Source organism: Papio anubis, chromosome 16 (genome assembly GCF_008728515.1).
Source record: "Papio anubis isolate 15944 chromosome 16, Panubis1.0, whole genome shotgun sequence".
Classification (NCBI taxonomy): domain Eukaryota; kingdom Metazoa; phylum Chordata; class Mammalia; order Primates; family Cercopithecidae; genus Papio; species Papio anubis.
In genome coordinates this window covers 7980078-8041025 of record NC_044991.1, presented here as the reverse complement: position 1 = coordinate 8041025, position 60948 = coordinate 7980078, and the positions used below count along the sequence as shown (strand labels likewise).

The following is a 60948-nucleotide window of genomic DNA, read 5'->3' as shown; positions in this document are numbered from 1 at the left end:
AAGCAGGCGGATCACGAGGTCAAGAGATCGAGACCATCCTGGCTAACACGGTGAAACCCGTCTCTACTAAAAATACAAAAAATTAGCCGGGCGTGGTGGCAGGCACCTATGGTCCCAGCTACTCGGGAGGCTGAGGCAGGAGAATGGCTTGAACCCGGGAGGCGGAGCTTGCAGTGAGCTGAGATCGCGCCACCGCACTCCAGCCTGGGCGACAAAGTGAAGAGACTCCGTCTCAAAAAAAAAAAAAATTAAATAAATAAATGCCAGAGCTGGGCGCAGTGGCTCACGCCTGTAATCCCAGCACTCTGGGATGCTGAGGTGAGTGGATCACTTGAGGTCAGGAGTTCGAGCCCAGTCTGGCTAACATGGCAAAACCCTGTCTCTACTAAAAATACAAAAACTAGCTGGGTGTGGTGGCGGGCACCTTTAGTCCCAGCTACCCGGGAGGCTGAGGCAGGAGAATCGCTTAAATTTGAGAGGCGGAGGTTGCTGTGAGCTGAGATCATGCCACTGCACTCCAGCCTGGGTGACAGAAGGAGACACCGTCTCAAAAAAAAAAAAAAAAAAGAGAAACAAAAACAAAATGCTAGGTCTTCCCCAGCCCTTTCCTAACCCCCCAACCCCTTGTGATGCAGGTCACAGACCCTCGAGGAGCTAGAGAAGGGTTAATATTAGCAAAGTTTTACTTTTTTTTTTTCTGCTCATAAATGACTCTGAAAAAGCCGATACGCCAGAGGCTAATGCAACTGTAGTCTAAAGGCAACGTCGAGGTCACCAATATGTCCCTCAGACGAGAGGCACTGCTCAGAATCCCCCTGTGCTGGGGGTGAGGGCAGGAGGGGACGGTTTAGGACAGAGGAATAAATACATGTGGTTGTGGGACTTCTGCCATCAGGGATGGTGGCCCCAGCTCAGGACCCCAAAACCCTGAGATGGTGCAGCGGGCTGCCGACCCCACAGCTCGGGGTTCCCCGAGGCTGCCTCAGTGTTTGGATGGATTGGAAGGAAATGCTGAGGTGCTGGGAGGGCCCCGTGGCCAGCTCCCTCTTCCCACTCTAGCCAGAGGAGAGCCAAACTCCCGGCTGACCAGGGCCCTGGGGCGAGGAGCAGTGCCCCAAGAGGGCTTTCTGGTGTCAATGTCTCACACAGTGTCAGGTGGTGAGGCCTGGGCCTGGCCCTGAGGCGGGAATGGGGGTGCCAGGCAAGGCTGGGGTGGGCCCTGGCTCCCGCAGCTCTGGGCTGCCCGTCTGTGTCTGCTGACATCCTGACTGTGGTCCACGGCCGGGAAGGGTGGGCAGACGGCTGCTGGCAGCCCTCAGCCTTGTAGTGTGTGTGTGGGGTGGACGAGGGGTCATGAGGACAGGGATGGGACTGGGCGTCTCTGGTAAGGACCAGTAAGTGCCAGGCAGGGCCTACCCTGAAGGCTCAGCAGTGACCCACCTGGGACACAGCCCTGCTCCCGAAGGTGCCCCAGGGGGCCTGCTTGGCTGGGTGATTCACCAGGGCACGGGCAGGCCAGGCTGAACCCGGGGCCCCAGTGTGCAATGTGGAGAGGTGACTGGGTGAGTGTGGACAGGGCATGGGGTGTGCGGGGTGGGTGGCCGTGTGGCCATGCCCAGCCCTCAGAAGGCGAAGCAGCGCTCCTTGGGGTGGCCCACGCGGTCCAGGTTGGGCAGGCAGGCGTACTGGATCATGGGTGGGGGGCCACACATCAGCACCAGCGGCTCCTCCTCTGGGGGCGGAAGGTGGTCCCGGATCATCTCCTCATTCACGAAGCCCTGGCTGTAGTCCCAGGCTGTGGGGTGAGAGACCAGGTAAGCTGATGTGTGGCTGTGAGGTCACCAACCTACTGACCGACCAACCCTAGGCAGTGAATTCCTTAAATGCTGAAGAATGGAGAGGCTGATCCCAGCAAACTGTCACCAGGACCCCCTGTCCCCAACCCTGACTCAAGCCTGTGGCCTCAGACCTTGTAGCCTGAAACCAGAACGCAAGCCCAACATGCTTCCCCTCACTGCACTTTATAGTTTGCAAAGCCTTTTGCTTCCATTTGGCCTCCCATGTGGCCCTTGGAACAACCCAGTGGGTGGACAGGGTGGGGAATATGAATCCCATTTTACAGATGTGGCAACTGAGGCCCAGAGGACCCAGAGTTGAGTTGCTCAAGGTCACACAATACATGACCGAGATGTACCTTCCAGGATCCAGAGGTCCCCAGGCTGGTGCTCTGCCCCAGGCTGGCCAGGGTGACAGTCTCTAACTGCCCCCGCCTCCATGAACCCACTGTGACTCCCCCACAAGAATGTTGGCCCATGCGGAGCCGAGTCTCAGCTGTGTGTCCTGCCCCCTCGAGCCCTGAGCACCCACGATGATATGGCTGGTCTCTATCCTTAGCAACCAGAAACAGCCAACCCGCAGCCCTCAACACCAACAGAAAAGCTGCTGAAGCCTCAGGCCAGGAGGGCTGGCACTGGCTGACACAGACACCTTGCCTAGATGGCCAAAGTTTACAGCATACAGTCCACACTGTGGAGGTCCTGACGGGGAGGGGCCAAAGCAGTCCCAGCTTGCCCTGGGACCAGGAAGAGTCTACCGTGCTGAGCAAGGGGGTCCTCTTTATCTCACGGACACCATGAGCTAAGTAACTGGTCACATTTCCCTTTTCACTTTGGCTGCTGGGAAGCCTGGAGTGATACGCATGGCCCATTCACGGCAAGCGTGCATTATAGTCCGTTTTTTTTTTTTTGTATTTTTAGTAGAGACGAGGTTTCACTGTGTTAGCCAGGATGGTCTCGATCTCCTGACCTCGTGATCCGCCCGTCTCGGCCTCCCAAAGTGCTGGGATTACAGGCTTGAGCCACCGCGCCCGGCCTATAGTCCGTTTTTGTACAAACCCCATTCCTGAGTCCATTCATTTTATGGCCCTGCACTTGTTTTCCATTTGTGCCACTCTGACTCACCGGATGAGTCTTTGTAAGCTTCCTAAATCCCTCTGGAACAAGGCAAGGCACAGAAAATATTTTTATAGCCGGGCAATGGATCTGAAATGGATCTGAAAGTACTTTGTAAAAACTGCACGGGAATAAACTGTATTTGCTAGTGTACAAAATGTGCAGGTATGTAAGACACCTTTCAATTTCACAGGGATTTCTTTTTAGTGTGTGTATGTGTTTTTTTTTTTTTTTTTTTAAGACGGGAATTGGCCATGTTGCCCCGGCTGGCATGCAGTAGCTATTCACAGGTGTGATCATAATGCCCTCCAGCCTGGAGCTCCTGGGCTCACGTGATCCTCCTACCTCAGCTTTGAGTAGCTGGGACTACAGGTGCGTGCCACCGTGCACGGCTTAGTGTATTTTTCTCTGTACCTGTCCTGAAAGTGGCTCTGGGGGTAAACAGTCACTGCCCCTGCCTGGAGGCCTTGCTGCTCTCCTCATCCTTCGCCTAGCTACAGTACAGCCAGACTGGCCCGTTACCACTTTCTCTCTCAATCTCTGGGATTTCACCTTACATCTAATGCTACAGCAGCACCTCAACTAGGCTTGAATTGGGGGTCACAGTGGCGATAAATGTACATGAAAAATGCTGGGCGATCACCCAACTAGTCCTCTCATCGGCAGGTAGCTGTCCCTAGGCGATGGTGCAGGCGCTGCCGCCTGTTGCCACCAGGGGTCAGCATTGGCCCCTCCCTGGGGGACCAGGCCTTGCTCTGGCCACAGGGCAGGGGCTCCAGCATGCACCAGGGACCCGGATCGCTCATCTGGAATCCCGATAGGGCTAAACCCTGCCTCGCAGCGAGCTGGCCTCGCCCATGCTATTAGAAACTGCAGTCAGAAGGAAGCGAAGCCGCCTATCACTTCCTCCCTTTGGACTGACACATGGGTACAGGATAAATGCTCTTTTTTTTTTTTTTTTTTTTGAGACTGGCTGACACAGACATGGTGCCAGTCCCGGAGCCCACATGCTCCTTGCTGGGAGGAGCAGCAGAGGGTGGTGTGGACAGAGCTCCCTCATCAGCAGAGGGTGTGCGCCCCACACGGTGGATGAGTCCTGGGGAAACTGGGGCTGTAGGAGGTGCCGGAGGCAAAGCAGGGGCAGATGGTAGGACGAGACCCCAAACTGGCGCTCACGTGGGTGTTCAAAAATGGTGCTTCCAACACTTAGAAATTTCCCAGAAAATGCAGGTCCCCAGCTTCTCTTGAAAAGCAGAGGCCCTGGCCACACAGGGCTGTACTCCACAGCAGGACTGCCCACGGTGGGTGGCACTGTCCTCCGGACCAGGCAGACGCACTCCAATTTATCGCAGTCCCTACCGTCTCTCAGCCCTGCAGCTAAACATCACCAGAATGATCCTAAGCTAAGTAACTGGCCTGGGGAAGCCTGAGCTTTGCTTTTCTTACAGCAAAGAAACTGACATACTACTTACTCCTACATCTCTATCTGAAGCCGAAAAGGGAAGGGCGCTTTAACTCCCAGAGGCAACCTCACTGCAAGTGGTGGGTGTGGCGGTCCTCACCGCTGCCTCCAGCGTGGTCTTGGCTCTCTCACAACTCCCTTGGCAAGCAGCTTAGCCACTGGACAGGTGGAACAAGGGTAACCCCAATGTCGGCCTAGCCCACTCCCCAGGGTTGACGATGGGAGAGAAGATGGCCTTGGTGTACTCGGCAGCTTCTGAGAGTGTGCACGCTGGGATGTGGAAGAGGCAGCCGCCACTGCTGCCCCAAGACTTGCCCTGAAGTGAGCCCCGCCCAGGGAGGGGACGCTGGCCTTCTCTGCCCAGCTGGGCAGTGCAGTGCACCCGGGAAAGGACTCCACCTCTGGAAGCAAGGACCTGGGTTCCAGGCCAGGCTGTGGTGGTTTCCAGCCGTGTGCTTCAGTGAGCCCTCGTTCCTCATCTGTGAGACGGGGCCACACCACCTCCCTCCCACAGGGCCATAGTGACTGCCAGACATTGTGCAAAGGCTCAACGCCACGAAGGGCTGGGCAAAGGTGAACTGCGGGCTGGCACCTCCCACCCACCCAGCACAGGGCCTCCCTTGCTCACCTTCAGGGGCTCTGTCCAGCGTGTACCAGAGCTTGAAGCGCGCAGAATGCTCATTCCTGAGTTCCTCCAGCTCAGGTCGCAGCAGGATGTCCTTCTCGGTCTGCAAGGGACAGGGCCAGGTGGTCAGGAGGGATGGGTGGCAGAGACTGCCCCTGGAGACACTCAACAGAGACGCACCTGGTCATCGCACCCGCCCGTGGGCCACAGGCTTGTGGAGCTTCCAGGAGGGGACTTGGCCAGAGATCACCCCACCACCCCCTGTCCTTGTCCAGCCTACAGAGCCCCTCAAAGCTGCTGCCAAAGGGGTGAAGGTGTTCGCTAGAAACTCAGTGTGTCAACTGCTTCTGCTGTTGTGGGGAAATGGGCTCAATGTCCTGAGAAGGGGGAGAATGGAAAAAACTAAAGGCGGCCGAGCTGCGTGACACGTAACAGGGAAGAGACGGGAAATGCGCCAGACCCTCCAGGCGGGCAGCCTGGCAGTGGGTATAACACATACAATAAGCAATGGTCCTGTGAAAAGGCGCAGGGTTTGCCACCCTGAGCCTTCCAGCAAGTCTTTTTGAGTTCTGGGATCTCATTCAGGTTGTACCTGCAGAAACCAAGAAGTACAGACACCACTCCCCATTCCACCTGCCCCCTTGGGCCTTGCCCACACCCATCCCCCTGGCTGGCCTGAAGCTCCCCCACCCCTACCTGGCAGTCACAGAGCCCTACAGAACTCAGTCCAGCATCATTCCTTCCAGAAAAGCTTCCTGGACCCTCCAGGGGCTATCAAGGATCTCTTCCTGAATCCCCCACCTGCCTCGCCACACGCGCCCTCGCCCCCCCCCCCCCCCCCCTCCCCCCCCGCCACCCCTCTCCCCCCGCCATCCCCGTTCCACTTCTGATCACATCACAGGCTGCTGCCCAGTGTTTGCAGGTCACACAGGACAGAGGGGGCTCCTCAGGCCAATGTGCAGTGTCCCTGACCCCATGGGACTCAAAGAAACTGGGGGCCAAAGACCGCTGCCACCCAGAAAGGTCTGCCAACTAACAAATCGCTACTGAGTTCCCAGGCTGGGCAAGGGTGGGGTGGACTCTCCCCAGGAGGCAGCCACAGATGTGACTTCTCTGTTCCCAGGGTGGGGAACAGCACCCAGCCTCCGTGTAGCCCGAGGCGCCTGAATATGGGAATTGCCAGGGTGGGGGACTGCAGGTCCAGCTCCTCGGTGCTCCCCTCCAGGAGATGAGCTGCGTGAGGGGCATGAGCCTCGACACATCCTAGGGAAGACGGGGTGTTAAACAGTTTTTCCAGTTTCTGAGGGTAGGAGGCTGAGGGCCCTTTCTGCTCTAACGGAGTGAGGACAGGGACAGAGACAGGCTTTGGGCTAGACGAGCTCAAGGAAAAAAATGCAGAAAATATGGAAGAAAAAGTACCTGAAACCCTTCAGAAATAATGACTGTTAGGATTTGTGTGTGCATCTTTTGACTTTGTTTTCTATTAACTATGTGTAACTTTCTGTTTAGGCCAAGCACGGTGGTTCATGCCTGTAATCCCAGTACTCTGGGAGGCTGAGGCTGAGGAGTACCCCAGTACTCACTTGAGGTCAGGAGTTCAACACCAGCCTGGCAACATGGTGAAACTCCATCTCTACTAAAAATACAAAGAATTAGCCGGTGTGGTGGCATGCGCCTATAATCCCCGCTACTCAGGAAGCTGAGGCAGGAGAATTGCTTGAACCTGGGAGGTGGAGGTTACAGTGGGCCGAGATCATGTCATTGCACGCCAGCCTGGGCAACAAGAGTGAAATTCCGTCTCAATTTTTTAAAAAAAGTGTGTCTTCCTATCCGAGCTAAAGTGTGTCTCATGCTTTAATCCTCACCACCATCCTGTGAGGTGGCCACCACCTCGACCCACCTGACAGATGAACAGAGGGATAGAACCCTGGGGGTCTGCTACTCGAGGGTAGGGGGCTCCCAGCTCAAAACCAGGCACTGAGGTCACAGAGGAAGGAAGGAGAGGAAAGGAGCGGTGATGACCTGACTGGCACGGTTCTCAGAGTGTAGCGTGGGGACCCCTGGGGTTGGGACCCTGAAGAGGATCCCTGAGGCCAAACGGTTTTCTTTTTTTTTTTTTTTGAGACGGAGTCTCGCTCTGTTGCCCAGGCTGGAGTGCAGTGGCTGGATCTCAGCTCACTGCAAGCTCCGCCTCCCGGGTTTACGCCATTCTCCTGCCTCAGCTTCCCGAGTAGCTGGGACTACAAGCGCCCGCCACCGCGCCCGGCTAGTTTTTTGTATTTTTTAGTAGAGACGGGGTTTCACTGTGTTAGCCAGGATGGTCTCGATCTCCTGACCTCGTGATCCGCCCATCTCGGCCTCCCAAACTGCTGGGATTACAGGCTTGACCCACCGCGCCCGGCCTGGCCCAACGGTTTTCATACAATACTGAGACATTATTGGTATTTTTCACTCTTGCTCTCTCAGGAGTAGATGGGGCCACTGTCCAGAGGCTGCGTAACTGGCAACGTCACGCGGATGGGATGCAGAAACAAACGCTGGAATCCAGCTGTCCTATGAAGCGAGACATTCTGAGGTTTGCAAAAATGTAAAACAAAATGATGTTTTCTAAAGTATAGTTTTTTAAAAATAAAAATAGGCTGGGCGCAGTGGCTCATGCCTGTAATCCCAGCACTTTGGGAGGCCGAGGCAGGCGGATCACCTGAGGTCAGGAGTTTCAGACCAGCCTGGCCAACATAGTGAAACCCTGTCTCTACTAAAAATACAAAAACTAGCCAGGCATGGTGGCGGACACCTGTAATCCCAGCTACTTGGGAGGCTGAAGCAGGAGAATCACTTGAATCCAGGAAGCAGAGGTTGCAGTGAGCCGAGATCACGCCACTGCGCCCCAGCCTGGGGGACAAGAGCAAGACTTCATCTCAAAAATAAATAATAAAATAAAAATAAAAATATGCCCTGGTTTGAGTCCTGGTTTGAGCACTTCCCATGAGACTTGCACAGTCAAGCCCCTCCCGAAGTCTGTCTCCGGAGGTACAAAATAAGGTGACCACACTGTCCTCGCTACCAGGTACAAAGATGGCCTGTACAGGTGACAGACAGTCTGGCGGCCTCCACAGACTCGGACCCAGCACCACCAAGTCTCACTGCTGCCCTCCCTCCCTTCACGCCAGCCAGCCTGGAATTTCTGCCTTTCTCCCCTGGGCCTAGCAAGGCCATCTCGGTTTGCCTTAGGGCAGTTTTCTGCAGCTGTGGGGAGGCAGGGTGGGGCAAGGACCCACATCCAAGGACCTCAGGCAAGTATCTTCTTCTCCAATCTACGTCATCAGTCACAAAACACTGAACCTGGAAAGACCTTGGAACAACCCAGTTTCATCAGCTCATTCTACAGATGAGGGAGTGAAGCCCAGAGAGGGAAAGCAGCTCGTCCAAGGCCACACAGCAGGCCAGAACAGGCAGGCAGTGGGCTCGTGGACAAGGATATGAATCAGAAGCCAGAGAGACCAACATTCAAATCCTGCCCTGACACCCTGTACCTCAGGGGCTTCGTGCAAACGAAGCTTCATATGAGCCCCTCCATCTCCAGGCCAGCCCAGGCCATTGTTCCTCCCACTCCACCGGCGGGTTCCAATCTGTGCTCATGGTGAGGGGAGTTCTGAGTTTTGGAGGAAGCAGCCAGGGGATGGGGTGCTCAGGGAGCTCCCCGCAGGGCAGCCCCCTCAGCCAGATCCAGGCTCTGCACCACAAAGCCTGCCGGCCATGCCGCTGCCAAGGCTGCCAGTGCACAGAACGTTCAGAGCTGCCCCCATGCTGGTCATCCCCAGAATCTTAGCAGAGCTGCGCACACCCCTCAACAGCACCTGAGCAGGCCCTAAGTCCCCTCTCAGGAGAAGCTGAGTTTGCCCATCCTGGGGACACCCACTGACCTGGTTGGCAAAGAGCAGGTGGCACACGGTGTGGTCATCAGGGTCCTTCATGATAGCGCGGATCACCTGCAGCATCGGAGTGATGCCTGCAAAATAGCCAGCCAGGCCCCCCATGTGCTGAGTGAGGCCTGCTCACAGGCACCGCCCCGCCCAGGTGTACCGGGGGAGAGCGGCCAGGACCACTGGGCCCAGGCCCCTGACCTCCGGTAGCTCCCAGGCACTCAGAACCTGCGCCTCACCCACACCCCTACTCCTCCCTTAACATCAGCCGCCGGACGCCTCAGTGGGGGTTCCACGTACCTGTCCCTCCCGCGATCATGCCCACAGACTTCACTGTCTTGATGACGGGGTTGGACTTTTTGTCAGGCCGGATGGCGAACTTCCCTGGGGAGAGAGAAAGCGTGAGGCCCAGCCATCAAACATGCCATGTGTGGGGGCTGGAGGGGGTAGAGAACCTGCCCCCACTGTGAGGTCCGAGGTGGAGGCGGCTGCCATTCTACGCCAGCCATTAGGAAGGTGCAGGAGCAGTGGAGAGGCTGGGAACCCGGAAGCTCAGCTCCGTCCTCTTGCTTGCTTGTTTCAGATGCTGAGAAAGCCAAACGGAGGCTGGCAGTGGGTAAGATGTGGCCCCCGGGAGTGGCCTGTCTGCAACTCCTGTGCCAGCAACTTATCCCCTCTACAGGCAAGGAGACTCAGGTCCCAGAAAGGGACAGCTGGCCCAGTGGGAGTCACCCATCCACAGAGAGCCAGGCACCTGCACCCTGCACCCAGCACCCCCAAGCTCTCCAATTCTCTGAGCCTGCTCTGTAATCAAGGGATTCCAGCCCAAGTCACCTTTGCCCTGGTAGACCAGCAGCCCGTTGGGGCCCCGGAACTCAATGGTGTCTCCAATCTGCATGCTTTCCAGGTACTGAGACATCTTGCCTCCGGCGGGAAACTTGGGATGGGTATCCTTGAAGTAAACCTGCAAGACACCCCCGCAGCCCTCAGTCGCCGGCTCCAGGCCTCAGGGGTGAGCTCTTGTCCACAGCGGGGCCAAGTGCCTCTTCCGCAGCTCTTCTGAGGCCCACACATGGCCTTCTCCTGTGCAGCCCAATCCACCCAGCCGTCAAACTGTATCCGTCCTGCACCCTGTCCTTCACCCCACCCTCCCAGGAGTCGGCCTCCCGCCGACATCCCCGGGGAAAGCAAAGCACCAGCCACGTGTACAAGGCCAACCAACTCCAGGGCTGGATGCGCTCACATTTCACCAACTGTCTCCGGGGCCCCTCCCAACGGGAGACCCTGACACCCGTCAGCAAAGTCAAGGCTCTGGGAGGCCCACTCAGCCACACTCCTCCTGGTGGACACTCAGTCCCTTCTGTTTGGTGCTGTCATAAAAACCTCGCTCACTCTTGGAACTACTTCCTGCTCTGCACTCTCTGGGATTACTGTCTTGGGAAAGAGATGGGCCTCGATCTGACACCTACAAAGAGATGGGGAGACAGAGGAGGAGTGGCTCACCCTGCCTGGGGAGTCTGATGGATAGAGAAGGGGAAGGCGGCTGGGGGAGGGACAGTGCGTATACAGGGCCTCGGGGAGGGGAGCCTGTTGTGGCTTCAGCACGGAGGGTGGCTACGGGGCGTGGAGGCAGAGGGGAGTGGAGAGCCAGGGAAAGGCAGAGCACACTTTCCTGGGCCCTGGGTGCCAGGCCAGGACTCTGACCTTTACCAAGGACTAAGGGAGCCAGTGAGGTCTCCAAGCCAGGAGAGGCCTGGTCACCTGTCGGTTTTTCAACCCCAACTTGAATCCTCCTAATAGCTTCTCCACATCTGGCCAGAGAGACTTCAATGTGAACAGATGCTTGAGCCCTCACCACCTCCTCTGTGCTTCTGGACAAAGCCCCAAACCTTACTGGGGCCTCCAAGGCCCTGTCTGGCCCCACTGACCTCTCCCACCCCTTGCCCCAACCCTCCAGCCACTTCAATCCTCGAGCCTGCTGCTGACCTCAGGGCCTTTGCACCTGAAGCTTCTTTTCTTCCTTCTTCACCTGGTCAGCGCCTACTCAGTCCCAGATCTCACCTTCCCTGTCGCCTACTAGGGAGCCACTCTCACCAGCCAACCCCACCCATCCCTGGTGGCCCTTCTGGAAGCTCGGTTGCAGGTACCTGTCCCCTGCAGGGAGCACTGGCTTCCCCATGACCATGTGCCCAGTGCCCGTCCTCCAGCCAAAGACAGGTTCCTGAGGCCAGGTCTGGGTGCCCCAGCAAGGAAGGAGCCCAGGCCAGGGCCCCTCCCACTCTTGAGATCCAGTGCCTGCCCCAAGACCTGGCGAGATCCAGGGCCTCAGCTGCGGCCCAGTAAGAGGGCTCCAGGGGCACCTGAGGGCACTGGGCTGGGAAGGCTATAGGGCTTTTGCCTTGACTGGGGAGGGTCTCCAACACCCCATACACCTACCGGTCTAGGCTGCTTCTCACCCTCTGTTCTGCAGGAAAACTTGTATTTCTTTTTTTTTCCTTTTTTTTTTTTTTTTTGACTGACTCTCGTTCTATTGCCCAGGCTGGAATATAGTGGCACAATCTTGTCTCACTGCAACCTCTGCCTCCCAGATTCAAGCCATTCTCCTGCCTCAGCCTCCCAAGTAGCTGGGATTACAGGTGCACGCCACCATGCCCAGCTAATTTTTCTGTATTTTTAGTAGAGACGGGATTTCTCCATGTTGGCCAGGCTGGTTTTGAACTCCTGACCTCAGGTGATCCGCCCGCCTTGGCCTCCCAAAGCGGCTTACAGGCTTGAGCCACCGCGCCTGGCTGAAAGCTTGTATTTCTGATTTTCATAAGAATGTCCCTGCAGGAGCCGCTGTGCTGCCTCTTACTTCCCACTCGGCACGTACGTTTCAGGCTCCGGGCTGCGGCCCCAGATCTCTGTGGTCTGCTGCCCCTAACGGCTGCATCTTCTACTGTGAACCTCCACCTCCAACTCCGCAACAGACCCCAGAAAGCCCATCACCCCAGCTCCCAGACCACACCGCACGAGCCCCTCACGTTTCCCTAGCAGGCCTGAGGGACATTTCTCAGAGAAAGGAGTAAGAACAGGGCCTGCGTGTCACCGAGGCCCGGCCGCTGACCAGGGTGGAGTGGCCGCCTCAACCCACACACTTGGGACCCCGCTCCCAGGAATCTCCCGGCATGAGAGCAGGGCCGGGGCTGCGCCGTCACACCTCGCAGCAGGGCGTCTGCACCGCCGGCCAGCCTTCCTGGCGCCTCTGCTGCAGGTACCCGTCTTGGTTTAAGGGCGCTTGCCCTGAACCCTGGCCCCTGATCTCTGCCAAGACCCCCTTGTTTGGCTTTTGTTGGTAAACGATGACGTGCTATTTACTCAGAAACCAGGCACAAGGGAGCACTGGCTCTTTAGAGTCCAGGCTGTGGGGGACGTGGACTCGAGAGGGGCTCTAGAAGGCACTGCATCTGCAAGCCCCTGGGGAAGCAGGGCAGCCATGACCAAGGCTAGGCTGCACAGGGCGGGAGCGGGAGCGGGAGCCTTCCCTGTCCAGGGGGGGTCCACATGGGCTGTTGCCATGGCCACCCACCCGCACCTCCTCCACAGTCATGACCCAGAGGCTTCACCTTGATGACTAGGTCCACGAAGCCCTTGTCATCATCACTGGAGACAGGTGTATAGGGCCGGATGACCAGGTTTCCGTCAATTCGAGCCGAGAGGTAGATGTGCTGGCCTGCAGGACAGAACGGAGTCACTCTGGGCCAGAGATCATCCCTACAGGTGACCCCTGGGTCTTGTCAAGCCACTACCCTGCACCCCCACCCAGCATTCAAAGCTTGGCCTGGCCTCAGCTCCCACGGCCCCCTCCCACCCCTCCTAGGGATTCCCCTCACGTCCCAGCTTCCTGCCTCCACGCCTTCACTCCTCCTGGTGCCACTGTCAGGGACCCTGGGCCTTCCCACTCTCATTCCAACAGACTCCCTCAAAGGCCCAGGGCAGCTGTCACCTCCTCCTGAAGCCTTCCCTGCTCTCCCTGGTGGAAATATGAAGCTCCCATCTCTCTGATCTAGTGCCCCAGCTGCCTGCCAGGCTCCAAGTGGGCCTGGCAGGGGCGTGACTCACCGACAGGGAGGCCCAGGATATGCTGGGGTGACGGCAGGGCAAAGCGGAAGCGCCGGGTGTCATGGCTGATGATCTGGAGAGAGGCCCAGAGCTGCTGAACGGTCCCCAGGGCAGAGGCCTCCCAGGGGGGGTCCCAGGCCTCAGAGTCCCCATCCCATTCCTCCTTTGTGTCCCAACCCTTCCCCATTGCCCAAGTGTCCTTGTAAGAAGTGACGCCGATGCCACGGGCGGATGCACACACCTGCACACTGCGTGTGAGTTGCTGAGGTCAGGCGCACACTGGGTGTGTCTGTCCTGGCCCAGAGGGGCCACAAACAAGGTGGCCAGAGCGGGGAATGAACCCAGGGTCCCAAAGGGAGGATGCCAGACAGCCCCCAAAACTTCCAGGACAGGGAGGGAGGAATCTACCTCTGCCTTCAGTTCAAGCAGTGGTCTGAAGGAGCAGGAAGAACTCGGAGGCTGGATGGGCAAACTGGGGCAGAGCTAGACAAGGCTGCATGTGCCCAGGCCTGCACCCCAAGAGAGGGGCTGCAGAGGCCACTGCACCTGAGAGCCCCTTGGGAAATGGGGCAGCCAGGACTGAGGTAGGCTTCACAGGGCAAAAAGTGGGAGCCTTCACTGCCCAGGAACTCCAAAAGCCCAAAGCCAGGCTTCCACCCTGCACGGGGTGGGCACCCAGGGCACGGCCAGTGGCTGGGACAGTGGCAGAGGAGGAGGGGGGCTGGCTAAGAGCCAGACTGGGCCAGGGACGGAGCTGAGACTAAAACCCCTGAGGTCTTGTTAAGTGGGTCTTATGCTGAGGCCAGGGCCAATCACATAACCAGTTCCAGTCAGAGCTGGAACCAAACCCAGCGCCCTGAGGGTGCACTCCCTGTGGGGTTCCCAGTACCCGGCACGGCCAGGAGAGGGAGTGTGAAGGAGTCATGCGGAAGGTGGGTGCTGCAGAGGCGCTTACATCCAAATGTGGCAAAGTCCACAGGTGGACGGTGTCATCACTTAGTGGGGGATAACAGACCTCTCCAATGGGGGAGGACATCACAGATGCCCATCCAGGCTCAGTACAAGAACTCTCTGACCTTAGCAGTGTTGCAGCACAGAGCAGCTGCCGCAAGGAGAGACCCGTCCCTGCACGCGTGAGCAGAGGCAAATCGTAGGAACGATGATGCAGACACTGCTCAGGATCAGGTGTGCAGGTGGCCCACCAGCCTCTGCCTGGCAGCCCAGGCCTCAAAGGTGCCTCTACCAGAAGCCTCTGCACTATAGGCAAACACAGCCCCAAGGCCTTCTGGAAGTGGATTCCAGGATTATCAATTGGTCCCAACAGTCAAGGTCAGAAACCCATGCGCCAGAAAACATTTGGAGGAAGAACAGAAATGAGATGGCCGGGCACGGTGGCCTGTAATCCCAGCACTTTAGGAGGCCGAGGCGGGCAGATCACCTGAGGTCAGGAGTTCGAGACCAGCCTGAATAACATGGAGAAACCCCGTCTCTACTAAAACTACAAAATTAGCTGGGCGTGGTAGTGCATGCCTGTCATCCCAGCTACTCAGGAGTCTGAGGCAGAAGAATCACTTGAATCCAGGAGGCAGAGGTCGCAGTGAGCCGAGATTGCGCCATTGTACTCTAGCCTGGGCAACAAGAGTGAAACTCAATCTCAAAAAAAAAAAAAAAAAGGAATAGAAATGAGGACAAGAAACGAATAATTATGGTGCTGGCCAACCTCTAGTAGGGTAGCCAGGTGGGGCAAAGCACAGAGCACCCAGAGCAGGCCCGCTGCGGACCCCGCAAAGCCACTGCGGGCACAATGCGGGAGCAAAGCTGCAATCCTAGGACATCTGCCACACACTCCCTTGTGTAACATCCCTATGATGAAATACTAAAAGGATCCATGTTGTATGGCTGGCTAAAAAACCAGGTTATCAAAACAAGAAACTGCGTGTGCACACCCGCACCTCCACACACCCGCATGTATGAACGAGATACCCACATAGGGTCTGGCAGGCTCACGCTGAGCTGTGACCTGGGCCATCTGCATGGGGCCCTGGGATGCGGCAATGGGGTAGGGACGGAGGTCATCCTTCACAGAAGTTTTATTGTGAGCACATATAAATAATACATTATTTCTGGAATTAAGAAACAATAGGGCCAGACGCGGTGGCTCATGCCTGTAATCCCAGCACTTCGGGAGGCTGAGGCTGGCAGATCACCTGAGGTCTAAGTTGGAGACCAGCCTGACCAACATGGAGAAACCCCATCTCTACTAAAAATACAAAATTAGCCGGTGGTGCATGCTTATAATCCCAGCCACCTGGGAGGCTGAGGCCTGAGAATCGCTTGAACCTGGGAGGCTGAGGTTGTGGTGAGTCGAGATTGTGCCATTGCACTCCAGCCTGGGCAACAAGAGCGAAACTCCGTCTCAGAGAAAAAAAAAAAAGGAACAACAGTAACAGAGCCAGGCATAATGGTGTATGCACATGGTCCCAGCTACTTAGAAGGTTTGTGCCCAAGAGTGAGAGGTTGCAGTAAGTAGCCTGGGTGACAGAGCGAGACCTTGTTCTAAAAAAACACAAACAAACACACAAAAAAAAACCCACCAATAACAAGGGAAAAGAATGTTATCAGGTTTCAAAATGTTATGATTTCATTTGGGTAAGAAAAAAACATGTGTGCCTGCTCACATAAGTATAAAACATACCACAGGGCTGGGTGCGGTGGCTCACGCCTGTAATTCCAGCACTTTGAGAGGCCAAGTCAGGTGGATCACCTGAGGTCAGGAGTTCAAGACCAGCCTGGCCAGCATGGTGAAACCCCAATTCTACTAAAAATACAAAAAAAATTAGCAGGGTGTGGTGGTGGGCACCTGCAATCCCAGCTACTTGGGAGGCTGAGGCAGGAGAATCGCTTGAACCTAGGAGGCAGAGGTTGCAGTGAGCTGAGATCACGCCATTGCACTATAGTCTGGGCAACGAGAGTGAAACTCCATCTCAAAAACAAACAAACAGCTGGGTGCGGTGGCTCACACCTGTAATCTCAGCACTTTGGGAGGCCGAGGCGGGCAGATCACGAGGTCAGGAGATCGAGACCATCCTGGCTAACATGGTGAAACCCCGTCTCTACTAAAAATACAAAAATTAGCCGGGTATGGTGGCGGGCACCTGTAATATCAGCTACTTGGGAGGCTGAGGCAGGAGAATGGCATGAACCTGGGAGGTGGAGTTTGCAGTGAACCGAGACTGCACCACTGCACTCAGCCTAGGTGACAGAGCAAGACTCCATCTTGGGAAAAAAAAAAAATCATATCCCAAAGGTAAGTGTGGTCTCATCTGGAAGGTGGTGATTTACTTTTTTTTGAAACAGAGTTTCGCTCTTATCACCCAGACTGGAGTGCAATGGTGTGATCTCAGCTCACTGCAACCTCTGTCTCCCGCTTCAAGCGATTCTCCTGCCTCAGCCTCCCGAGTAGCTGGGATTACATGCACCTGCCACCACGCCCGGCTAATTTTCGTATTTATTTATTCTTTTGAGATGGAGTCTTGCTCTGTAGCCCAGGCTGGAGTGCAGTGGCGCGATCTCGGCTCACCGCAAGCTCCACCTTCCAGGTTCACACCATTCTCCTGCCTCAGCCTCTAGAGCAGCTGGGATTACAGGTGCCCGCCACCACGCCTGGCTTATTTATTTATTTATTTATTTATTTATTTATTTATTTATCTTGAGACAGAGTCCCACTGGGATTACAGGTGCCCGCCACCACGCCTGGCTAATTTATTTATTTATTTATCTCGAGACGGAGTCTCGCTCTGTCACCCAGGCTGGAGCACAGTGGTGCCATCTCGGCTCACTGCAAGCTCCGCCTCCCGGGTTCACACCATTCTCCTGCCTCAGCCTCCCCAGCAGCTGGGACTACAGGCGCACGCTGCCACGCCCAGCTAATTTTTTGTATTTTTAGTAGAGACAGGGTTTCACTGTGTTAGCCAAGATGGTCTCGATCTCCTGCCCTTGTGATCCGCCCACCTCGGCCTCCCAAAGTGCTGGGATTACAGGTGTGAGCCACCGTGCCTGGCCTAATTTTCGTATTGTTAGTAGAGATGGGGTTTCACTATGTTGGCCAGGCTGGTCTCAGGTGATCCACCGGCCTCAACCTCCCAAAGTGCTGGGATTACAGGCGTGAGTCACCATGCCTGGCTGGTAATTTACTTTTCATTTTGTATTTTTTTTTTGCTTCTGAATGTCAACGTCTCTGTGAGCTCCTGGGACAATTACAGACACTTGCTCCAAAAGTTCCAGGAAGCGGCCAGCTCCATGCCATGGAAGCCTGAGATTCCTGTGAAGCCTGAGTCAGATGCACCAGGCACAAGCCCAGGGTGGAGACTTGGGCCCTGGCAGACGACGTACTCTGCTGTGACTCAGTTTTCCCAGCCACACCCCTCCTGTGCCTGCTGGGGGTGGCCAGAAATAGAGCAAGGGAGGGGCTCCGAAGAGGGCAAGCGACCGAAGGAAGCAGCCTTTACTGGGCAGCAAGGCAAAAGAGGGAGAGGATGGTTTTAAATCATAATCAGAGCTTTGAAAAAAAGGAGTCAGGTCAGGAACCATGGCTCATGCCTGTAATCCCAACACTTTGGGAGGTGGAGGGGCGGGGATCACTAGAGCCCAGGAGTTTGAGACCAGCCTGGGCAACAGGACGAAACCCCATCTCTACAAAAAATACAAAAATCAGGCCGGGCGCAGTGGCTCACGCCTGTAATTGCAGCTACTCAGGGGGCTGAGGTAGGAGAATCACTTGAGCCTGGGGAGGCAGAGGTTGCAGTGAGTCGAGATCGCACCACTGCACTCCAGCCTGGGACACAGAGCAAGACTCTGTCTCAAAAAAAAGTATGAACTAACTAATGAAAGAAAGTAAGAATCAAACAGGGCAGAGGGAGCCCACACAGCTCAGAGCACCCAAGGAATCTGCACAGATGTGAAAGGTGTCCAGGTCCAGCAGTACCAGGCTGTGGGGAATGAGGCTGGGGGAGGGGGAGGAGGGAGGAGAGCTTATCTTCAAACCTCTCACCCCCTGCATTCCTACCCCATAAATGGACCTGAAAGTTCTGAGGGGTTCCTTCCACTCTGACCTTCCATGAGGCAGTGAGTGTGGTTCAGAGAATGGGCTCTGCAGACAGAGAGACCAGGGTTTAAATCCCTCGGCCACTTCCTGGTGGCCTTAGCAAAGGACATCACCTCACTTTCTCCATCTGTAGAATGGGCGGACAACAGTATCTACTTCAGAGCGGGACCGTGCCCTGAGCACAGAGTAGATGCCTGTAGGTGCCTGGGCAACGCTGTGATGCTGACGAGGCAGCGGCAGTGGCCGGCACTCACCTCCCGGTCGATGAGCCGCAGCGAGTACTTGATGTCCGGACTCTCGAGGGTGATGGCTGGCGTGGAGCGCCGGAACAGCTTCATGAGCAGACTGTATAGGAACCAGACTGGGGAGAGCACCACATGGCCCAACTGAAACGACAGGGACCTGTGGGGTCAGCACAGAAGCCTGCCTTTCCCTAAACACACCGGCTCGTCCACACTCCCAGGCCTCTGCTCATGCTGTCCCCTCTGCCGGGAGCACCCTCTCCCCACCACCCTCATCCAGACAGCATCATCAATTTTGGTGCCCACTAGGAGAAGCTATAAAGACCAGACTGAGCATTACACCTGTTGCTCATTACACTTGTCACTGAGCATTACCCAGGCTTCTAGGCTCAGTACCATGAGAAAAAGCTCCATTTCCTCTGAGGAGCCAGGACCAAAAAGTGCTGTGTCTCTAAGCACATATCCTTTTTCACTTTGGCTACTAGGAAGCTCAGAGCAAAATTAATCTTGAGCATAATATATTTGTGCTCCCTCCTTCTCTTCCTTCCTTTAGTCAACTTCCCTGGTTTTTGTTTTGTTTTGTTTTTTAATACAGAGTCTCACTCTGTCACCCCACCACCCAGGCTGGAGTGCAGTGGCCCGATCTCGGCTCACTGCAACTTCTGCCTCCTGGGTTCAAGCAATTCTCTGCCTCAGCCTCCCGAGTACCTGGGATTACAGGCACCTACCATCATGCCTGGCTAATTTTTGTATTTTTAGTAGACACAGGGTTTCACCACGTTGGCCAGGCTGGTCTTGAACTCCTGACCTTGTGATCCACCTGCCTCGGCCTCCCAAAGTGCTAGGATTACAGGTGTGAGCCACCACACCCGGCAACTTCCCTGGTCTTATTAAGTGATGTCAAGTTCTAGCTTGATTTAGACAAACAGACAAATAATAACCCCAACTCAGAATCTATCTGAAAGGCCTACACTGACCAAATGGCTCTATGACACCTTTAAATCCGGTCCCTTGGGGCCACTGATTGATGCTCTCCTCTTTGCTCTCCCACAGAGCACACTAGAACAAGTCAGTGAAACTGGGTGAACTGAGCCACTTCCCCAAATGACATCCATGAATGTCCCTGAGCCCTGGGGTTTTGCCATCAGGTGTAAGGGAAGCAAAGCAACGAGCCAGGCACTGGGAAGGTCACTGGCTGTGTGACCCCAAGAAAGTCCCTTCCCCTCTTAACTGGAGTGGACCAGGTGATCTGCAAGGCCCCCAGAGCTGCGACTCTACTGCTCAGATTACCAAGGTCAACAGCCTCGGGGATCCCAGGGCCACATTGGGCACCACACAGGCACGGCCCTCGCAGTAACCCCACGCGGTAGGCACTGTCACCGCCACCATTTCGCAGACGAGGAAACAACCCAGAAGGGCAAAGCGACTCACCCAGTCACACAGCTGGCAGGTCGGAGCTGACCCAGAGTCCACTCATCCCTTATACCACACTGGGAACCTCAGGCTCAGGCGGACCGCACCACACAGCCCTGAGGGGATGTTCCTTTCCAGCCCCTGCCCCCGACATCTCAGCCTCACGAAGGCCCTAAAACGGGGCCAGGCATAGTGGCTCACACCTGTAATCCCAACACTCTGGGAGGCGGAGGCAGGGGAACAGTTTGAGTCCAGGAGTTTGAAACCAGCCTGGGCAACAAGGTGAAACTCTGTCTCTAGAAAAAACATAAAAAGTTAGCTGGTTGTAGGCCGGGCACAGTAGCTTACACCTGTAATCCCAGCACTTTGGGAGGCCGAGGCGGGTGGATCACCTGAGGTCAGGGGTTCAAGACCAGCCTGGCCAACATGGCGAAATCCTGTCTCTACTAAAAATACAAAAATTAGCCAGGCATGGTGGCGGGTGCCTGTAATCCCAGATCCTTGGGAGGGTGGGGCAGGAGAATCGCTTGAACCTGGGAGGTGGAGGTTGCAATGAGCCAAGATCATGCCATTGCACTCCCGCCTGGGCAACAAGAGCGAGGCTCCATCTCAAAAAAAAAAAAGTTAGCTGGTTGCGGTGTCACATGCCCGTGGTCCCAGCTACTCAGATGGTAGAGGCAAAAAGATTGCTTGAGTCCAGGAATTCGAGACCAGCCTGGGCAACATAGCAAAACTCTGTCTCTATTCAAAAAGAAAAGCCCTAAAAGTTGGTTAGAAAACCCAAATCCCTGGCTGGGCACACACCTGTAATCCCAGCTACTCAGGAGGCTGAGGCAGGAAAATCACTTGAATCTGGGAGGAGGAGGTTGCAGTGAGCCAAGATTGTACCACCACACTCCAGCCTGGGAGACAGAGCAAGACTCCATATTGGAAAAAAAAAAAAAAAAAAGAGGCTGGGCGCGGTGGCTCACGCTTGTAATCCCAGCACTTAGGGAGGCTGAGGCAGGTGGATCATCTGAGGTCAGGAGTTCGAGACCAGCCTGGCCAACATCGTGAAATCCAGTTTCTACTAAAAATACAAAAAATTAGCTGGGTGTGGTGGCGCATGCCTGTAATCCCAGCTACTTGGGAAACTGAGGCAGGAGAAATGCTTGAACCCAGGAGGTGGAGGTTGCAGTGAGCCGAGATTGCGCCATTGTACTACCACTTGGGCAACGAGAGAGAAACTCCATCTCAAAAAAAAAAAAAAAAAAAAGGCCAGGCACGGTAGCTCACACTTGTAATCCTAGCACTTTAGGAGGCCAAGGCAGGCAGATCACTTGAGGTCAGAAGATCGAGACCAGCCTGGCCAACATGGTGAAACCTCATCTCTACCAAAAATACAAAAATTAGCTGGGTGTGGTGGGCTACCCCAGCTACTTAGGCGGCTGGAGCAGGAGAATCGCCTGAATCCGGGAGGTGGAGGTTGCAGTGAGCTGAGATCGTGCCACTGCACTAGCCTGGGCGATAGAGCGAGACTCCGTCACAAAAAAAAAAAAAAAGTGGGGGGCTGGGCACAGTGGCTCACGCCTGTAATCCCAGCAGTTTGGGAGGCCGAGGCGGGTGGATCACCCAAGATCAGGAGTTGGAGACCAGCCTGACCAACATGGAAAACCGCGTCTCTACCAAAAATACAAAAATTAGCTGGGTGTGGTGGTGGGCGTCTGCAATCCCAGCTACTCGGGAGGCTGAGGCATGAGAATCACTTGAATCCAGAAGGTGGAGGTTGCAGTGAGCTGAGATCGCGCCACTTCACTCCAGCCTGGGCGACAGAGCAAGACTCCCTCTCAAACAAAAAAACCCAAAAAAATTAAAAACCAAAAACTGCTGACAGACTCCAAGAGCTGAAGGATCCTCCCCTAAACCTCAGAGAGAGCACAGCCCTGCCCTCCTGACACCTGGATCTCAGACTTCTGGCCTCCAGAACTATAAGAGAATAAGGTTCTGTTGTCTTCAGCTGCCTGGTTTGCAGAAAATTTGTTATGGCAGCCCTGGTAAACTAGTACAGAAGCCAAAGAGACAGGACGAACTCCAGCATGTGGTTTTAGATTAGCACTGGCCCAAGAAAGAATTGCTATAACGGCCAATACTGAGACAATTGATGAAATTTGGCCAGCCTGGCCAACATGGTGAAACCCCATCTCTACTAAAACCACAAAAATCAGCTGTGCATGGTGGCGGGTGCCTGTAATCCCAGCTACTTTGGGGGCTGAGGCAGGACAACTGCTTGAACACAGGAGGCGGAGGTTGCAGTGAGCCAAGATCATGCCACTGGACTCCAGCCTGGATGACAAGAGCCAAGACTCCGTCTCAAAAAAAAAAAAAAAATTTGAATAAGGCTTGTGGATTAGATAATAGTGTTGTACCAATGTTACTTTCCTGTAATTATTCTGTGGTTATGCAAAAGAATGTCCTTGTTCTTAGGAGATACACACCGAAATATTTAGGGGCAAAGGGGCAAACTTACTCTCAAATGGTTCAAAAGATAGACACAGATGACCCTTGAACATGGGTTGGAACTGCTTGGTTCACTTTTTTTTTGGAATTTTTGATAAATCTTGTTTTATTCAGATAGCAGTCTGATCATACCTGGTCCAACAACACTCAAATAATAAATCAAATATAATCAGATGTTAAAGATTGGTCTTCAAACATTCTAGCCAATGATGCCACGCTTGCCTATGATCTCTCCGACATAAAACCACATCAGGCCGGGCGCGGCGGCTCAAGCCTGTAATCCCAGCACTTTGGGAGGCCGAGACGGGCGGATCACGAGGTCAGGAGATCGAGACCATCCACCAGCTATGCGGTGAAACCGTCTCTACTAAAAATACAAAAAAGAATTAGCCAGTAGGGTGGTGAGTAGCCTGTAGTCCCAGCTACTCCAGAGGCTGAGGCAGGAGAATGGCGTGAACCGGGAGAGTGACTTGACAGAGCAAGACTCCATCTCAAAATTTTACAAAGTTACTGTAAAAGAGCATTTATGGGCTGGACGCGGTGGCTTACACCTGCAATCCTAGCACTTGGAAGGCTAAGGCTAGCCCATCGCTTGAGCTCAGAAGTTTGAGATTAGCCTGGGCAACATGGTGAAACTGTGTCTCTGCAACAAAATTACCAAGGTCTGGTGGTACGTGCCTGTAGTCCCAGTTACTTCGGGGACTGAGGTGGGAGGATTGCTTGGGTACAAGAGGTCAAGGCTACAGTGAGCTCAGATCATGCCTCTGCACTCCAGCCTGGGTGATAAAGTGAAACCCTGTCTCAAAAAAAAAAAAAAAAAAAAAAAACAGAGCTCTCATGTACTCTTCACCCAGATGTACCTAACGTTATTATTTGCTACATTTGCTTTATTTCTCTCTATATAGTATATATCCAATGTATATTAAATATATTAGATACTACATGTGTGCATATATACACGGTGGACCCTTGAATGGCATGGGGGTTAGGGGCTGACCTGTATAGTTGACAGTCCATGTATAGGCCAGGTGCGGTGGCTCACACCTGTAATCCCAGCACTGTGGGAGGCCGAGGCAGGCAGATCACCCGAGGTCAGAAGTTCAAGACCAGCCTGGCCAACATGGTGAAACCCCATCTCTACTAGTGATACAAAAATTAACCAGGTGTGGTGGTGGGCACCTATAATCCCAGCCACTTGGGAGGCTGAGGCAGGAGAATCGCTTGAGCTCAGAAGGCAGAGGTTGCAGTGAGCCAAGATCACGCCATTGCACTCCAGCCTGGGCCAGACCTGTCTTTAAAAAAAAAAAATCCATGTATAACTTCTGGTTTCCCCAAAACTTTCGTACTAGTATACTATTGACTAGAAGCCTTACCAATAACGTATTTGTATATTTTATGTATTGTATACTATATTTTTACAGTAAAGTAAGCTAGAGAAAACTGTTCTCATAAGGGGCCGGGCGCGGTGGCTCACACCTGTAATCCCAGCACTTTGGGAGGCCGAGACAGGAGGATCATAAGGTCAGGAGTTCAAGACCAGCCTGGCCAACATGGTGAAACCCTATCTCTACTAAAAATACAAAACCTAGCTGGGCGTGGTGGCACGTGCCTGTAATCCCAGCTACTCGGGAGGCTGAGACAGGAGAACTGCTTCAACCCGGGAGGTGGAGGTTACAGTGAGCTGAGACCACGCCACTGTACTCCATCCTGGGTGACAGAGCAAGACTCCGTCTCAAAAAATAAAGAGAAAATAAATCATAAGGAAGAGAAAACATATTTACTATTCATTAAGAGGAAGTGGATCATCATAAAGGTCTTCATCCTTGTTCTCAGGTTGAGAAGGCTGAGGAGGAGGCAGGGGGTGGTCTTGCGGTCTCAGGTGACAGAGGGGGAGGAAGATCCTTGTATAAGTGAACCACGCGTCCTGGCCAGGTGCGGTGGCTCACACCTGTAATCCCAGCACTTTGGGAGGCAGAGGTGGGCAGATCACAAGGTCAGGAGTTCGAGACCAGCCTGGCCAACATGGTGAAACCCTGTCTCTACTAAAAATACAAAAATTAGCCAGACGTGGTGGCGTGCACCTGTAATCCCAGCTACTCGGGAGGCTGAGGCAGGAAAATCACTTGAACCTGGGAGGGGGAGGTTGCAGTGAGCTGAGATCACGCCACTGCACTCCAGCCTGGGTGACAGAGTCAGACTCCATCTCAAAATAAATAAATAAATAAATAAGTGAACCACACAGGGTCCTTCCGGGGGGATGACCTTCAGCTGACCATTTGGGATGATGGACTTTCCATCCTAGAACCTTGGCTCAATTTGTCCATAACCTTGGGGAGAAGACCCCAGCACTGGTGAAGACTGCTGTGACTTATTTGAAGCCTCGACTGGCCACATTTTGGTACTATTCCACAGTTGAGCTGGTTCCTCCCACCTCTGCTGAGATCCCTGGAGCGATTCAGAGCCTGAAAAAAATAGTCAGTAGTGCTCAGCCTGGTAGCTTCAAACAGCTCATGGTTAAGGAAGCCGTGCTGAGTAGTTTGCTGGCCACAAAAAAAAAAAAAAAAAAAAAAAATTTTTTGAGATGGAGTCTCGCTCTGTCGCCTAGGCTGGAGCGCAGTGGCGCAATCTCGGCTCACTGCAAGCTCTGCCTCCCGGGTTCACGCCATTCTCCTGCCTCAGCCTCCCGAGTAGCTGGGACTACAGGCACCCGCCACCACATCCCTAAGTTTTTTGTACTTTTTAGTAGAGACAGGGTTTCACTGTTAGCCAGGATGGTCTCAATCTCCTGACCTCGTGATCCACTCGCCTCAGCCTTCGAAACTGCTGGATTACAGGCGTGAGCCACCGCGCCCGGCCAGTAACTTTGAAATTATTTCAAAATAAAAAGTGTGTGAAGCCCATACTGGTAGTTCAATTAGAGAGACTGAGAAGTCAAAGTTCATATAAAACACTGGCTCTCAAGAAAGCTGTTTCACAGCTTGTTTATATAGCCTCCCCATATACCTCCCTGACTGTAGTTCTCTCAGCAAATGTGCATGTGTGTTCTCTTCTTATCATTACCCTACTAGTTCCCTTTTCACCTTGACTGCCAGGAAGCTCGGAAACAAGTTCCTTGCATGCGTGCAGGCCTCTCTACTTCCTTTGTGGGATCTGCTACGGGCCCCTTGAGGTAGTGTATCCTGCAGAACACAGACAAGTGCCTCCGCTCTACGCAGGGTCAGGTAAGACGCTGCTAACCTCTCAAGGCCTAGCCCCATCGCCCCTCCCCTTCTGGAAACCCCACCAGGAGTCCTTACTCTGCAACGATTTGAGGAGGGTGCTCTGGCGGAGCCGCGTGTCCTGTCCCTAGAAGGCAAGGGCCACTGCCTGGCCTGTCTCCTTGAAGAGATGTGAGATGAGATGAGCGGGGGCCCAGGTCACGTAGGGGTCTATAACTTGGGAAGTGCCAGCTCACATACAGGAGCTTTTCCTGCCACCCTCATGGGGCCACTACCAACTGAGAAGTGGAATAGCCAAGTGAAGGAAGGGCAGGGTGCTACAACCTCATACCAAGCCTGGCCCCCACCCCCAAACCAGCCCAGCAGCTCCAAGCTGCCCGGCTACAGTTACAGGCCCTTTGTTGGACTTAAAACAAAACACCTCTCTCCCAGGCAGGGCCTCCGTGATGGGTGCAGCTGAGGCCTCGCTCCGTGGGGCCCTTGGTATTTGACCCACGGGTCTAAAGGAAGGGCTGTGGATGCCTAGCCCACCCCTCACCCATGCCCAGGGCCACCCAGCTGGGGTCTCTGGCCACCACCCATTTAATCAGCATGGCCCAGGTGTTTCACGCATCCTTCAAGGCCCCAGTTGGCAGCTGTGGACTTGGGTCAGAGAGACCAGGATTTGAGTCCCAGCTTAGGACAGCAGGAGAGTCGCTTCACCTCCCCGGGCCCTACCTGGAGGATGGGGAGGGTGGGGAGGAAGGAGGCACCCAGCGGTCAGCGCCCCTGAGCTGGCGCTGTTCCGAGTAGGGGCCACGGGTTTCCTGGGATATTCCCCACCTCAACCCTAGGCTGCGGGCGTGGTGATCATCCCAGCACGTGAGGAAACCGAGGCCAGGAAAGGGGAGTGACCTTCCCCGAGTACACCAAAGCCAGCCCTCCAAGCACTGCTCACCACATGACACTGTTATCTGTCCCTCAGATAGATGAGGTGACCTGCCAAGGTCATGCAGCCCTGCGGGGTGGGCCGGGACTGGACTCCCAACGTCCAGCCCAAAGTGCCGCTCTTCCTGAGTCACCACCCAAGACAGGTGCCCTCTCTCTGCCCCAGTCACAGAGCTCACAGCCCAAATCTGATATCCTGCCTCACACAGTGAGGCCTGAGCACCTGCCCCCAGCCCCAGGGGCCCAAACCAACATGCGGCTCCACCCCCTCCTCAAATACCCACCATAGCTCCCCACTGCCTACCTGAAGGCACGCACTCTATGGCCCCAACTCTGGACTCACCTCCCAGCTCTCTGCTCTCTCAACATTAAGCCCTTCTTGCTTCAGGCGTTTGCATATGCTCTCCTCTCTGCCCTAAATGTCCTTCATCTGCAGGCATCCAACCAGCAAACTCCTATTCATCCCTCAGAGCCCAGCTCAAACATCAAAATCTTCCCTGATGAGCCCTTCCCTAGCTAACCAGGCCCTTGGTAGACTTTTCACAGCCCCTGGTCCCCTCTGGAAACTCTCTGGGATGAGGACAATTCCGATGATTCCTCTGCTTTCGACCTCTCCCTCAGTTACAGAAACCACACCCAGGGGGTATAGCGTCTAGGGAAAAAGTTGGCGGAAGTTACCTTCGCAGGAAATCACCATTGTTGGGGACCCTGGCAATGAACCTGAATGACATGAGGAGCTGGAGTTGTGCTTGCTGCTTCCTAGAGTTGTTTTCCAGCACAGCTGTGTCAGCGCACAGCCCAGCTTAAGGCCCCTCTGCGGGCAGCTGGCTTCAAGGGCTGCGAGGCACCTTCCCCCATTTCCTCCCTGGCCCTCCCACAGTGATGCAAGGTGGGAACAACCATGTTCCCCATGAGACAATGAGGGACAAATGTGTGACAGTGAGGGCAGAAATGTAGCTCAAGGAGGCCCAGGGTGGAGCCTGGGTGTTGGTTTCTGATTTTCTGTTGCTTTCCCACTTCCCTCACTTGCCCTAACCCTAAATCCACGGACTGGGCCTGGGTGGGTGCCAGGCCAAGAAAAAGATACCCACGTGTCAGTGGCCCCGATGGCAAGTCCCTGAATGCTGGCCTCGGCCATTGCACAGACCTTCCTCCAACCCCAGGCACCGGCTCCCCACAAGTATCCAGAGGTGGCCCTGGAGCAGATCCCGGGATCTGCGTCTGTCGTCACCACTGTATCCCCAATACTCCACACAGAAAGCACTCAACAAATATTTGTGGAATGAATTAGTGAAGGGACAATAGGCTCCCACCCTCCCAGTCTTCTTATTTTGCCTAGAAGTTTCCAGAACCAGGACAAGAGCCCAGACTCCTGGGTGAGGGCGGGGCACAGCCTGTCCTATGTGTCAGAAAAGCCCGCTTGTCCTCCAAGAGCACAGGCATCAGAGGTGGGCTTAGGATCCGGCTCCAGGCTGTTCCCACACCTGTTCCACACCCAGAGAGGATACACACAGCTCCCAGGGCTGAGCTGGGAGTCAGGCACTGCTCAGAAAGCCGGGCTCGCCGTGGGCAGCGGATGAGAGTCAGGGGCCTTCCTTCCAGTGTCCGCTCCCAACAACGGGGGCTGCCCAGAGCTTGAGGGGGCAGCCTTTGCTCCTGCCACCTCATTCAGTCCTCAAGCCTGTTCATGACTCCTCCCACTTCAGGTGAGGAAACCAAGCCTCAGGGGACAGACTTGAGCCCGGCGAAACCTTCCGGCCACTAAAGAGAAGGGGTGGGCTTTTTATTGGTAAAAGTTCTTATCTGGGGAGGCAGCCACGGGCAGACCATCACCATCTGTCAGTCATTTAGTCCACAAACCCCAGTGGGCACTCAGGTGGCAGGTCCCATGCCCAATGCGGGGGACACAGGCCAGGAGGCCCCACCTGAATTCAAGCCAAAGGGGGTGACAGACATGGGCAGAGAGGGTACACTACAGCCAGGAGCAGTGGAGGGGCGAAGGTTTTACCTCCAGAAAGCTAGAGGCCCTACCAGACTCACACGGTGGAGTACACTCTATTACCACCAGCACAGCTTGGAACAGGTCTGCCCCATCCCCAACCACAGCACCACCCCCACCCCCACCAGCAGTGGGCCAAGTAAACAGGAGGCAGATGGCTGAGGCCAAGGTCCCACCCCTGTGCCTCCTCAGCTGTGCTGCATGCGCACTTACACACACTCACACACACAGACCACCTCAACCCAGCCACCTGCAGACCCAGGGGACAGCTGCCTCCCAGTTCCTGACCTAATGCCCACAGGCCATGCTCTGCCCCACCAGGGAACCCACCACCCGCCTCTCCTTGTCTCTAATAACACAGAGGGGAAGAGGGACACAGGGTGCCAGAGTCCCAGGGAGCCCCCAGCTAATACACCATAGCTGAGGGGTTGCGTAGCTCTGCTCCCCACGCATAGAATGCCCTGCTCAGCTGCCCACCCCTAGAATTCCCTACGGGGACCCTGGCCTCCACTCTGCCCAGGTCAGGTTCGGGATGGGCAGAGAGAGCTGCCAGGGCCCCCTACGTGGCAGGCCCGGTCGTCCCCAGGTGCCAGTTCCCTGCCCTGGAGCTTGGACAAGCCAGTCGGGTTACTTGCTTACCTGTTGCCCGCCTGCCCGCCAGCAGTCCCACCAGAATCTGAGCGGCACCTCCCTCCTGGTACTGTTCTAACAGGGAGGAAGTGGGAGGGAGCGGAGGAAGTTCTGCAGTGGGGGGCTCTGGCTTGGCTGGGAACTGTGGGGGAAGGGAACCCAGGAGGAGGAACAGGTGGACACAGAGCTGGGATCTGGGCCACCGACTAAGCATAGGGCTGCCAAGGACAGTAGGAAAGCCCGGCAGACTCTACCTGTCAGCCTGTCAGGGTCGCTGAGCACTCACAGCCGGGCTGGGAAGCAGGGGAACCACAGTTCAGGACGGCAGGCCAAGCTCCAACATTCTCCCAGTGTGGCTGGCAGACTCCAGGGCCAACCCCTGGCCTGGATCCCCCAAAATGTTGGGAGAGGCCTCCCACGGGGCCTGCACGTCCTAGATAAGACACCTAGTGCACCAGGCCCCCAGCCAGCCTCCTGCAGACTGTGGGGAGCCCTTAAGCCAGGAGGCCTAGCTCAGAACATGCTGGAGACATTCTGGGCCAAGCGGGGACCCCAGCAGCACCCACAAAGGGTAATCCCCACCCACCCTTGGAGAGATGGGGCTCAGGGGGTTGGTGAAGGTCTCCCGACTTCCAGGCAGGGCTCTGCCCCTCACAGGCGACTACTCAGTCATTCAACAGAAATAAATGGAATGAGGCCAGGCACGGCAGCTCACACCTGTAATCCCAGCACTTTGAGGAACTGGGACGGGAGGATCACTTGAGCTCAGAAGTTTGTGACCAGCCTGGGCAACATAGCAAGACGTTGTCTCCATTAAAAATACAAAAAATTAGGCCAGGCACAGTGGCTCACTCCTGTAATCCCAGCACTTTGGAAGGCTGAGGCAGGTGGATCATCTGAGGTCAGGAGTTCGGGATCAGCTTGGCCAAGATGGCGAAGCCCTGTATCTACTAAAAGTACAAAAAATAGCTAGGTGTGATGGCGAGTGCCTATAATCCCAGCTACTTGGGAGGCTGAGGCAGGAGAATTGCCCGAGCCCAGGAAATGGAGGTTGCAGTGAGCTGAGATCATGCCACTGCACTCCAACCTGGGTGACAAAGAGAGACTCCGTCTCAAAAAAAAAAAAAAATCAGACAGGCGTGTTGGCACGTGCCTGTACTCAGAATGCTGAGGTAGAAGGATCACTTGTGCCCAAGAGGGTCAGGCTGCAGTGAGCTATGATCACGCCACTACACTACAGTCCGGGTGAGACCCTGTCTCAAAAAAGAAAACGAAAAATGTGTAGAGCAGCCAGGTGCTGGGGAAGTGGCCATAAATCCAACCACCAGCTGGATGGTAAGGAGCACCACCAAAAACAGCAGGGAAGGGTTGAGTGGAGCCCAGGGGAAGCTTTGGAGACACAGGCAGGACATTTCAACAATAAAGGAGGCAGGTGCTTTCTCGGGAAGAATGGGGAGAGTGTTGCATGAAGGCTGGGGTGATGCCCACAGGTTCACCCTGGGGTCTGAATACCCCCAAGTTCTGGGTTAAGCCACATTTTCCTGAGCAACCGCCCAAGCCAAGAGGCCTTTTGCCTGGTTCCCCAAGGAGGAGCCTCTAGCGCCAGAGGGAGGGCCCAGGTGCCCTCCAAGTGGCAGATGCCAGGTGTGGAGGTGGAGGTGGAGGGGTGCTGGGCTGATTCCTTCTGTGTCTGCCTCCCCACACACAGCGGGTCACAGTTGACGGGGGAGCTGCCCTCTGCAGCTGCAGCCTTCACGTGTCCACACAGACTCAAGCCTCCAGCCCCACCATGATCAACTTTTGAGAAACTGGAGAGAGGAGGTGGCCTGGGGGGAAGGGAAGGTGGTTCTAGGCCAGCCCAGAAGTGACAGCAGCAGAGTGGACTTTGAAACCCCATGGAGCAGGCTCCCTCGGGCGGCGGCGCTGTGGGACGGTGGCCAAGACTAGCTTGCATTTCCCCATCTGTGAAATGGGGCAAACGGCGCTGATACCATAAAGTGTGAGGTCCCCAGCACAGCTTGCAGAGTCAGTGGGAGCCTGGCCTCGCTGGCAGCCTGGCCCACTGCGCACTGGGAGGACGCCCCAGCGTCATCAGGGTTCTGTTCCTTGTTGCTAAAACGTGCAAAACCCTCTGACTCAGTGACATCGCGCACACACACGTTCAGTCACAGTCACATCGCCCATTCACATACTCCCGACACACACATCACACGTTTCCATGCCCGCCCTTCACACCCACCGTCACACTCACACACTCTCAAGCCACAGTCATTCGCACGCTCGCTCACACACTCACACTCAGACGCACACACACTCACAACCACGGGTCCCTCCAGCAGCCAAGGCCCCACGGCGGCCAGGGCAGGGCTCGGGTGCTCCCCGTTGCTGGGCTCTGCCGCGCACCCCGGGCAGGAGGGCTGGTTCCCCGGTACAGACGACCAGGGCGTGAGTCGCGGTCACCACGTTGCTCCCCCGGGCAGGGCTAGGGTGCGGTGGGGTGGGGCGCGGCTGGCTGGGCGGGCGGAGTGGGTGCGGCCGGTTGAGATGGGGCCGGGTTCGGCCCGGGTCCCGCGCCCCCTCCCGCAGGCCAGCCCGCCCCCTCGCCAATGGGTCCCTGTCCCTCGCGACGCCCTGCGGCCCCGGCGCCCCCTCCCCGCCTACCGTGCTCAGCTGGGCCCCCATGGTGGCCCTGCGCTGCGCTCCCTCTGCAGCCGCCGCCGAGACCGTCGCGCCCCAGCCCGCGTCACCCCGGAGCGGGGGCGGGGCCGAGGGGCCAGGCGGGCGCGCGGGGCGGGCGCGGGGGCGGGTACCGGGTCGCTCCGCCCGCTTCTGCCGCGCACTGGAGACGGGGAAGTGGGGATGCGCCCCTCTGCGCTGGAAGCTCTCCCGCCGCTGTGCGGCCCCACGCGGGACGGTGGCCTCTCTGGGCCTCGTTCGCCGCCATAAAGGAAGCAAGATGGCGCCCCCCGAACGGGAGCGAGAATAAGAAGCGGAATCTTCGCCGGGCCTCCGAGCCTGCAGGGGCCGGCCCTGCCTGGCCTGGCCTGGGCCTGGGCCTGTGCCTGCAGCTGCTCAGCGCGGCCTTTCCCCAGGCCTTTGAACTTGCAATTCCCTGGGCAGCACTGTTCCCAGCTGCCTCTGGCCGGGCCGTTCTGATTGCTCACGTCCCAGGTCAAATGCTGCGGTCTCAGCACGGCCCGCCCAGAGCCTCCTCCCCGGCGGCGCCTCCGCTCCCCACCCCATTGTCCCACTGTGGAGTGGTCTTTGTCCCACGTAGCTGAAGGCCTCCTGCGTGTTTCCCCCACTCCCACCCTATCTCAGTGGACTGTGGGCTCCCGGAGTGCAAGGCCCTGTCTGGTTTGAAGTCCCCTACATCCCCGGAGCCTAGCACAGAGCCTACCACATAGTAGGTGCTCAATAAATGCTTTTATTTCTTTTTTTTTTTTTTTAAAGCAGGGTCCTACTCTTGCCCAGGCTGGAATGCAGGAGCCTGATTACAGCTCCCTTTAGCCTCAATCTCCCAGGGTCAAGCGTTCCTCCTGCCTCAGCCTCCTGAGTAGCTGGGCACGTGCCACCACGTCCAGCTAATTTTTTTTTTTTTTTTTTGAAATGGAGTTTCGCTCTTGTTGCCCAGGCTGGAATGCAATGACGCGATCTCGGCTTGCAGCAAAACTCCTTCTCCAGGGTTCAACAGATTCTCCTGCCTCAGCCTCCCGAAATTACAGGCATGTGCCACCACGCCCGGCTAACCGGCTATTTTTTTTTTTTTTTTTTTTTTTTGAGACGGAGTTGCCCAGGCTAGAATGCATTGGCACTATCTCGGCTCACTGCAAGCTCCGCCTCCTGGATTCACGCCATCCTCCTGCCTCAGCCTCCCGAGTAGCTGGGACTACAGGCGCCCACCACCACGCCCGGCTAATTTTTTGTATTCTTAGTAGAGACAGGGTTTCACCATGTTAGCCAGGATGGTCTCGATCTCCTGACCTCGTGATCTGTCCTCCTCGTCCTTCCAAAGTGCTGGGATTACAGGCGTGAGCCACCGCGCCTGGCCTAATTTTGTATTTTTAGTAGAGACGGGGTTTCAACATGTTGGTCAGGCTAGTCTCGAACTTCCGACCTCAGGTGATCTGCCTACCTCGGCCTCCCAAAGTGCTGGGATTACAGGCGTGAGCCATCGCGCCCGGCCATTTTTGTATTTTTTTTTTTTTTTTTTTTTTGAGACGGAGTCTCGCTCTGTCGCCCAGGCTGGAGTGCAGTGGCCGGATCTTGGCTCACCGCAAGCTCCGCCTCCCGGGTTCACGCCCTTCTCCGGCCTCAGCCTTCCGAGTAGCTGGGACTACAGGCGCCGCCACCACGCCCGGCTATTTTGTATTTTTTAGTAGAGATGGGGTTTCACCGTGTTGGCCAGAATGGTGTATTTTTTTGTAGAGATGGGTTTCACTATGTTTCCTAGGCTGGTCTGGAACTCCTGGGTTCAAGCCATCCTTCCACCTTGGCCTCCCAAAGTGCTGGGATTACAGGCGTGAGCCACGATGAGCAGCCTAAATACTTGTTGAATGGGTGAATTCAATGGACAGTGGGCACCTTTTCCGTGTAGGCTCATGCTGGGCCCTAGGGGTCATTCTCTGGCCTTGCTCTCCTAGTAGGGTCTTGGACCCAGATGTGAGCTCCTGGTGCTCTGAGGGGGTGGGGTGGGCCGTGTGTTCAGGCAATGTGGCACAGACCAGGCAGAGAAAGGGAGAAGCGCCTTGCTGGCAGGGCCTGGAGGTGGAGACAGGTGAACAGAGGCCTGATGTGCAAGGTTAGAGAGGCTGATACAGCCGAGCCGGCGGCACAGTGGTGCGATGTGACGTTGTGGAGGCAATGTGGAGCCCCAGGTGGAAAGAACCGGAATGTCAAGGAGAATGGGGAGCCCTGCAGGATCTAGGCAGGTGAGGGAGTGACTTACTGGGTTTATTTGTTTACCTAGAGATGAGATCTCGCTCTGTTGCCCAGGCTGGAGTGTAGTGATGCAATCACAGCTCACTGCAGCTCAAGCCATCCTCCCACCACAGCCTCCCAGAGCACTGGAATTACAGGCATAAGCCACCATGTCCACCCGCCTACCCACCCACCTGACCTACTGGTTTTTTTTCTGTTTGTTTGTTTTGTGGTTTTTTTTTAGACGGAGTCTTGCTCTGTTGCCAGGCTCGAGTGCAGTGGTGCAATCGCGGCTCACTGCAACCTCCGCCTCCTGGGTTCAAGCAATTTTCCTGCCTCAGCTTCCCAAGTAGCTGGAACTACAGGCATGCATCACCATGCACCACCACGCCCAGCTAGTTTTGTTTTATTTATTTATTTATTTATTTATTTTTGTAGAGATGGGGTTTTGCCATTTTGCCCAAGCTGGTCTCAAACTCCTGGGAGCGAATGATCCTCCTGCCTCAGCCTCCCAAAGTGCTGGGATTACAGGTGTGAGCCACCACATCTGGCTTCCTTGTGAAATGTGGAGGTGACTAAGTTGGCTTTCTCCTTTTAATCATCCCTCACAAGTTGTAAAGAACTTTGAGGTCAGGAGTTCAAGACCAGCCTGGGCAACATGGTGAAACCCCATCTCTACTAAAAATACAAAAATTATCTGGGCATGGGCATGGTGGTGCACGCCTGTAATCCCAGCTACTTGGGAGGCTGAGGCAGAATTGCTTAACCGGGACCCAGGAGGCAGAGGTTGCAGTGAGCCAAAATCATGCCACTGCACTCTAGCCTCAGCTACAGAGCAAGACTCCGCCTCAAAAAAAAAAAAAAAGAAAGCAAACTGTTTGAGGCATGCATCACTCATTACCTATGGTTCTCTCAGGTAACTAATAAATGACACCCACAAGTCAGTTGTGCAGAACAAAAGAGCTCTGACTGGGCAGAGTAGCTCATGCCTGTAATCCCAACACTTTGGGAGGTTGAGGCAGGGGGATCACTTGAGCCCAGTAGCTCCAGACGAGCCCTGACAACATAGTAAGACTTCATCTGTTTAAAAAAAAAAAAAAAGCTGGGTGCAGTGGCCCACGCCTGTAATCCCAGCACTTTGGGAGGCTTAGGAGGGTGGATCACCTGCTAAAAATACAAAAATTGGCTGGGCACAGTGGCTCATGCCTGTAATTCCAGCACTTTGGAAGGCCAAGGCAGATAGATCACGAGGTCAGGAGTTCAAGACCATCCTGGCTAACACGGTGAAACCCTGTTTCTACTAAAAATACAAAAAATTACGGCCGGGCGCGGTGGCTCAAGCCTGTAATCCCAGCACTTTGGGAGGCCGAGGCGGGTGGATCACAAGGTCAGGAGATGGAGAGCTTGCAGTGAACTGAAATCGCACCACTGCACTCCAGCCTGGGTGACAGAGCGAGAGTCCGTCTCAAAAAGAAAGAAAGAAAAGAAAGCTAGCTGCACACGGTGGCACATGCCTGTAGTTGCAGCTACTCAGGAGGCTGAAGTGGGATGATGTCTTGAGCCTGGGAGGTTAAGGCTGCTGTGAGCCTGGGCGACAGAGCAAAACCCTGTCTCCACAAAAAGAAAAAAAAAAAACAACAGACTGGGCACAGTGGCTCACGCCTGTAATCCCAGCACTTTGGGAGGCCCAAGGTGGGTGGATCACCTAAGGTCAGGAGTTTGAGATCAGCCTGGTCAACATGGTGAAACCCTGTCTGTACTAAAAAATACAAAAAATTAGCTGGGTGTGGTGGCGGGCACCTGTAATCCTAGCTGCTCGGGAGGCTGAGACAGAAGAATTGCTTGAACCTGGGAGGCAGAGGTTGCAGTGAGCCGAGATGGCGCCATTACACTCCAGCCTGGGGGAGAAGAGTGAAACTCCGTCTCAAAAAAATAAAATAAAAAACCCATAAATCAAACAAAAAGAAAAGAGCTCCGCTGCATGGCAGCCTCTGTGCACCAGTACTATGCTGGGAGATGGAGGGATGAGAGAACCAATATCAGGGACAGGAGGAAGCCGAGGTAGGGACTAGGCTGTGGGCTGATGGGCTCGTCTACCACTTCCTTCAACCCACACATTTGCCCTGAGCGGGATGTAGGGCAGGGTTAACGGCCTCATCTCCCAGATGCTATGAGTGAGGCTCAGAGAAGGGCCTGAGTGGTTAATGGACTTGCCGGGCTTTTTCCATGGTTCTAGTTTTAGCCCTCACAAAGAGCGTCATGGGAATAAACATGGCAAGCAAAATGAGTGCAGAGAGAGCCCTAGGGTAGGTCCCCAAGGAATCAGCCTCTGGGTGCAGGTCCTTAGTGCAGCTGGCAGTTGGGGCAAATGAAAGAACACAGGTGCCAGGTGCGGTGGCCAGGTGCAGTGGCTCATGCCTATAATCCCAGCACTTTGAGGGGCCGAGGTGGGCGGATCACCTGAGGTCAGGAGTTCGAGACCAGCCTGGCCAATATGGTGAAATCTTGCTTTTACAAAAAATACAAAAATTAGCCGGGCATGGTAGCGGGCGCCTGTAATCCCAGCTACTTGGGAGGCTGAGGCAGGAAAATTGCTTGATCCCTGGAGACGGAGGTTGTAGTGGGCCAAGATCGTGCCATTGTATTCCAGCCTGGGTGACAAGAGCAAGACTCCGTCTTAAAAAAAAAAAAAAAAGAACACAGGCTCAGTCGGGTACAGTGGCTATAATCCCAGCACTTTGGGAGGCCAAGGCGGGCAGATAACCTGTGGTCAGGAGTTCGAGACCAGCCTGGCTAACATGGTGAAATTCCCTCTCTATTAAAAATACAAAAATTGTCAGGTACAGTGGCTCATGCCGGTAGTCCTAGCACTTTGGGAGGCTGAGGCAGGAGAATCACTTGAACCCCAGAGGTGGAGGTTGTAATGAGCTGAGATCAAGCCACTGCACTCCAGCCTGGATGACAGAGGGTGACTCCGTCAAGAAAAAGAAAGAAGGAAAGAAGGAAAGAAAGAAAGGAAGGAAGGAAGGCAGGAAGGAAGGAAGGAAGGAACAGAGAGAGAGAGAGAGAGAGAAAGAAGAAAGAAAGGAAGAAAGAAACAGGCTCTGGTGTCAGACAGGCCTGGGTTCCAATCCCAGCCCTTCTACCCTCTAACTATGTGGCCTTGAGTACATCACATGGCTGGAGTCTCTTTCCCCATCGGCAGTGTGGAGATAATGATACCTATCCCTTTGGATCTCAGCTCCCTCCCCCATGGAGGGGACACTGCACAGGGCTGTGTTAAGGCATCCTCACAGTGGAAAACAAATATTACTTGACAGAAATAGAAAGGAACCATAAAGATAAGCACGATGGAAATAATGTAATTCAATTCTAGCCACATCCCAGTCTGTTGCTGGCCAGAGGCCTAAGCCTGGGTCTTCTCTTCCCTGGGTCTAAAGGCTGGAAAGAGACTTGAAAAGGCAAGAATTTTCCAGGCCCAGCCCCAGGCCATGCCTACACCATGGGGATGGGAAAGCCTTGCTTGGTGAACCCGGAAGTCCCTGACGCAGGGGCTGCTGGGCTTGCAGCCTAAGGGCTCCTCGGCCCCCAGCAGCTCAGGCAGGTCACCCCCAAGGTACATCCATCTGGGTAGATTAGGACCTCGTCACTGTGGGTTCTTGGCCAGTTTCTTGGAATCTGGTTAGCAGAAAGCCAGTCCTGTGGCCACCTAATGCTGAGAATGCTGGCACAGAGGACCCAATCACAGTGTCCCTGTCCCCCAGAGCCCTGACATGTCTGAACACCCTCCCTCTGCCCTCGCGGAAGCCATTCGCTGTTCACTCACCACGCCCTGCACAGAGACTGCCCTGGAGACCATTCAGGGCCTGCCCTCAGGGAGCTGAAGATCCTGGGACTCAGGCCCAGAAGCAGTGATGAGAGGATAGATGAGCAGTGGGGGCAACAAGAAGGGAGCACCCTGTGAGGCACTGGGCCAGGTTCAGAGAGAAGACGGCATCCAAGGAGGAGTTCTGGAGATGGAAGAGGCGAGGAGGGCATGGCTGGGGCCTGCTGGCTGAGACGCCTGCAAGGTTGGGGTGCTAGGCCGTCCAGGGCTAGAGCCAGCATGGGTGGGGGAGACGAGCCAAAGATGGCACCCAGGTGGTGGTCTGCCCAGGCCTGGGTGGGCGTGGAGGAGGTGTAGGTAGAGAAGGCTGTGAGCTTGGCTCTGAGAGGCAGGAGGGGGCCGTGGGGCCCTGAGAGAAGACATCCAGGCTGCTCTGCAGAGCTCCGACCACAGCCTCCTTAGGCAGTGGCAGCCCTGATCGATCGCCTTGCTTCAAGAGCGGCCAGAGGCCACCAGCGCCCTCAAGTGGTTAATTTAAGAATGACTGAAAACACTGAAAAAGGAGAAGAGCTGCAGTTCCTACTTCCCGGATGGGGAGCTGAAGTCACCTTGCCAAGCAGCCTCTGGCAACTTCACTGGAACCTAGCCTCCAGCCCTTACCTGCTCCAGGACCTCGGGATTTAGGCCAGGTGCAGCAATTTGGGAGGCCGAGGTGTGAGGATCGCTTGAGCTCAGGGGTTCGAGTCCAGCATGGGCAACATAGCGAGACCCCATCTCAACAAAAATTCAAGAAAAATTAAACAGGCGTGATGTCGCATGCCTGTACTCAGCTACTTGTGAGGCTGCGGCAAGAGGATCTCTTGAGCCCAGGAGTTGGAGGCTTCAGGGAGCTATGATCTCACCACTGCACCACAGCCTGGGCAACAGAGTAAGACCCTGTTTCGAAAAATAATAATAATAAAATAAAATGGGGTTCAATCCTAGAAGGACCACAGATGATTGTAGGTGCCTCCCCATCCCCTACACCATTTGTTTTTCATTGGCGTGGCCAACTGGTGACAGGATGACACAGCCACACAGTGACCTATATGATCTCAGAAGCTGAGTACAGTGGCTCGCGCCTGTAATCTCAGCTTTAGGAGGCCTAGGTGGGAGGATCACTTGAGCCCAGGAGTTTGAGACCAGACTGGGCAATATAGACCCCATGTCTAAACATAAAAAAGTAGCCAGACATGGTGGCACACACTTTTGGTCCCAGCTACTGAGGCAGGAGGATCCCTTGAGCCCAGAAGGCAGAGGCTGCAGTGAGCCATGATTACACCAATGTTCTCAGCCTGGGTGATGCAGTAAGACCCTATTTCAAAAAAGACAAAAAACAAAACCCCCAAACAAAGTTAAACTATAAATTAAGTTCCTCGCAAAGTTAGTTTGGCCTACACCCAGGAATGAACAATGACACCTTGGAGGTTAGAGGCAAGAGGGAGTTGGTTAGGTCAGATCTCTTTCTCTGTTATAATTTTCTCACTGTTACAGGTTTTGCAAAAGTGGTTTCATTTTCTTTTCTTTCTTTCTTTTTCCTTTTCCTTTTTTTTTTTTTTTTTTTTGAGATGGGGTTTTGCTCTTGTTGCTCAGGCTGGAGCGAAATGATGTAATCTCGGCTCACTGCAACCTCCACCTCCTGGGTTCAAGCGATTTTCCTGCCTCAGCCTCCCATGTAACTGGGATTACAGGCATGTGCCACCATGCCCAGCTAATTTTTGTATTTTCAGTACAGATGGGGTTTCACCATGTTGGCCAGGCTGGTCTCGAACTCCTGACCTCAGGTGATCCGCCCACTTAGGCCTCCCAAAGTGCTGGGATTACAGGTGTGAGCCACCTCGTCCAGCCTTTTTTTATTTTTTGTAGAGACAGTCTCGCTATGTTGCCCAGGCTGGTCTTGAACTCCTGGCCTCAAGCAATCCTCTTGCCTTGGCCTCCCAAAGTGCTTGGATTACAGGTATGAGCCGCTGCACCCAGCCAAGCCATATGGTTTCTGTTGAAACTACTCGGTTCTGCCAAACAAAACCAAACAGCTATAGACCAAATGTAAACAAATGAATTTGGCTGTGTCCTGTCTGAACTGCACTTATAAGTCACAAATGGGTCAATATGTCAAAAGACAAAATTTCAACAAAATTAGTTTGAAGAGCTAATTGACTTTTTTTTTTTAAGAGAGCGAGAGATGGGGTCTTGCTATGTTGCCCAGGCTGGTGTGCAGTGGCTGTTCATAGGTACGATCATAGCACACTACAACCCTGAACTCCTGAGCTCAGGTAAACTGGGCCCCTTCTGGTTGGTTGCTGTGAATCTTCTATTTTTTGGACAACTGGCCCATTTCAAAGTTCGGCTTGATCATGTGGCACCTAGCACGAGTGATTCAGTTCTAGTTTGGTCTGGTCTGTTGGGGCCCAGGGCAAGAGCTCTGTCCAAAATAATGGCCAATTTGGGTTGGGCACAGTGGCTCATGCCTATAATCCCAGCACTTTGGGAAGCTAAGGCAGGTGGATCACCTGAAGTCATGACTTCGAGACCAGCCTGACCAAAATGGTGAAACTCCGGTTTCTACTAAAAACACAAAAAATTAGCCGGGCATGGTGGTGGGTGCCTGTGGTCCCAGCTAATCGGGAGGCTGAGGCAAGGGAATTGCCTGAACCCAGGAGGCGGAGGTTGCGGTGAGCCAAGATCACACCACTGCACTCCAGCCTGAACCAAACATCGAGACTCCATCTCAAAAAAAAAAAAAAAAAAATTATGGCCAATTGAACTTGACGTACCGGTCATTGATGGGTCAATATTAACTCCTGATTGTGCTTTTGTGGAGAATATCTTTGTAGGAAATGTTTGGGGTTGATGTTGCAACTTAAGTTCACATGATTCCCGGGGGGAAAAAGTTCTTTGTACTTCAGGAAATTGATTGAAACAAAAAAGATTATGAGGGGAGGAGCGAGTCTCCTCTGCTCCCCTCTGCAGGGGTGCGTGTTCCACCCATGAACCGCAGCATGCCAGGCCCAGTTTGCCTGTGAGGAAGTCCTCTGTGTTTTACCCTGTAAGGAAGGTCAGATGGAAATGACCAGTCTGCTTTTCGTTCCTTACTTCTGCTTTCTTCAGCCCTTGCGCTCCCTCACCTGGGCAGTCCCTGTACTGGGCAGGCTCTCTAGACCGTGTCACCGCCCTGTCCTTCTTTTAGCCACCTCCCATCCCATTTTACTATTAGAGTTAGAGCCTCACTTGTTTAACTCGATTTGGTGAACACTCCAGCTATTTCCTGTGTGGCTTTGAAGGAAATAAAAATAGTTTACCCCAAAATATATTTCTTTCTTTTTTTTTTAGACATAATCTTGCTCTGTCGCCTAGGCTGGAGTGCAGTGGCGTGATCTCGGCTCACGCAAGCTCCGTCTCCCAGGTTCATACCATTCTCCTTTCTCAACCTCCCGAGTAGCTGAGACTACAGGTGCCCGCCACCATGCCTGGCTAATTTCTTGTATTTTTAGTAGAGACGGGGTTTCACTGCATTAGCCAGGATGGTCTTGATCTCCTGACCTCGTGATCCACCCGCCTCGGTCTCCCAAAGTGCTGGGATTACAGGCGTGAGCCATGGCGCCCAGTCTCTTTTATTTTTAGTTTTTTTGAGGCAGGGTCTTGCCCTGTTGTCCAAGCTGGAGTGCAGTGGTGTGATCACGGCTCACTGCAGCCTTGACCTCGTAGGCTCAAGCGGGCCTCCCCTCAGGAGCAGGGGGAGTACAGGTGCATACCACCACTCTGAGCCAATTTTAAAATTTTTTGTAGACATATGGCCTCATCACGTTACCCACTCTGGTCTCAAACTCTAGGGCTCAAGTGATCCCTCAGCCTCCCAAAGTGCTGGGATTACAGGTGTGAACCACCGCGCCCGGCCAGGGCTGTCATTTAACTCTGCCTAGAGCACAGCAGAACGCAGGAGGTGAGACCCCCCCATGGTCAAAGCTGCCTGAGTGCCCCCTTAGCCAGTCCCAACTCCTAGAAGCCATCAAGGGGGTCTGTGTGATCTAAAGATCATTGTTCTTTATTTTTATTTATTTTTCTTTTTTTCTACCGGCATCCCATTGTTCTTTAAAATAAAAAACAAGTTTATTAATCTTGCAGGCAGCCTGCCAGGGTTGTGGGGAGGTGGTTAGGACAGGAAGACAATGAATTATTAGTGACTTCCGCTTATGGAAATGACTGCCAGCATGCAACCATGTGAAGCGGAGGAAAAGGTTGGAGAGAGAGGAAAACGTCTTAGCAAAAGTCAGGCCCCTGCCATAATTCTTTTTTTGGGGGCGGGGGTCACCCAGGCTGGAGTGCGGTGGCATGATCTCTGCTCACTGCAACCTCCGCCTCCCAGGCTCAAGCGATTCTCTTGCCTCAGTCTTCCAAGTAGCTGGAATTACAGGCATGTGCCACCACACCACACCTGGCTAATTTTTGTATTTTTAGTATAGACGGGGTTTCGCCATGTTGGCTGGGCTGGTCTTGAACTCCTGACCTCAGGTGATCTGCCTGGCTTGGCCTCCCAAAGTGCTGGGATTACAGTGAGCCACCACACCCGGCCCCCTTTCCTCATTTTAATGCTAAAAATCATTTCCAGGGGTAGAGTTTTAAAATGCTAATGCTACACATGATGTATGAAGAAGTATGTTGAACCACCATGCAAGAGCTAGACAAACCCTTCCCATACATGCCCTGACATAATCCTTCCTATAGAAAGACACTATGAGCCAGAACTATCTGAGACAGGTCTCAGTCAATTTAGAAAGTTTATTTTACAAAGGTTAAGGAGTCGTGCCTGAGCTTCAGTATTTAAAGGGGAAAGGGTGGATTGGGGGAAGAGGAAGACATTTTATTTTATTTTATTTATTTTTGAGACAGAGTTTCACTCTCGTTGCCCAGGCTGGAGTGCAATGGTGCAATCTCGGCTCACCACAACCTCCGCCTCCCAGGTTCAAGCGATTCTCCTGCCTCAGCCTCCCTAGTAGCTGGGATTACAGGCCTGCGCCACCATGCCCAGCTAATTTTGTATTTTTTTTTTTTTAGTAGAGACAGGGTTTCTCCATGGTAGTCAGGCTGATCTCGAACTCCGGACCTCAGGTGATCCACATGCCTCGGCCTCCCAAAGTGCTGGGATTACAGGTATGAGCCACCATGCCCGGTCATAAGAGGAAGAAATTTTAAAAGTGTGTGGATAGACAAGAAACAAATAGTTGCATCCTTTTGAGTCTTTGATCAGCCTTTCACTGAATACACAATTTCCATGTGGGAGCGGGGTAGAGGAGTAGTCACTTGCGCCTTAGTCTGGCTCAGTGAATCTGCATTTTACATTAAATATAGCATAAACAATAGGGCAGAGGAGTCAATCAGATATGCATTTGTCTCAGGTGAGCAGAGGTGTGACTGAGTTCTGTCCTTTGTCCCACACCTGGGAAGACAAGCTATCAATTTACAACACTAGGGTGGAATTCAATAGAATTATTTTAAGGTGATCTTGGGGACCGCAAGGAATTTCCTTGTGGGTAAATCGTGAGGGAGGTATGTAGATTCTTTCTTTTTTTTTTAATATCTGTAGTTATCTTATTTAAGAATAAAATGGGCAGGGCATGGTGGCTTATGCCTGTAATCCCAGCACTTGGAGGCTGAAGCTGGAGGATCATGAGGTCAGGAGTTCGAGACCAGCCTGGCCAACATGGTGAAACCCCGTCTCTGCTAAAAATACAAAAATTAGCCGGGCATGATGGGGTATGCCTGTAGTCCCAGCTACTCCGGAGGCTGAGGCAAAACAATTGCTTGAAACCGGGAGGTGGAGGTTGCAGTGAGCCTAGATCGCGCCACTGCACTCCAGCCTGGGCGACAGAGAGAGATTCCATCTCATAAAACAAAAGCAAACCACAAAAACAAGCAGAATAAAATGGGGGCAGGTTTGCCTGATGCTGTTCCTAGCTTGGCTTTTCCCTTTGGCTTAGTGATTTTAAGGGTCCTGAGATTTATTATCCTTTCTTTCTTATTTTATTTTATTTTATTTTTTGTGATGGAGTCTTGTTCTGTCACCCAGGCTGGAGTGCAATGGCGCGATCTCTGCTGTCTGCAACTGCTGCCTCCTGGGTTCAAGTGATTCACCTGCCTCAGCCTCCTGAGTAGCTGGGATTACAGGTGTGCGTCACCATGCCTGGCTAATTTTTTGTATTTTTAGCAGAGACAGGGTTTCACCATGTTGGCCACCTGGTCTCAAACTCCTGACCTCAGGTGATCTGCCTGCCTCAGCTTCCCAAAGTGCTGGAATTACAGGCGTGAGCCACCACGCCTGGCCCTATTCTCCTTTCACAACCCTATAAAACAGGGGTCCTCAAACCCCAGGCCATGGACTGCTACTGGTTTACGGCCTTTAGGAACTGGACTACACAGCAAGAGGTGAGTGGCAGGCGAATGAGCAAAGCTTCATCTGTATGTACAGCCACTCCCCATCGCTTGCATTACCGCCTGAGCTTGCCTCCTGTCAGATCAGCGGCAGCATTAGATTCTCGTAGGAGAATCCTATCGTGAACCCTATTGTGAATGGTGCATGTGAGAGATCTAGGTTCCACACTCTTTATGAGAATCTAATGCCTGATGATCTGTCACTGTTTTCCATCACCCCCAAATGGGACCGTCTAGTTGCAGTAAAACAAGCTCAGGTTCCCACCGATTCTACATGATGGCCAGTTGTATAATTATTTCATTATATATTACAATGTAATAATAATAGAAATAAAGTGCAAATAAATGTCATGTGCTTGAATCATCCTGAAACCACCCCCTCACCCGCCCCCCTATCCATGGAAACATTGTCTTCCATAAAACTGGTCCCTGGTGCCAAAAAGGCTGGGGACCTCTGCTATAAAACTAAACCACACACTACCCCTGGGGAGCAGCCGGTTCCTTTTCCTGTCTCAGTGCTGGCTCCCTTGTGCACAAGCTAAAATAAACTTTCTTTTTGCTGCTATGTCTGGTGATCTCTCTTGATTTCTATCCTGGAAGATTACAAGAATCCAGTGTGCTGGTAACACTTCTGACTGTCCAGCTGTAAGTTGGAGTTCCCAAGACCCCCCATTTAAGTTTGATTAATTTGGCAGCATGGCTCACAGAACTCAGAGAAACACTAACATTTACAGGTTTATCATAAAGGATATTTAGGGACCGGGTGTGATGGCTCACACCTGTAATCCCAGCACTCTGGGAGGCTGAGGCAGGTGAATTGCTTGAGCTCAGGAGTTCAAGACCAGCCTGGGCAACATGGCAAAACCCCATCTCTACCAAAAATACAAAAAATTAGCTGGGCATAGTGTAGTCCCAGCTGTAGTCCCAGCTACTTGAGAGGCTGAGACAGGAGGACCACTTGAGCCTGGGAGGTGGAGGTTGCAGTGAGCCAAGATCGTGCCACTGCACTCCAGCCTGGGCAACAGACTGAGACTCCATCTCAAAAAAAATAAAATAAAATAGAATAAAATAAAATAAAATGATATTCAGTAGGACACAGAAGAAGAACTAGGTGGAAGAGATCCATAGGGCAAGGGAAGGGGAAATGTGTGGCGCCTCCATGCCCTCTCCAGGCACACCACCCTATAGGCACCAGCAAGTGTTCAGCTGTCCAGAAGCTTTCCCAACCCCGTCCATTATTTCTTTCTTTTTTTTCTTTTCTTTGCTTTTTTTTTTTTTTTTTTTCAGACGGAGTCTTGCTCTTGTCACCCAGGTTGGAGTGCAATGGCATGATTTTGGCTCACTGCAACCTCTGCCTCCTGGGTTCAAGCGATTCTCCTGCCTCAGCCTCCCGAGTAGCTGGGATTACAGGTGCCCGCCACCACGCCCAGCTAATTTTTGTAGTTTTAGTAGAGATGGGGGTTTCATCATGTTGGCCAGGCTGGTCTTGAACTCTTGACCTCATGTGATCCACCCGCCTTGGCCTCCCAAAGTGCTGGAATTACAGGCGTGAGCCACTGCGCCCAATCTATTTATTTCTATATATTTTTATTTATTATATTTAATTATATATTATTATTGATTTACATATTTTTAAATTTATTTTTTTGGCTGGGTACGGTGGCACACACCTGTAATCCCAGCACTTTGGGAGGCCGAGGCGGGTGTATCACCTGAGGTCAGGAGTTTGAGATCAGCCTGACCAACATAGGGAAACCCCATCTCTACTAAAAATACAAAATTAGCCAGATGTGGTGGTGCATGCCTGTAATCCCAGATACTCAGGAGGCTGAGGCAGGTGAACTGCTTGAACCCGGGAGGCAGAGGTTGTAGTGAGCTGAGATCGGGCCATTGCACTCCAGCCTGGGCAACAAGAGCTACACTCCGTCTCAAAAAAAAAAAAAATTATTTATTTTTAAAAATTGAATTAACTTGGCTAGGTGTGGTGGCTCACCTCTGTAATCCCAGCACTTTGGGAGGCCGAGGTGGGAGGATCACCTGAGGTCAGGAGTTCGAGACCAGCCTGGCCAATATGGTGAAATCCCCATTTCTACTAAAAATACAAAAATTAGCCTGCATGGTGGCGCATGCCTATAATCTCAGATCACTTGAACCCGGGAGGTAGAGGCTGCAGTGAGCGGAGATCACGCCACTGCATTCCAGCCTGGGTGTCAGAGCCAGACTCTGTCAAAAAAAAAAAAAAGAGGAGTTCTATTATTATTTGTAGATGAAGAAAATTGGTTCTGTCCAACCAATGCAGAATAGGCCTCAATGGATCTTTGAGAGTCCAGAAATAGACCTAAGTATAAAGGGGGCGTTTGCAGTTGAGGAGGACAGGCTGGGTGCGGTGGCCCTGTCTGCAATCTCAGCAATTTGGGCGCGCCTGATGTCAGGTTCAGGCCTCCAGGGGGCGCACCCAAGCCAGGACAAGGCTCCCTGCGCCGGGGCGCCGGTCCAGCGGGCTCCGTTGGAAATCTCCACTCTCACCGGCTTCCGCTAGGGGTTCTGCCGCTGCTCTGCGCCAGCCGAGCCCCAAATCCTGCCTCCTCTACCCCTTCCTCGGACCCAGCCCGTGCCCACCTTAGGTCCTGGCAGCCTGGGAGGGGTGTGCGCCTCTTCGGGCTCATCCCCCCCGACCTCCGCGCTCTGGGGGTGTTCAGGTTCCTTCGCGTCAGTGCCCCCGAGTCCCGCGCCGCGACGGGGACTCCTGCAGACGCCTCGGTGGGGAAGAGAGGCAGCGGTCCCCGAGGTGGGTGCTGCCCCCTCGGGCTGCGGGGCTCTGCGGGGAGCGGCCGAGAGAGCGGGAGCCCGGGCAGGGCCGGCCGGGCCGGGCCGGGCCGGGGTGGACGGTCGTGGGGGCTGCCGGGGAGGTCCGGGAGCGAGAGGAGGTGACGGATGGAGACGGGTGACTCTTGCGAGGGCACGCACAGCCAGGGGCGGGATGGGGGCCCTACCTCGTCCAGGCGCCCTCTGGATCCGGGATTGCTTCGAGGTGGCCGAAGCCCCAAGGGGTGCTGGGCGGCGCCCTCCCCTCCCCCGCCCTCGTGGGGTTACTCCCCGCGGAGTTCCCAGTTGGTCCCCCAGTACTCCAGCGCCCCAGGGGTAGGGGTGAGGGGAGGGAGATGTGAAGCTCCTGAATGGAAGCCGAGAGGGCAGCGCCTTGAGGGCCCATCACCGGAAGTCCAGGGCAAAAACAGTTCCCGCTCATGGGCTCAGAGAGGTCACGCCGGCCCCTGCCGAGGACAGGGCCTGTCACAAAGAAGACGGCATGCTCTGGAAGTCTCTTCCATCCATTTCCACCTCCTCCTTCAAAACAGATTCTGCATCCTTTTGGCCGGGCTTGGGGGCTCACGCGTGTAATACGAACACTTTGGGAGGCTGAGGCGGGCAGTGAGCCGAGGTGGCACCACTGCACTCCAGCCTTGACAACAAAGCGAGATTCTGTCTCAAAAAGAAAACAATAAAACAAACAAACAAAAAAACAGACTCTGCATCCTTTTGTTAAAAATCAAGAAAGAGACTGGGTACTGTGGCTCATGCCTGTAATCCCAGCACTTTGGGAGACTGAGGCAGGCAGACTTGAGGTCAGGAGTTCGAGACCAGCCTGGCCAACATGGTGAAATCCCTTCTCTACTAAAAATATAAAATTAGCCGAGTGTGGTGCCACGTGCCTGTAATCCCAGCTACTGGGGAGGCTGAGTCACCAGAATCACTTGAACCCAGGAGGCGAAGGTTGCAGTGAGCCGAGATTACACCACTGCACTCCAGCCTGGGTGACAGAGTGAGACTCCACCTCAAAAACAAACAAACAAACAAACAAAAACAAGAAAGACAGGAGCGGCCGGTGTGATGGCTCACACCTGTAATCCCAGCACTTTGGGAGGCTGGGGCAGGCAGATCACGAGGTCAAGAGATCGAGACCATTCTGACCAACATGGCGAAACTCTGTCTCTATTAAAACTACAAAAATTAACTGAGCGTGGTGGTACACACCTGTACTCCCAGCTACTCGGGAGGTTGAGGCAGGAGAATCGTTTGAACCTGGGAAGCGGAGGTTGCAGTAGGCCAAGATCGTGCCACTGCACTTCAGCCAAGTGACAGAACGAGACTCCGTCTCAAAAAAAAAAAAAAAGGAGAAGAGAAAAGAAAGACAGTAGCTCCTTCCCTTCTATAATTACAAACTATTTTTGTTTTTTTTTGAGACAGAGTCTCACTCTGTTGTTCAGGCTGGAGTGCAGTGGCACCATCTGGGATCACTGCAACCTCTGCCTCCCGGGTTCAAGTGATTCTCCTGCCTCAGACTCCCGAGTAGCTGGGATTACAGGTGCCTGCCACCATTCCCAGCTAACTTTTGTATTTTTAGTAGAGACAGGGTTTCACCATGTTGGTTAGGCTGGTCTCGGTCTCCTGACCTCAGGCGATCCGCCCACCTTGGCCTCCCAAAGTTCAGGGATTACAGGTGTGAGCCACCGCACCCAGCCAATTACAAACTTTTGATAGTTTTCCCTCGGGGTATCATTTCTATTTCATGAGGTCAGGAGTCTACTAAAAATACAAAAATTAGCCGGGCTTGGTGGCACACCCCTGTAACCCCAGCTACTGAGGAGGCTGAGGCAGAATAATCGCTTGAGCCCAGGAGGCAGAGGTTGCAGTGAGCCGAGATCATGCCACTGCACTCCAGCCTGGCTGACAGAGTGAGACTGTGTCTCTAAATAAATAAATAAATAAATAAATCCCTATCAGCCATGGAGCCAGGGTTAGGTGCTGAGCCCAGTGGCAGTGGGAGGACGGGTTTCCTGAGCACAAACTCTGGGTTGAGCCATTTCCCAGGGGGCTTCCTGCAGAGTCTGAGCAGGTGAGGACCAAGGAGGTGAAGCCCAGGCCGATTCAGCTGGAGGAGTACACGCTGCTGCAGGACATCAGCTATCTCAGGCCACCTGTCCTCCTGGGCCTTTCCTGTCACTGAGGCCATCTGTGCCTTCTGTGAAACACTGCCCCAAAGTTCAGAGTTCAAAGAGGGGGCCCGAGGGGCCTGGGCCTGGCTCTGACACTGATACTGACCTTGAGCTGGTGACTTAACTCCCTGAGCCTCAGTCTACTTGTCTATGAAATGGGAATAAGTCTACCTACTCTATTCCTGGCAACCTTTTTCAGTGGCCCCAAGCCTCAATTTTTCTCACCTGTAAAATGGGTTTAACCATGGCCTTTCCTATGTATCTTACAATTTTGTAATTAAATCCATCCATCCAGTTATCAAATAATAGTAATAAAGAAATGAGAGACTGGGCGCAGTTGCTCAAGTCTGTAATCCCAGTACTTTGGGAAGCTGAAGCAGATGAATCCCTTGAGCCCAGGAGCTCGAGACCAGCCTGGGTAACATGGTGAAACCCCATCTCTACAAAAAAATACAAAAACTAACTGGGCATGGTGGTGTATGCCTGTAGTCCCAGCTACGTGGGAAGCCTGAGGTGGGAGAATGGCTTGAGCCTGGGAGGCGGAGGTTGCAGTGAGCCAAGATCGCACCGCTGCACTCCAATCTAGGTGACAGAGCCAGACCCTGTCTCAAAAAGAAAAGAAAAGAAAAATATGAGACTGCTTGCTATATGCCTGGTACTGTGTACATGCCTTAACTCATCCATTTCTCCTGGCCACCCTGGGAGGAGAAAGTCTGTATTACTGCCATCCCACAGAAGAGAAAACAGACCAGTAATTCACATGCTCAGCATCACATAGCTGAATGTGCTGCAGATGCAGGCACTCTGGCCTCACTGGCTGCCTCCCTCTACCCAGGCTACCTCCCCGTACACAGGCTGCCTCCCTGTGCCTAGGCTGCCTCCCTATGCCCAGGCTGTCTCCCTGGGTACAGTCCACTGTGTGCCAGGGCCCGGAGCATGGTGGCCCTCAATAAATAATGGTTGAATGAATGACACCGCAAAAGTGCCCTTAGAGTGGAGGCCCAGCACAGCTGCTCTGATGTACCCAGGTCAGAGTGGAGTCTGAGGGCATCCACACACCATCCTGCTTGCTGAAGCAGGTGAGTACCACAGGTTTTGCATTGTAACATGCAAACGATGGCATGTATTTTTATCCTCATCTGAGATCCGGGACTTTTATGGGTCTCCTGGGTATTCACAGGGCAAGGGCTTTGGGAGAAAGCTTGAACTCCCCTGATGTAGTTGACAGAGCATGAGTTTATCCTCAGAGAGACCACAGTTCAAATCTTGGCTGGGTGACTACTTTTCTGAGCCTCACTTGCTTCGTCGTGGCAGCCCGAATTGGTCTGACCATTTCCTGCAAGTTCCTTGACAGCTGGAGGAAGATCACAGCACCCAGCCCTGAGCATCACTGACTTGGCATCACAGGTCACCTCTTGCAGGGAGCAATCTGTGGCTGATGGAGGAAGAGGGGGATACCAGAAAAAAAAAATTTAACTTTGCCTGGAAAGTACCTTCCTGGTGGCTTTCAGTCATCTCAGCTCCCCAGATGCCCTACTTTTTGCTGGAGTCACTTGTTCTGCTCTTGCTTTTTTTGAGGTAACAGACTGTTGTCCGTTTGCAGGCAGGAACTTGAGAAATAGAGGTTGAACAAGTCTCAGACCGCATTTGTTCAGATGTCAATGTGGATAAGCACCATGCCAGGTTCTATCCTAGGTGCAAAGACTGCCAAGATATTTTTTAAAATCTTTTACTGCGAGGCTAAGTTTATTATAGAAGAAACTAATCTCATTGTTTACAAAATGAAATTAGGGCCGGGCGCGGTGGCTCACGCCTATAATCCCAGCACTTTGGGAGACTGAGGCAGGTGGATCACTTGAGGTCAGGAGTTTGAGGCCAGTCTAGCCAACATGGTGAAATCTCATCTCTACTAAAAATACAAAAATTAGTTAGGCATGGGGACAGGTGCCTGTAATCCCAGCTCCTCAGGAGGCTGAGACAGGAGAATTGCTTGAACCCAGGAGGCGGAGGTTGTAGTGAGCCAAGATCATGCCATTACACTCCAGCCTGGGTGACAAGAGGGAAATTTCTTCTCAAAAAAAAAAAGGAAAGGAAAAAAACAAACAAGAACTGAAATTAGGTTGGGTGCAGTGGCTCACGCCTATAATCCTAGCATTTTAGAAGGCTGAGGCAGGAGGATCGCTTTGAACCCAGGAGCTGGATTCCAGCCTGGACAACAGGGCAAAACCCCGTCTCTACCAAAAATACAAAAATTGGCCAGGCATGGTAGTTTGCACCTGTAGTCCCAGCTACTCAGGAGGCTGAGGTGGGAGGATGGCTTGAGCTGGGGAGGCAGAGGTTGCGCTAAGCCAAGATCGTGCCACTGCACTCCAGCCTGGGTGACAGAGCTGGAACCTGTCTCAGAAAAAAAAAAAAGAGAGAGAGAGAAAGAAAGAAACAGAGAAAGAAATTACATGGTAGTTTATATGTTTGAAACCAGCAAATCCTGGCTCCTTTATATGCCCTTTTAATTCTACCCGAGACCTGAATCCTTCCTTTTTCACTCATTATAATCTTGAATTTTATAATAAGCAGCTAAAAGAAAATAGCTGGTTGGCCGGGTGCAGTGGCTTACACCTGTAATCCCAGCACTTTGGGAGGCTGAGGTCGGGAGTTCCAGACCAGCCTGGCCAACATGGTGAAACCCCGTCTCTACTAAAGATACAAAAATTTGCTGGTGGTTTCAGGTGCCTGTAATCCCAGCTACTCGGGAGGCTGAGGCAGGAGAATCGCTTGAACCCGGGAGGCAGAGGTTGCAGTGAGCCGAGATCGCACCATCGCACTCCAGTCTGACGGACAAGAGCGAGACTTCGTCTCAAAAAAAAAAAAAAAAAAAAGGCATTTTCAACATTTCAACGTAATGTACTCTAGCCAAGCGCCGAGCAATCCTCCTTATCAAGTGGACTGGGTACAATTCCTGCTTCCCCCTGAGTAGCTGGTTTCAGTTCCCAGCCCACCCATGGAATTATACAAACAAGTCAATCTCATACACCATGAAACCAGGGAGCACCTCAACGTTTTTTTGGTTTTGTTTTTTTTTTGTTTTTTTTTTTTCGAGATGAGTCTTGCTGTGTCACCTAGGCTGGAGTGCAGTGGCACGATCTTGGCTCACTGCAACCTCCATTTTCATGTTTCAAGTGATTCTCCTACCTCAGCCTCTCAAGTAACTGGGATTACAGGCACTCGCCACCACGCCCGGCTAATTTTTATATTTTAGTAGAGATGGGGTTTCACTATGTTTGGCAAGGCTGGTCTCGAACTCCTGATCTCAAATGATCCACCCACCTCGGCCTCCCAAAGTGCTGGTATTACAGGCATGAGCCACTGTGCCACGCCAACCTTACCTTCTTGATTCTACAAAGCCTCTTGTGATCCACTGGTACCAGGCACAAGCCCTGTGTGGCCCTGCAGAGTGTGTCCTCCTCTCCTGAGCTGTGAGTACATGTGACTCATAAACTGCTCTGGATCCCTTCTGTCCAGATTCGGGTGTCCTGTGTTCAGCCATCGCCATAATCCTAGGGCAGGAATCCCTCCTGTACCGATGAGGTAAAGAGAGGTGATTAAAACAAGTGTTCCAGTTTATCTCACTGGGTTACATAACTGGGTCTTATTTTCTTCAGCATCCAATAGTAATTTCCTGGGCTGGGCACTGTGACTCATGCCTATTATCCCAGCACTTTGGAAGGCCAAGGTGGGTGGATCATGAGGTCAGGAGTTCAAGACCAGCCTGACCAACATGGTGAAACCCCGTCTCTACTAAAAATACAAAAAAAATAGCTAGGTGTGGTGGCACATGCCTGTAATCCCAGCTACTCAGGAGGCTGAGGCAGGAGAATTGCTTGAACCCAGGAGGTGGAGGTTGCAGTGAGCTGAGATCACGCCACTGCACACTAGCCTGGGCAACAGAGCTCAGCTCCATCTCAAAGAAAAAAAGACAGGCTGTCACTCTGGAGGGCAATGATGGAATACTAGATCACTGCAGACTCAAACTCCTGGGCTCAGGCAATCCTCCCGTCTCAGTCTCCTGAACAGTTTGGGACTACAGGCACATGCACCACGCCCAGCTAATTTTTAATTATTATTATTATTTTTTTTTTGTAGAGATGGGGTCTCACTATGGTTGCCAGGGCTGGAGGTATGTGTTTTTAACAGTAGATAAAGTAGTCCTGGAACTGAGGGTAATCAGAAGTCAACATGGCAGATTAGCATCTAAGACGGAGTGGCTTTGGCCTCCAGATACATCTTGACAGGACTGGTATATGTGTGCAGACAGGGAAAGAATTGTTTGAAACCATCTTTGGAGATTAGTTACCACGCCCCTGATTACACAAACGAAGAAGCCGAGATTCAGAGATGGGACTAGTGGCTCAGGGGACAGAGGAATAATAGAAATGACAGCGTTCATTGAGCCATTTGTATGTGCTTATGCCGTGCTGGGTGCTCCTAGATGCAATCTCTTTTTTTCTTTTGAGACGGAGTCTTGCTCTGTCACCCAGGCTGGAGTGCAGTGGTGCGATCTCGGCTCATTGCAACCTCCACCTCCCGGGTTCAAGCAATTCTCCTGCCTCAGCCTCCCGAGTAGTTGGGATTACAGACGTGCGTCACCTTGCCCAGCTAATTTTTTTTAATTTTTAGTAGAGTCGGGATTTCACCATGTTGGCCAGGTAGGTCTTGAACTCCTGTCCTCAGATGATCCGCCTGCCTTGGCCTCCCAAAGTGCTGGAATTACAGGCATGAGCCACTGCACCCGGCCACCCACATGAAATCATATGAGGTAGCATCAATTTTGTGTGTGTGTGTGTGTGTGTGTGTGTGTGTGTGTGTTTTCCTGAGATGGAGACTCACTCTGCTGCCCAGGCTGGAGTGCAGTGGGGTGATCTTGGCTCACTGTGACTTCTGCCTCCTGGGTTAGAGCAATTCTCCTGCCTCAGCATCCCTAGTAGCTAGGATTACAGGTGCACCCCGTCATGGCTGGCTAATTTTTGTATTTTTAGTAGAGACAGGGTTTTGCCATGTTGGCCAGGCTGGTCTCAATCTCCTGACCTCAAGCGATCCACCCACCTCAGCCTCCCAGCGGAGGAGTTTGACTCCTCAGCAGAGTCAAACCTGAGCAGTTTGACTCTACGCCAGGAGCAAAGTCCAAAAACGGTTACATTTTTGCCTTGGGACCTGGATTTGGCATTAACAACAAAGTGGAATTGTGCCCAAGATGCTAGCAAGTTCAAATAAAACAAAATGTGACATTCTTCATGCTTCAGCATAGTGCATTCTGGGAAATCACGGCATACAAAGACTTGGATTTTCCCAGAGGAAACCTCTCTAGCAGACACGGCTAGTTCTCGGCAGCACCCACGCTACTGTCATACACCACAATGGGATTTTTAGGTCAGCACCTGGCTCCCTACCTAGCAACTGTTTTTCCCAGCTCTTCTTGCAACGAAGGGAAATAAGGGCTGGCCAATGGGATAAGAGAAGAAAGAAGTGACATCATGATCTCTGGGTCAAGTAGGCTGGCTCAATGTGGGTGCAACAGCAGGAACTGGAGGAGCTGCTTTGGACCATGAGATGAGAGCTGAGCGTTAAGGAACAGAGCAGGGTTGCAGGAGTCTGGGGTGTTTGGATGACTTCGGGGAGATGGTCAATCTTTGGGCCCTGACTGCCCACCTCTGGTCTCTTACCTCAGATGGAAATACAATTCCACCTTCTTTAGGCCGTTATTAATGGAGAGTGTTTTCCTCCCTGTGTGGGTCTCCTGGGTATTCTGTATGGTACTGTGTAGTAACTTGCAGATTATCTTTTTTTTTTTTTTACTTTTTTTTTTTTTTTTGAGACAGAATCTCGCTCTCTCCCCCAGGCTGGAGTGTAACGGTGCGATCTCGGCTCACTGCAACCTCCGCCTCCCGGGTTCAAGCAATTCTCCTGCCTCAGCTTCCGGAGTAGCTGGGACTACAGGCGCCGCCACCACGCCCAGCTAATTTTTTTGTATTTTTAGTAGAGACGAGGTTTCACTGTGTTAGCCAGAATGGTCTCAATCTCTTCACCTCATGATCCGCCCGCCTCGGCCTCCCAAAGTGCTGGGATTACAGGCATGAGCCACTGCACCTGGCCCAGATTGTCTTATGGTGGGAAATGTGTGCTTCTCCAGGGATGTGCCAGCTGAACCAGTAGATCTCTATGGTCGATGGTCCCTCACAGTTTTTTGTTTTGTTTTGATTTTTTGAGACGGGGTCTCACTCTGTCTCCCAGGCTGGAGTGCAATGGCACCATCTTGGCTCACTGCAACCTCTGCCTCCCGGGTTCAAACGATTCTCCTGTTTCAGCCTCCCGAGCAGCTCGGATTACAGGTGCCTGTCACCACGTCTGGCTAATTTTTGTATCTGTAGGAGAGACAAGGTTTCACCATGTTGGTCAGGCTGGTCTCAAACTCCTGACCTCAAGTGATCCACCCATCTTGGCCTCCCAAAGTGCTGGGATTACAGGTGTGAGCCACCAAGCCCGGCCCCTCCCAGTCTTGAAATTCTGCGGTTATAGGATGGGACAGGTTTTGGTTAGGCTGAGGACCCCCAAAGTTTCAAGGCTCTGGACTGGATTCTGAGTTTTCCTTTCCTTTCTTTTCTTTTAGACAGGGTCTTACTCTATTGCTCATGCTGGAGTGCAGTGGCATCATTGCTCATCACAGCCTTGATCTCCCGGGCTGAGGTGATCCTCCCGCCTCAGCCTCCTGAGTTGCTGGGACTACAGGCTCATGCCACCATGCCAGCTAATATATATAGATTTTTAAGAACAGACAGATCTTTCTATGTTGCCCAGGCTGGTCTCAAACTCCTGGCCTCAAGTGATCTTCCTGCCTCACCCTCCCGAGTAGCTGGGATTACAGGTGCTTGGCTGATTTTTTTGTATTTTTTGTAGAGACAGGGTTTTGCCGTATTGCCCAGGCTGGTTTCTAACTCTTGGACTCAATTGATCCACCCGCCTCGGCCTCCTGAAGTGTTGGGATTACAGGCATGAACCATCACATCCAGCCTGATCTTTTATCTACTTCCTTTTTTCATGTGAACTCTTTTCCCTCAACCTCAGTTCTGACCTTCTGTAATTGAACTAGAAGATGGACTGCACTTACAGAAAAGAGTAAGAAGCTCTTTGGGAATTTTCCTTTCAGTCTCACTGGGAAGTTGGGAGAGTCGATGACCATTTTGCGACGCCAAAAATCCAGTTTGTGAAATCCTGTTTTTTCCTCCCCTTCTGTCAGAATACAGCAGAGTCATTTGGGGATTTTTATTGCCTCTAATTTTTTTTAAGCCTTGTTTTCCCAGCATGGCTGGGATGCTGTTTCCTGTTAAAGACATATTTGGGTTGATTTGGCTCTGAGGCCTGTTAGGCAGGTGGGGGACTTCCCTGGGACAGGGAACAGGATGAGGGGGCACAGAGGCTGGAGCTTACAAAAGTAGAACTGAAGTGGGGAGAGGTTTCTGGGGCTGGAGTGGGTGGGGCTCAAGCCCAAACTCTGCAGAAGCTCCAGGCAGGGGCAGAAATGGAGGAGGGGGCCAGGCACGATAGCTCGTGCCTGCAACCACAACACTTTGGGAGGCTGAGACAGCCAGATTGCTTGAGCCCAGGAATTAAGACCAGTCTAGACAACATGGTGAAATCCCGTCTGTACTAAAAAATACAAAAATTAGCTGGGCATGATGGCATATTCCTGGTCCCAGCCACTCGGGAGGTTGAGGTGGGAGGATGGCATGAACCCGGGAGATCGCGGTTGCAATGAGCCATGATTGTGCCACTGCACTCCAGCCTGGTGACAGAGCAAGACCTCAAAATCTTGCTCAAATCTCCCAGAAGAAAGAAAAAAAGGGAGAGAGAGAGAAAGAAAAAAAGAGAGAGAGAGAGAAAGAAAAGAAGAGAAATGAGCTGGGCACAGTGGCTCATGCCTGTAATCCTAGCACTTTGGGAGGACGAGGCAGGCAGATCACCTGAGGTCAGGAGTTCAAGACCAACCCGGCCAATATGGTGAAATCCCATCTCTACCAAAAATACAAAAATTAACCAGGCATGGTGGCATGTGTCTATAATACCAGCTACTCGGGAGGCTGAGGCAGAGACTTGCTTGAACCCAGGAGGCGGAGGGGTTGAAGTGAGCCAAGATCCCATCACTGCACTCCAGCCTGGGCGACAGAGTGAGACTCCATCTCAAAAAAAAAAAAAAGAGAAATGGAGGAGGTGACCCAGCACCCAGCAATATTGGCCAAGAATAGAGATCTGATCCTGGGAAGACAGGTAGCTGGTTCCAGGGCCACGGTTCCTAAGACCAGGCCATCTCTCAGATGAGGTGCTCCTGTCCAGGGGGTCCCAGTACACAGCACCCAGAAGAGTCGGGCTGGCCAAATCTGGAAGAAGATAAAATTGGTTAGAGGCCAACATCAAAATGACATTGACCACAAGTGAATCACCCTGACTTGGAAGGTGGTCCTTGATCTTTTAGAGTTGGCCGGGTGTGGTGGCTCACGCCTATAACCCAGGCACTTTGAGAGCCCAAAGTGGGCAGATTGCTTGAGCCCAGGAGTTTGAGACCAGCCTGGGCAACACAGGGAGATCGTCTATACTAAAAATTAAAAAATTTAGCCAGGCATGGTGGCCTGTGCTTATAGGCAACTATTCACTGGAGTTGGTTTTTCTTGACCAAGAAACGTTTTGTCATGAGGAAGTTTCACACTGCTATTAAAATATTGAATTGCTAAAGGCAAAGAAGGAAGGTGCTGAAATTCTCCTGAAATTTGAGGAACTTTAGGGTTGGCATTTGTGTTTTTTTAAGCACAATTAGTGTCGACACATATTTGTTGGATGGGTTTCAAGTTCAGACATGGATTTTGTCATAGTGGTCCCTAGCTGATATGGTTTGGCACCACATCCCCATCCAGATCTCACCTTGAATTGTGATAATCTCCACATGTCAAGGGTGGAACCAGGTGGCAGTAATTGGTTTATGGGACCGGCTTCCCCCATGCTGTTTTCTTTTCTTTTTTTTTTTTTTTGAGACAGAGTTTCGCTCTGTCGCCCAGGCTGGAGTGCAGTGGCCGGATCTCAGCTCACTGCAAGCTCCGCCTCCCGGGTTTACGCCATTCTCCTGCCTCAGCCTCCCGAGCAGCAGGGACTACAGGCGCCCGCCACCTCGCCCGGCTAGTTTTTGTATTTTTCAGTAGAGACGGGGTTTCACTGTGTTAGCCAGGATGGTCTCGATCTCCTGACCTCGTGATCCGCCCGTCTCGGCCTCCCAAAGTGCTGGGATTACAGGCTTGAGCCACCGCGCCCGGCATCCCATGCTGTTTTCATGATAATGAGTGAGTCTCACGAACTCTGATTGTTTTATAAGCATCTGACATTTACCCTGCTCGCACTCATACTCTCTCCTGCCACCCTGTGAATAGGTGCCTTCTGTTATAATTGTAATTTTTCCTGAGGCCTCCCTAGCTGTGTGAAACTGTGAGTCAACTAAACTTATTTATAAACTACCCAGTCATGGCCAGGTGCAGTGGCTCATGCCTGTAAGCCCACCACTTTGGGAGGTCAGGGCAGGTGGATCACTTGAGTCAGGAGTTTGAGACCAGCCTGGCCAACATGGTGAAACCTCATCTCCACTAAAATACAAAAATTAGCCAGGTATGGTGACAGGTGTCTGTAACTCCAGCTATTTGAGAGGCTGAGGCAGAAGAATTGTTTAAACCCGGAGGTAGAGGTTGCAGTGAAGCAAGATGGCACCACTGCATTCCAGCCTGGGTGACAGAGCGAGACTCCCTCTCAAAAGCAAGCAAACAAACAAACTAAAAATAAAACAACAACAACAACAAAACAAAACCCAGTGTCTTGGGTATTTCTTCATAGCAACGTGAGAACAGACCAGTACAGTAAATTGGTAGCAGGAGTTGGGTGCTGCTATAAGCATAACTGAAAATGTGGAAGCAACTTTGAAACTGGGTAACAGGCAGAGGTTGGAACAGTTTGGAGGGCTCAGAAGAAGACAGGAAAATGTGGAAAAGTTTGGAACTTCCTAGAGACTTGGAGGGCTCAAAAGACAGGAAGATGTGGGAATGTTTGGAACTTCCTAGAGACTTCTTGAATGCCTTTGCCCAAAATGCTGATTGTGATATGAACAATGAAGTCCAGGCTGAAGTGATCTCAGATGGAGATGAAGAATTTGTTGCGAACTGGGGTAAAGGTCATTCTTGCTATGCTTTAGCAAAGAGATTGGCAGCATTTTGTTCCTGGCCTAGAGATCTGTGGAACTTTGAACTTGAGAAAGATGATTTGGGGTATCTGGCAGAAGAAGTTTCTAAGTGGCAAAGTGTTCAAGAGGAAGTAGAGCATAAAAGTTTGGGAAATTTGCAGCCTGACAATGTGATAGAAAAGAAAAACCCATTTTCTGGGGAGAAATTCAAGCTGCCTGCAGAAATTTGCCTAATGAAGAGCTGAATATTAACCACCAAGACAATGGGGAAAATGTCTCCAGGGCATGTCAGAGACCTTCACAGCTGCCCCTTTCATCACATGACCTGAGGCTTAGGAGAGAAAAATGGTTTCCTGGGCTGGGACCAGGGTCCCAGGCTCTATGCCACCTTGGGACATAGTGCCCTGTGTCCCAGCTGTTTCAGCTCCTGCCATGGCTAAAAGGGGCCAAGGTCAGGTCAGGTCAGGCCATTGCTTCAGAGGGTGCAAGCCCTAAGGCTTGGTGGCTTACACAAAGTATTGGGCCTGCAGGTACACAGAAGTCAAGAACTGAGGTTGGAGAACCTCTGCCTAGATTTCAGAGGATGTATAGAAATGCCTGGATGTCCAGGCAGAAGTTTGTTGCAGGGTCAGAGCCCTCATGGAGAACCTCTGCTAGGGCAGTGCAGAAGGGAAAGGTAGGATTGGAGCCCCCACACAGAGTCCCCACTGGGGCACTGCATAGAGCAGCTGTGAGAAGAGGGCCACCATCCTCCAGACCCCAAAATGGTAGATACACCAACAGCTTGCACTGTGTGCCTGAAAAAGTCACAAACACTCAACACTAACCTGTGAAAGCAGACAGAAGGGGGAGCTATACGCTGCAAAGACACAGGGATGGAGTGGTCCAAGGCCATGGGAGCCCACCTCTTGCATCAACATGACCTGGACACAAGACATGGAGTTGAAGAAGATCATTTTGGAAGTTAAAGGTTCAATGACTTCCCTATTGAATTTCAGACTTCCAAGGGGTCTATAGCCCCTTTATTTTGGCCAGTTTCTCCCATTTGAATGGGTGAATTTACCAATGCCTGTACCTGCATTGTGTTAGGAAGGAAATAACTAACCCATTTTTGATTTTATAGGCTCATAGGCAGAAGGGACTTGCCTTGTCTCAGATGAGGCTTTGGACTTGGACTTTTGGGTTAATACTGGGTGTAGACTTTGGGGACTTTGTTTAGACTTTGGGGGACTGTTGGAAGGGCATGATTGTGTCTTGAAATGTGAGGAGAAGAGATTTGGGAGGAGCTAGAGGCAGAATGATATGGTTTGGCTCTGTATCCCCACTCAAATCTCACCTTGAATTGTAATAATCCCCACATGTCAAGGGCGGGACCAGGTAGAAGTAACTGG

At 52.9% G+C, this 60948-nt stretch overlaps 1 protein-coding gene and 1 long non-coding RNA gene across 4 annotated transcripts; both read right to left on the bottom strand.

Annotated features, from left to right (window-relative positions):
- Window positions 1-665: 665 nt before the first annotated feature.
- LOC101018493 (NADH-cytochrome b5 reductase 3) lies at window positions 666-32008 on the bottom strand. 3 transcript variants are annotated; one of them, XM_003905642.3, is made up of 9 exons: window positions 31753-32008; window positions 18421-18552; window positions 13063-13135; window positions 12567-12673; window positions 9796-9925; window positions 9262-9345; window positions 8962-9047; window positions 5042-5141; window positions 666-1795 (listed from the first exon to the last, which is right to left on the bottom strand). In XM_003905642.3, exons 1-9 carry the CDS (start codon window positions 31771-31773, stop codon window positions 1623-1625), a joined length of 906 nt encoding a protein of 301 aa, XP_003905691.1. In that variant the 5' UTR covers window positions 31774-32008; the 3' UTR covers window positions 666-1622. The 3 variants fall into 3 exon arrangements, with proteins under 3 accessions (XP_003905691.1, XP_009215686.1, XP_009215685.1); XM_009217422.3 differs by lacking the exon at window positions 31753-32008 and adding an exon at window positions 29346-29525 and having other exon boundaries at window positions 677-1795; XM_009217421.4 differs by lacking the exon at window positions 31753-32008 and adding an exon at window positions 29101-29426 and having other exon boundaries at window positions 677-1795.
- A 17833-nt stretch (window positions 32009-49841) lies between these two features.
- LOC108580760 lies at window positions 49842-55170 on the bottom strand. Its single transcript, XR_001892310.3, has 3 exons — window positions 55014-55170; window positions 52680-52868; window positions 49842-50731 (listed from the first exon to the last, which is right to left on the bottom strand). It is a non-coding gene; the product is annotated as an uncharacterized LOC108580760 (long non-coding RNA).
- Window positions 55171-60948: the final 5778 nt, after the last annotated feature.

Coding starts and splice junctions, on each gene's coding strand:
- LOC101018493 (XM_003905642.3), bottom strand. CDS start 31,773: ATGGGGGCCCAGCTGAGCACG. Junction 12,674..13,062: donor TATCCTGGGCCTCCCTGTCG/GTGAGTCACGCC, acceptor TCTGTCCTGCAG/GCCAGCACATCTACCTCTCG. Junction 9,048..9,261: donor CATGATCGCGGGAGGGACAG/GTACGTGGAACC, acceptor GCTATTTTGCAG/GCATCACTCCGATGCTGCAG.